General features: G+C 47.1%; 5 protein-coding genes across 11 annotated transcripts; 2 read left to right on the top strand and 3 right to left on the bottom strand.

Moving 5' to 3' along the window:
* Positions 1-3264: 3264 nt before the first annotated feature.
* On the bottom strand, positions 3265-28144 carry Vps16 (VPS16 core subunit of CORVET and HOPS complexes). Of its 3 annotated transcripts, XR_007977951.1 has the most exons (26): positions 28024-28144; positions 10689-10777; positions 10388-10485; positions 10175-10303; positions 9951-10095; positions 9717-9832; positions 9496-9618; positions 9299-9354; positions 8881-8970; positions 8693-8787; positions 8460-8536; positions 8003-8134; positions 7779-7906; positions 7615-7650; positions 7330-7438; positions 7039-7173; positions 6844-6952; positions 6642-6739; positions 6443-6550; positions 6110-6187; positions 5857-6026; positions 5678-5774; positions 4947-5050; positions 4645-4835; positions 4008-4139; positions 3270-3854 (listed from the first exon to the last, which is right to left on the bottom strand). XR_007977951.1 is itself a non-coding variant. In XM_052183619.1 (25 exons), exons 1-24 carry the CDS (start codon positions 28074-28076, stop codon positions 4691-4693), a joined length of 2520 nt encoding a protein of 839 aa, XP_052039579.1. In that variant the 5' UTR covers positions 28077-28144; the 3' UTR covers positions 3265-4139; positions 4645-4690. The 3 variants fall into 3 exon arrangements, 2 of the variants coding, with proteins under 2 accessions (XP_052039579.1, XP_052039580.1); XM_052183619.1 differs by having other exon boundaries at positions 3265-4139; XM_052183620.1 differs by lacking the exons at positions 3270-3854; positions 4008-4139 and having other exon boundaries at positions 4616-4835.
* Positions 27694-33571, top strand: Pced1a (PC-esterase domain containing 1A). 4 transcript variants are annotated; one of them, XM_052183631.1, is made up of 9 exons: positions 27694-27978; positions 28515-28768; positions 28932-29072; positions 29600-29679; positions 29788-30026; positions 30118-30268; positions 30357-30603; positions 32640-32900; positions 33205-33571. In XM_052183631.1, exons 3-9 carry the CDS (start codon positions 28949-28951, stop codon positions 33450-33452), a joined length of 1350 nt encoding a protein of 449 aa, XP_052039591.1. In that variant the 5' UTR covers positions 27694-27978; positions 28515-28768; positions 28932-28948; the 3' UTR covers positions 33453-33571. The 4 variants fall into 4 exon arrangements, with proteins under 4 accessions (XP_052039591.1, XP_052039595.1, XP_052039592.1 ...); XM_052183635.1 differs by lacking the exon at positions 28515-28768 and having other exon boundaries at positions 28932-29046; XM_052183632.1 differs by lacking the exon at positions 28515-28768.
* Positions 33572-45541: 11970 nt separating this feature from the next.
* Tmem239 (transmembrane protein 239) lies at positions 45542-46085 on the bottom strand. Its single transcript, XM_052181485.1, has one exon. The coding sequence runs from the start codon at positions 46059-46061 to the stop codon at positions 45606-45608; it is 456 nt and encodes a 151-aa protein (XP_052037445.1). The 5' UTR covers positions 46062-46085; the 3' UTR covers positions 45542-45605.
* Positions 46086-46758: 673 nt separating this feature from the next.
* Positions 46759-47287, bottom strand: C5H20orf141 (chromosome 5 C20orf141 homolog). The gene is made up of 2 exons (XM_052181484.1): positions 47078-47287; positions 46759-46996 (listed from the first exon to the last, which is right to left on the bottom strand). The coding sequence occupies exons 1-2, from the start codon at positions 47233-47235 to the stop codon at positions 46759-46761; spliced, it is 396 nt and encodes a 131-aa protein (XP_052037444.1). The 5' UTR covers positions 47236-47287.
* A 7509-nt stretch (positions 47288-54796) lies between these two features.
* On the top strand, positions 54797-61581 carry Cpxm1 (carboxypeptidase X, M14 family member 1). Of its 2 annotated transcripts, XM_052183617.1 has the most exons (14): positions 54797-55019; positions 55873-56034; positions 56148-56257; positions 56394-56533; positions 56634-56721; positions 57270-57420; positions 57538-57626; positions 57939-58062; positions 58144-58340; positions 58427-58606; positions 58691-58988; positions 59160-59299; positions 61065-61167; positions 61264-61581. In XM_052183617.1, exons 1-14 carry the CDS (start codon positions 54872-54874, stop codon positions 61500-61502), a joined length of 2169 nt encoding a protein of 722 aa, XP_052039577.1. In that variant the 5' UTR covers positions 54797-54871; the 3' UTR covers positions 61503-61581. The 2 variants fall into 2 exon arrangements, with proteins under 2 accessions (XP_052039577.1, XP_052039578.1); XM_052183618.1 differs by lacking the exon at positions 59160-59299 and having other exon boundaries at positions 61264-61358.
* The last annotated feature ends 924 nt before the right edge of the window (positions 61582-62505 follow it).

The following is a 62505-nucleotide window of genomic DNA, read 5'->3' as shown; positions in this document are numbered from 1 at the left end:
CACGGGATGCCTCTGAGAATAAGTCAGTGATGTCATCTCAGCTCTCAGGAGCTAACATTCTGGGATGTACATGGATAATAATCTAACAAGCATGGTCACTAAAGTGCCAAGGCGAAAATGAAGCCAGGAAATATGAAAACCAAGCGCCTTCCCAGGCTACTGCTCATCTCCTGAGGGTGCTTTGCTGAGGGTCTGTAACTAAGATGGACCAGGCAGGCTCTCTGACCTTATACGCTCTACGGCCGCCATGGGTAACGTAATCTAGACGTGCTTCCATACTTGGTCCCAAGCTTAAATCCTAACCCAAACCATTACCTAGGACTTGAACCCATCCCAGACCACTACACAAGCCTGCTTGTACAATTCTCAAGGAGGAAGATATTTTATACTAATTTTAGTTGATCAAATAAGGACATGAATCAACAACACAAGCTCTGCTTTTGACTTTTATTTTGCAGGGATGAAGACCTTGGGAGCTCACACATGGCTGGCAAGTATTCTGTTTTAGTTAGAGACCAAAAATCCAATCTTAATTTTTAGATATGAATATTTATAAGTGAAAATGTACACATGTGAAAACTCAGTAAATGTGCCCTTTAAGATCTATGAATTTCCCAAAATGGGTAAGTAGATACAAAGTCTTATCTCCAACCAAGAAGCTATTTGCAATTGATTAGTGCTAGGAAAGGGAAAATTAGTTCTCTTAATTGAAATGTCACTGAGTATATTCAATCATACTCCAGCTCTGATTGTTTGTTTGTATGTGTGTGTGTTACTGGTTTTTAAAATTTTGTTTCAACTTTCCATTTTTGCTTCTATCCCCTCCCCACTTTGAGGGAGAGAAAGAAAGAACGTGAAGTTAAACGGGTAGGAGGTTGGAGGGATATGGAATTGGGGGAGGGGAAACATGATCAAAATATAGTATATGAAAAATATTTCTAAGAAAAAAACAAAAAAGAAAAAGATCTATGCATTTCATTATTTTATTACACACATACAAGGAAAATAGCTGCAAATAACTCTATAGCTTATGTGCTGGCTAATTTAATGTCAATGTGACACAAGCTAGATTATTCTGAAAGGAGGGAACCTCAACCGAGAAAATGCCTTGGTAAGACCTGGCTATAGAACATTTCCTTAACTTGTGATGGTGGAGAGAGCACGGCCTATTGTGGGTGGGGCCATGCCTGCACTGTCGGTCCTGAATTTTATAAGACAGCAGGCCGAGCAAGCCATGATGAGCAAGCCGGTAAGGAGCATCATCTACAACCTCTTTGTCAACTCCTGCCTCCAGGTTCCTGTCCTGACTTTCTTTAGTGGTAAACAGTGATGTGGAAGAATAAGCTAAATAAATCCTTTCCTCCCCAAGTTGCTTTTAGTCATGGTGCTTTACCACAGCAACAGAAACTTTAACGAGGACAGTTAAGACAGTTTATGAAATGCATTTTCAAATATTTAGGGAAAATTATCCTGGTGTAATTTGCTCTTTGTGCTACTGAGACAGGGTCTTGTCCAGGATGAAGGTCTCTCTCTCTCTCTCTTCTTTTTTTGTTTGGGTTTTTTGTTTTGAGTCAGGATCTCACTATGTCGCCCTTGGCTAGCCTGGAACTCAGAATTCAGAGATCTGCCTACCCTGCCTCCTTTGGCCAAACTCTTTTAAGGTGTGTGTGTGTGTAAGAATGTGAGCATATGTATATAAGGATCCCTTGGAGACGGAAAGAGGGAACTGGATCCCACAGCCTGGGTTAACAGGTGGTTCTGAGGTTCAGGATGTCGGTGCAGGAATCTGGACCCATGACGACTGATCAACAAATGCTCTTAACTGCTGAGCCATTTCTCCAGTCCCAAGCTTCAAACCCTTTATCCTCCTACTTTAGCCTCCAGAATGCTGACATTACAAGTGTGGGCCACCACATCCAGCATGGAACTTATTTTGAAATGCACACAAATAATTAATGGATACAGGGACAAATGTATAACTCAAGTTTAGTAATATGTTAATGAATAATCCAAGTGATGATTATACCGGTGTCCAATATAAACATTATTTTGTTTGTTTGTTTTTTTCAAGACAGGGTTTCTCTGTGTAGCCCTGGCTGTCCTGGAACTCACTCTGTAGACCAGGCTAGCCTCGAACTCAGAAATCTGCCTGCCTCTGCTTCCCAGAGAGCTGGGATTACAGGTGAGTGCCACCACCATCTGGCTAAACATTTTTTTAAAGTTTGTTTGGGTATTTCAAAATCCCACAATAAAGTCTTGGAGGGAGGGCAGATGCACGAACTTTACAAAAGTATATAAAATTGTTTTGCTTTTGTTTTGTGGTGCAAAGCATTCAACCCTGGGCTCCAGCCACTCTAGGTGAGTCCAGTGCTCTCTGCTGTGCTGCACGCATTCAAAGCCCCCTGCTTTTACATTTCAGCCACTCTCCCTATGAACGAGTCCAGTGCAGAACTTCTCTTCATGAGTTATAATCACTGTGGCCACTTATTGTTGTAATTTCTCCTCTATTTCTATGATTTCAGGTGTGGGTATTTACGCTTGCATGTTACTACGGGGGGCGTGGATCTATCATGTACAGTCTAAAAGCACTGGGCAGTCTTTCCTTCCCAGAAAGAAACTCTCATTTTGAGTTCTCTTTCACTGAGAACTCAAAATGTTGTCAGTAATCTCTCCAAAGGACATCAAAGAGACACTTAAACACTAAGGACCTGTGATGCTGAGACGAGGGAGGAAACACATCCTGTGTTAGCATCTTTTCCCTCCCTTGGAGGTATCTGCTTGTTCTAAAGAGATTAAAACAAACTGACTCCTGAAACAGACCATAATCTTCCCAGAACCTTGTAGCCCATCCCCCTTAAGAGGTGAGACGGTGGAGGTAGGATTAGCAGACCACTTTGACAGAGCGTGGTGGGACACATCGGAATTCAGTGCTTGATTAGCAAAGGCAGCACAGTTTCTGTCTGGATACCAGATGCACCAGGTTGTAGCCGTTCTCACCCACAACCATAAGGTCCATTCACAATGCCTCACCAGAAATGGAAATGCACAAGCCTCCAGGTGATGTCAGCCCCCAGATATCAAGTCAGCCTTAGCCTTTGAGCTTTCTTCTGCTGATAGCGAGCTATGAACCAGGCATAAACCATCACTGCTGAACCCTGCCCACATCCCTGACCCACATAATAAACCGTTGGCAGAGCAGGTTGTTTCACAATGAGATCTATTTTCTTGGAGGATTTTCACAAGCTTGCATTTACCAATCAGATGGGAACAAAGGAAGCTAAACCATACTAAGCCCAGAATCTCTCATTTTCTGTTGTTGTTCGGTTTATTTTGGTTTATTTATTTTATGTACATTGGTATTTTGTCAGGTCCCTTAGAAGTGGAGTTACAGGCAGGTGTGACCTGCAGTATTGGTGCTGGGAACTGAACCCAAGTCCTCTAAAAGAGCAGTCAGTGCTCATAAATGTTGAGTCATCTCTTCAGCTCCCTTGGTTTTTGTTTTTGTTTTGTTTGAGACTAGGTTTTGATACGTAGCCCTAGCTAGTTTGGAATCTGTGATATAGCCAAGGCTAGTGGCAGTCCTCCTACCTCTCCGTCCTAAGTACTAGATTTCAGCCTTTAACCATCTTTAAGATAGGGGCTTGCTTCGTAGTCATATTTGCCTTGAACTCACCTATCCCAGCCTTCCAAGTCCTGGGATTTTAAAAACATAGTTAGGACTAGGCGTGCCTAAGAGGGGAGCACCCTGCAGACTTTGGTTTCTTCCTGCTAACAAGTAAGCTGGGAGCCATGACGACCAGGGCTCACCTCGCTGACGGGTGGGAGTGCTGCAGTGCGCTGGAGTACACTCGAGGCTGCAGACACAAGGCACAAAGTCACAACTCTCTTGCTGACTGGAGGGAAGGACTTAAGTAGGGTGGGATTAGGAGTTTTCAGTTCATAACTCTCATGATCTTCTAACCCATTTTTCAAGCTCAGGGACCACTCAAGAACTGCTTGCCACTTACTGTTCAACAGTCAGGGCTGTCCAAGGTACTTCCTCCAACCCTGACAATGGGATGGCCACCGGCTTCCCATCCATCCTCCAATCAGGTTTTCGGGTGCAGAGGACTTGACTTCAGTTCCAGTCTGAACACAACCTAGGTATCAAATCCTCATTTATTTCTATTTATTTTTCCTTCATTCATTTATATGCCCATTTATTCAGTGTGTTTTGTATATGCGTAAATATCAGATGACAAGGGTTTAAACTCAAGTTGCCTGGCTTGGTTGCAAGAGCCGTTAGCTACTGAGCCACCTGGCCAGCCTGAATCCTTCTTTTGCTACGCATTTGCTGTTATAGATTCAGAACTGTCAGTGTGGTCCTTGTGAGATTGTGGACGTGCATGTAATGCTTTCAGTGTGGGCCTTCCAGACTTAGATTTTATGCTATTTCTCTCCGTACCTTCCTCCAGGCTATGACACAGCTTCTGAGAGAATAACTATGTGAGTAAACAGGTCTCTAACTTCCTATTCCTAACCGCAATACAATCAAATATGTGGAGTTCTGCTGCAATAGCTAGACAGTTTTGCCCCAAAGCCTGCTTTTCTTAAGCTAGACAGCATACAACAACTATTCCAAATTAGTATTCCAAATTTATTTACATCTGGACATCCCTGGGTTTTAACTCGTCCCTCAAGGACAGGCTCTTCACTTCTTCTGGACTTGTGCTCTGGCCCGCTGAATCTTGTCAGCTATGGCCCCATCTGTAGCTCCAGTGCAGTGGGACAAAACGAGGCTCAGTTCAGTTTCATTCCGATGCTCAATAGCCACATCTGCAGCCTGAGCCACATCCCTGTGGTTTGAGCAGAAAGGAAGATGGCGTTGGGGCTGTTCAAGGGCAACAGCCCATCTCCTCTCAGCCCACTCCAGCCACCTCACACACACAGGCCTTCACCTAACTTACCCGACAAGAAGCAAAGCCTTGACCTTCTGTTCAGGGCCCACACGGGAAGTGTACTTCTTGGCCTCGTGTTTGTTATGCTGTTTCATGCAGATCTCTACAAAGGGCTTTGCAAGACAGAGAAGACAAGCCTAGCCCTATGCCCTCTCTCTCAGGAGCAGAAGTCCAGGGGACGCTTGCCCATAGGTGACTGTACATTTTGTACAGTCGGTATATTTAGTCCCCTTCCCACCTATGCAAAACAATATGGAGCATACCAGTACAACAGAAAGCCACTAAACCAAAGACCTATCAGAGACTTGAGAAGAACCATCTTTATGCTTCTATTCTACCTCCACCATTCCCACCACCAAGGTAGGTACTTCTGCCTCCTGTCCACTAAAGCCTTGTATTTTCTCTCAGGCTGCCACTATAAAACATGCCCTCCCTGTGTCTGAAGCACCCCCTCAGTATCTTGGTCCTCCCTGCCCTTCTGCCCTCAGGCACACAGTGGTCCCTGTAGTCTTTATGGGTAAAGTAGCTCTTCCCAGCACTAGGTAGGAGGCAGGCTGTGCCTATCCTCCAGAGTTCCCCACACAGTACATGTCTGCCCATGTTCACATAGCACAGCACTAGCTAAGAGCACAGGACAGTGGAGTAGGAGCACACATGGGCCACTGTCCCACCACCCTCGCCTGGCCCCCTCCCAGAACTACTCTTACTGGTGGGAGGCCTAGGGAAGATCCCTGCCTCACCAGGTAGCCAATCGGTGATTTCTTGCTCTTGGAAAACTTCTCCAGCTCCTCCCAATCTTCCAGCTCTGCCAGGGCAGCCAGCTTTAACCACCAGAGCCTGCAGGAAAGCTGTACTCAGCACAGGTATGAAGGAAAGGCAAGAAGTCCCAGGACTACTTATAGCTGAGATCCTCACCCACCTCTTGTCAGGGATGCGGAAGTCACGCGCCAGTTGCTCTGCCCGCTTGTTGTGGCCTCCAAGGATAAGAGTGGTGACTGTGTCATGTAGAGAAAGATCTAGGAACCTGCCCCCTAGCTCATCCTCTAGGCGTCGCTGTAGCCGCAGGAGCCTCATTTGATCCTCTGTAGCCTGGAGGCCAGAACAAGGGGATCAAGGTCAAGGAAGGAAGACCAGGAAGGCAGGACAGGAAGCTCTTAGAAAAGGTGTCAAACCTTGGCAGCAAATTCATTCTTGGCCTTGTAGAAGGCATCAGCTGCTGTCTGCAGAGCTGCCACTCGCCCTTCAATACGCTACAGACAAAGGATGCTGACGTTACAACACATTCATTGGCCTTGCTTCTCTCCACCCTTGTGCCTGGAGCCTGCCTTATCTACTAGGGGCACTCTCCCACTGTCCTAGAGACGCCAGCTCTCTTGGGACCATGCCACATTCTAGCTTGATGTTCTCAGAGCCCCTCAACAGTTATGACCAGAGAGGGTGGAAGCAAATGCAGAGGGCTAGGGCTAACTAACGCAAAGGCCCCACCCTCCCTCTGGACCACAGACCTCTTCAGCAGCATAGCTGGCTCTGATGTGGAAGCTGCCCAATTCCTGGTGATTGTCGTCTTGATTGTAAAGGTCCTTCAGAGTGTCTAGCTCCTGATGCTTACAGAACTGGCTCACAGGCAGAAGATTAGTCAGCAAAGTCAACTCAAAGGCTCAGAAGGCGCCAACCCTTTCCTCTCCTTCACACACATTTATTTACCTGTCGATACAGACTCAGGGCCATGGGTTGGTTCCGGAGAGTCATGAAAAAGTCTCCTCGATTGAGTTCATTCTTTAGGTGCAGCAGCACTGTAAACACTGTGAGATGAAGAAGTCGGTGGGCCTCAGCCCAGCTCTGACGTTATTGGGTTCACTCACACTATCATCCTGGGGCCTGGCCCTCGCCCATCATCCCTGCTCACCCAGGTCAGTGTCTCCACTCTCAATGGCCTTGCTCAGTGCGAGTTTGCTCCTCTTCATCTTTAGGAGAAGAGGTACCTGCTCCCCTGACCGTGGCTCATACTCCAGCAGCTGTGAAGAGGGATAGAAGGCAAACAGACACTTGTATAAGGGCCTGAACAACCCTGAGGTGTCTGGGAAAGGTAACATGACCACACCTTAATGGCCAGTTCAGTGCGGCCACAGCCATAGGCCCTCGCAGCAATGTCAGAGTATGAAACACCAGGCGTGTCACCCAGCTTCTGATTAATAGCCCGTGCTACATCTTCATCTGAGACATCCTTCTGCTGCACCTGTAAGTGTGTATGTTGGTGTCACACAAGTCTGGATGTCATCCCTTACCTGCCCAAACCTACAGGACCTCCATCAGAACCCACCCTTTACTTCCATGCTCTGTATTTCCTGTATATTGTCAGGGCCTGAGGTTACCTCATATCCCATGCCCTTGCCTTGTAGCAGGCCCAGTGGGCTAGGATCCTGCTGACACCCTGTACTTCAGGAAGGCGCAGGTACTCGCATATCTGGATAGCCAGGGGATAAAGCCTCCGCAACACAAGCCTGGCAGATGAAGGAGTAAGGGACAAGGCGGGAGGCAAAGTGAGGTCAAGCAGGCAGAGTGGCCCTAACCTGTTTTAGGCCTCCCAGTCCTAAAAGGTAAGTGAGGAGTAGTGCCCACAAGTCCCCACATAATACTACCCACCCTTGCCCTCCTGTGGCGCCCTGGGCTTCTGTACCTGTCTAGCAGCACCTGGACAGTGAGCTGCTTGTATCTGTATTTTCCTTGGTTAAGGATCAGTTGGTATAAGCCCTGTTTGCCAGGGGATCTGCAGACCACATCTCCTGCCCCTTACCCTGCCATGCCCAGTTGTAAACACCCTCATGCCATACACAGGGATACTGGGTGTAGGTGAGAGGGATCCCGATGTGGTAGTCCCTAATAGCATTGAGCACTCGAAGGTCCTGACACATGCGCACGAAGCTGTCAGGTGGAAATCTGTCAAGGAAACACTTTCCAAATGAAGCTGCCTGAAAAGAACCAAATGCAAATGAACCTCCCTTGCTGCCCAGCCCAGCCCAGCCCACTTCCACCATATCCCCCCTGCAAGCCCCCTCCAGGCCAACCCTGAGGAGGCTCTTTTGCATGTCTGGCTGGTGCTCATGTCCTGCAGCCTCAATGCACTGCTGCACAGCCTGGATCAGCTGCCCCAGTTCCTGGATCTCCCGCAGGTATTCGTCTGCCTTCTGGCTCTCTTTCTGTGGGGAGAGGCCCAGAGATGCAGCATCACAGAGAGAGTCTCACTCTGGTCCCTAGCCTCAGGGGACAACAGAATTCAAACAGAAAGGTCCTGGAAAGTGCCAACTTGAGCCTGTGTACAGTAGGGTTGCCCTGCTCTTCCTAGCCAGTTTACGTGTGCTAGCCTTGGCCAGTTCAAGTCAGTGTCTTACCTAGTCCCCACAACCCCGTCAGATGGCACCTGCCTTATCATGGGTGCTTAGGCAGGGGCAGCGGGCTGGTCTAGTCAGGAAAAGAGAAAGGAAGAGGGCATCTTGGGAATCTTACAAGTTGCTCGGAAATTACCTCATATTCCTTCTGGGCCTCCAACAGCAGTGCTCCAGGGGCCATTGAGGCAATTTTGAAGATCTCTTCACTGGCCACTAGAGGGGAGTGTTTGAGTAGAAATGAAGCGTGATAATTCTCAGTTCTGCCCCTGACACCCAGCTCGTGTTCTGGGCCATTGGCATAGGACAGTATGGGAGCCTGAGGCCAGGGGCACCTGCCTTGCTCACACTGTATGCTTGTGGGAGCCTCACCTGGGACTTCATGCAGGAATTCATGGGTGTTTCGGGAGAAGATGCGGACCCCATCAAGCTCAGGCACTAAGTAGGAGTCCTCGTCTAGCACAAACCTGAATTTAGTCAAGGCTACTAAGAACATCCAAAGATAGGACAACCTCCCTTTCCCTCCCTCCCAGCCCATACAGGGAGCAGTCCAAGGATACTGAATGCTTTCGGGCGCATTGCCCACCACCATCAGCCGCCTCTCCCAAGCCACAACAACAGCCCTTTCCTTGCTTCGAGGACGGCTACACCTATGGGCAACATCATATACACATCTGTGACACCTGGGACATCTTCTACTCATAGCCACGTCTTCTACATTGCTTGTACCCCTTTTCCTGGGGACAGCCTGAACAGACTGTGCTCAGGAGCCCATTTCCCTGGCCACATGCCCATCTGTTTCCCTCTCACTCTTGCACTACCAGTCAGTGGCCCACAGAGGGCAATGTTCTCCTTTCAGTGCAGCAGAGAGGGGAAGGACTAAGTTCCATTTAGTGGCCAGAAGACAGGATGACTCAGGCTATCCAAGGCACAAGGCTCTGTTCTAACCCCACCCTTGAAGACCGCCTCTGTCCTCACCAGACCATCTGCTTCGGGGGAGCCCGGATGTTGCAGTTGAACTCACACAGCTTCTCCTGAAACGGCACAGCATGTCATGGCCCTGCCCCGGCATCCAGCTGTTCAACAGTCATCCTGCTGTTGAAAAGCTATGGCCCTATCCACAACAGATCTTCCTTGGGCAAAGCACAGTATCCCTTGTTGTTCCAGAACCACACCTTGAGTGATGCTGTCCCCATCCAGATGTAGCCCGTGTCTGTGAAGAGTGCCAGGTAACGGTATGTGAAGGATACAGCCATCTGTAGGAAGCTGCTTACTCCTGGGGCTAGGCCAGCAGGTGTCTGTGACAGGAGCAGGGAGGAAACCAGATAAACTGACTTCTCAATGCCTTCCTACTGGTTGATCATCCCTTCCATTTCATTCCCACTTAGATTCTCACCACTGCAGAGCAGGTAGCATGATCCAGAAGGTAAAGATCGGGCCCTACAGCCAGCAGAATGTGTGTTACTCGGTCATGGCACAGTGTGGTCCAACAGGAGGGTGCACTCTGCAGACCTGTGACAGGGAAAAGGAAACGTTGAAATGCCCAGAGCCCTCAGTGTGTGTCTCTGCTGGTTCCAGTCTAGAACCACACCCATGGTACTGAAGGGCTCTCTTAAGTATCAGGGCTTACCTGGCACCTCTGGCATCCGACGGAGTTTGAGGTCACCCACATTGGCACTCAGAGTAAAGCGATAGGCTCCTGTAAGGATGGCCACCCCAGAACCAAACTCAGTGTGAAAAATCCGGGCATCCAGGACACGGTTCTGAAGCACTTCCTAACAACAAGGAACATGGCTTAAGAAATCGACAGGTGAAGAGGCCCCCCTTCCCTCCTCAGGCTCCTTCGGCCCCTACATTGCCCATGCTGAAGTGCCTCCGGAAGTCTCCATGAAGGCCATAAACTAGCACTGCACCATCTTCTTGCACACAGAGCAGCTCCTCCTCAGCTGACCAGCCGAGGGCCACCACAGGCCCACTCTTCCACTGCAGAGGAGAGAGGTTCCCATGGCTTTCCTTAGAATCAGCCAGCCCTGTCCATCACACAGTAGGGATAGGCTCCATGCTCACCAGCAGGCTAGCCAGCGGCATGCCCGATGCAGAGTAGATCTCCAGGACTGGCCGCACGCTGGCAGCTTTATCTTTTCTCCAACAGTTCCTCAGTAGAGCTGCAATTTAAGAGACTTCTGTCCTAGAACCTCAGGCCCCATGTAAGGTAGGCATCCTGGATCATTTACCCAAGCCTAGCCCATGGGAATCGAGCCCGTGAAAACCCAAACTAAAAACATTTAGACGGTGGATTGGCAAAGAACAACCTGAAAGCAACACCCTGGGAGCCCAAGGATGTAGTGGCAATAGAGAGGGCGCATACCAATGGGTCCCCCATAGGGGGCAGCAGCCACCAGGCAATCCTTGAGTTCCTCCTTCAGGTCCCAGTCCATGCTGTACAGTTCATACTTCCTGCTCACAGAGATAAACAGAGATTAGCGTCCTCAAGATCCTCTATCTAGACAGAATAAGCCCCAGAGGAATGCTGGAAGCTACTGTTTAGCCTCTGCAGTATTGGAGGAGAGTCTTCCTCTCCCTCACGAGAGGAAGAGGAGGATGGAGACTAGAAACTGACCATATCATGCAGGCCTGGGGACCGCAGGTGAAGAAGCACAGGGTATCGACAAGGAAGGATATAGTTTTTGAGGCAAGTGTCCACTGTAGGCAGGAGCATCTGAGATGGGTAGGTTATGTACAACACACTGAAATGGTGCCTGGAACCAGTAGGAAAGTGAGACCTGCAGAGGCCTACTTATTGAGTAGGAGGCCTCTTTTATTTCTGGTTCTGATGATGAATCTGATTGTGCTCTTTATGCCTAAGGCTCAAGTTAAAGTTCTAGATGAAGTTAGTTTTAGAAGCACCGATTTCAGTGTCTGAAAGATGATACCCCAAACGAGTTCTTCCAAGGGATACCACTGGGGAGTCCTGGTGATGGCATTCTGTGACTCCTGGTTTTCAAGAAGTGACAAAATCACAAGCAGGCTGAGAAGCCTGCAGCCCTATTTGCATGCTGAACATGCAAATATTTGCATGAATGCATGCTGAGGTCCTAGTGTGTGCATGAATGCATGCTGCAGCCCTAGTATGTTCATGAATACATACTGCAATCATAGGTGTGTGAATGAATATGCTACAGCCCTAGCGTGTGCATGAATGCATGCTGCCTGGAAAGGGCTTAAAGCTTCAAACATGCTATCGCTGGATGCTTGGAAGAGTGGGGAAGGGGCAGAGAAAAGTGGATGTTATTCTAGACCATCAAAAGAAAATGCAAACGCAAATAAAGAGGGCATTTTTGTGTATCTCAGTGGTTTTCTAATTAACAATCAGGAACATGCCCACCATTGCACTTGACACCCCTCTGGGGGCTCTAGCCAAAATAATTTAAGGAAACAATTAACTAACTATATCAGGCATTGTGGCTCACATCTGGAAGTCTAGCATTAGAGAGGCTATGGCGTCATATTATTTCAAGTTCAAGGTCAGCCTGGACAAGACTGTTTCCAGACCAAATCTGGACTTCAGAATGAGACCCCATCTTCATTTTCCTCCCAGCATAGAAATCTTTGACTATATTTTAAAAAACAAAGTTGTTACTAAGAATTGTGCACCCATTATCTTAAAATCTGATATGTTCTGTGTGATGGCTGTTCTTGGTTGTCAACTTGACTACATGTAGAATTAACTAAAACCCAAATGGCTGGGCACACCTGTGAGGGGTTTTCTTTTTTTTTTTTCTTTTTCTTTTTTTTTTTTTTTAGATTTGGTTTTTTCAAGACAGGGTTTCTCTGTGTAGTCCTGGCTGTCCTGGAACTCACTCTGTAGACCAGGCTGGCCTTGAACTCAGAAATCTGCCTGCCTCTGCCTCCCAGAGTGCTGGGATTACAGGCATGCACCACCACTGCCCAGCTTCGAGGGATTTTCTTCTTAATTAGATCATTTGAAGTGGGAAGATCCACTTCTAACCTTGCTTTCTGAGGTGGGAAGATCCCTCTTTTATCTGGACCGTATCTTCTGCTGGAATCATATGTAAAGGAAGTGGAAGACTAAAGTTCTCTTTGCCTGCTTGCCCTTGCTCTCACTGTCAAGTCCATTCCTTCATTAGTGCTAGAGCCTGCGTCTTCTGGATTCCAGCATCGACTGAAGACCGGCTGAGACAGTCAGCCTGGTGGACCTTTCATTTATAGGCAGCCGTTATTAGATTAGCTGGAGTCTGTAAGCCATTCTGATAAATCCTATGAATATATTTATATATTTTAATGTATAATATTAAATAAATATAATAGATAGTATTAAATAATGCACTTATGTATTATATATTTATCTATCCATCCACCTCTATATATGTACCCATCTATCTACATCTATCTAGCCATACATGGATGTATATATGTGTATGTGTGTATATGTGTGTGTGTGTATATATGTATATACACACACACACATATATATGGATTTATTCTATACATTCTGTTCCTCTAGATAGAACCCTGAGTAGTACACTTTGAAATGTGAATTTTCTTGAGTGTTGTTTCAGATTTGAGTTGCAGATTAGATGATAAACTAGCTAAGTCTACTCAAATAACCTAAATTACAAAGAACCCTGAAATATAAAATACTTATCTCAGTTTAAGTATTTTCTCTTGCTGAGGGACACTCAGTAAAGCAATTTACAGGACAGTAAGAGAACTCAGCAGGATAATGAGCAAACATCAGCCCATGTTTGCATGGCAAGACATTTCCATTCGCAGTGAGACTCATGTTGAATGAGAACATGAGGGGAGCAAGGGGGTGGGGGGGGAGAAGAGGAGGACAGGGGGAGAAATGAGTGAAGATAATCAAACAAGCACTTTCAACATGTTTTTGGTTTTGTTTTTTGAGACTGCCCTGGTTCTTGCTAAATACCCAAGCTAGCCTAGAATTCATAGCTATTTGCTTAATTTGCCAAGTGCTGGGATAAAAGTATACATTCATTACATCTGGTTTATAAATGTGAACTTTTAAAGGATTCTAGTAGTACCAGACATGGCAGCAGATGCCTTTAACCCCAGAACTTAGGGGGCAGAGGCAGGAGAATTTCTGTTTGAGGCTAGCGTGGACTACACAGCATGTTCCAGACTAGCCAGGGTACACAGACCTTGTCTTAAATAAAATAAATTAATATTAAAAAAAGTAAAAATAGGCACCAGGGAGCCAGAAGACTCCACAGCCTTCTGTGCATGCCCGCCAGGAGGGAGTGATCTCCCAGCAGGCTTTCACTTTTGAGCGTAGAGATGAGATCTCCACCTTCTCTCTGGAGGGGACCCAGCTAGGAGCACACAGGGCCTAAGATCAGTGGAGCAGCTGGGATGGAAGTCTTCCCGCCCACTGCCATTTGCATCAAGAAGCCTGGAAACTCCACAGTCTTCCTTGCATAGCCCTCCAGGAGAGAGAGAGATCTCCCAGCAGTGCTTTCACTTTTGAGCTCAGAGGAGTAAGGACACAGGCTTACAGGCCCACAGGACGAACAAACTCCAGCCAGAGACAAGAATACCAACTAGCACCAGAGATAACTAGATGGCAAAAGGCAAGCACAAGAACCCTACCAACAGAAACCAAGGCCACATGGCAACATCAGAACCCAGTTCTCCCACCACAGCAAGTCCCAGATACCCCAATACATCGGAAAAGCAAGAGTTAGCTTTAAAATCGTATCTCATGATGCTGATAGAGGGCTTCAAGAATGACTTAAGTAACTTTAAAGAAATACAGGAGAACATTGGTCAACAGGTAAAAGCCCTTAAAGAGGAAACACAAAAATCCCTTAAAGAAATACAGGAGATCATGGGTCAACAGGCAGAAGCCCTTAAAGAAGAAACACAAAAATCCCTTAAAGAATCACAGGAAAACACAATCAAGTGAAGGAACTGAAAAAAAAAAAACACCCAGGATCTAAAAGTGGAAGTAGAAACAATAAAGAAATCACAAAGTAAGACATCTCTGGAGATAGAAAACCTTGGAAAGAATCCAGGAGTCATAGATGCAAGCATCAACAACAGAATACAAGTGATTGAAGGAAGAACCTCAGGTGCTCAAGATACCATAGAAAACATTGACTCCACAGTCAAAGAAAATGCAAAATGCATAAAGCTGGTAACTCAAAACATCCAGGAACTCCAAGACACAATGAGAAGACCAAACCTAAGGATTATAGGCATAGATGAGAGCGAGAATTTACATCTTAAAGGCCCAGTAAATATCTTCAACAAAGTTATAGAAGAAAACCTCCCTAACCTAAAGAAAGAGATGCCCATGAACATACAAGAAGCCTTCAGAACTCCAAACAGACTGGACCAGAACAGAAGCTCCTCCCGGCACATAATAATGAAAACACCAAATGCACTATACAAAGAAAAAATATTAAAAGCAGTAAGGGAAAAAGGGCAAGTAACTTATAAAGGCAGACCCATCAGAATCACACCAGACTTCTCACCAGAGACGATGAAAGCTAGAAGATCCTAGGCAGACCTCATACAGACCCTAAGAGAACACAAATACCAGCCCAGGCTACTATACCCAGTAAAACTCTCAATCATCATAGATGGAGAAACCAAGATGTTCCATGATAAAACCAAATTTGCACAATATCTGTCCACAAATCCAGCCCTACCAAGGATAAGTGATGGAAAATGCCAACACAAGGAGGGAAACTACACCCTAGAAAAAGCAAGAAAGTAATCATCTTCCAACAAACCCAAAAGAAGATACCCACACAAACATAAAAATAACATCAAAAATAACAGGAAGCAACAATCACTATTCCTTAATATCTCTTAACAACAATGAACTCAACTCCCCAATAAAAAGACATAGACTAACGAAATATTTCTCATGTAAATCTTTGATTTTATCAGAAAATGTTTGTAATTCCCCTTTTAATTAATTTAGTAATTTCTTTTATGTCTACCATTATATCTGCATTATTTTTCATGATAATCTTCAATTTTAATATGTCTTTCTATATACTTCCTCCATTTTATCAGAAATGTTTTCAATCATTGATTTTATCACAAATGTTTCTAATTCCACCTTCAGAGTTTTTACATCAACCATTTGTTATGTAAAATTTTCCATGAAATAGTCAATTTTAACATGTTTGTCTATTTATTTCGTGAATTTTACCAGAAATATTTTCCATGTAAATCTTCAATGTTATCTAAAAATGTTTATAATTCCACCTTCAATCAGCTTAGAATTATGCCTATCACTTTATTTATATAATTTCCATGATAATCTTTAATTTTAACATGTTTTTCTATATATTTCTACAATTTCTTCAGAAATATTTTCCATGTAAATCTTCAAGTTTATCAGAAAATGTTTATAATTCCACTTTTAATCAACTTAGGAATACTTTTATGCCTACCATTATTATATCTATATAAAAATTTCTATGATAATCTTCAATTCTAACATGTTTATCTACATTTTTCTACAATTTTATTAAAAATATTTTCCATGTAATCTTCAATTCTATCATAAAATTTCTCTATCCCATATTTCAATTAATTTAGCAATGTTTTACATGTCTACCACTTTACTCCTTAATTTTCCATGAAAATTGTCAATTTTAATGTGTTTATCTGAAATATTTTCCTTGTAAATCTTTAATTTTATCATAAAGTGTTTTTACTTCCCTTTACTTCCCGTTTCAATAAATAAAAAATAAATTAAAAAAGTAACAATATTCTAGTTATGATAGCAACAAAACTTTAAAGATATTTAAAAATCATGAGAAATGGGGCTAAAGAGATGGCTCAGCGGTTAAGAACATTGACTGCTCTTCCAGAGGTCCTGAGTTCAATTCCAAGCAACACATGGTGGCTCACAACCATCTGTAATGGGATCCAATGCCCTCTTCTGGTATATCTGAAGACAGCTATAAAATAAACAAATCTTTAAAAAAAAATCATGAAAAATCTAATAAAATCATACCAAATTGTCCTCATGAATATAAGACATGGATAAATATTGCAAGATAATCCACAAATACATAATAATTCTGACAAAAATACTTCTCCATGTTTTCTTTATGGATATGCATACACTGAGTCTAAAGTTCATGGTTGGAAAAGGGATTCTTGGAAACAGAAAATAATGGGAGGTATTTAAAATGATTAAAAAATGTGTGTGTGTGTGTGTGTGTATGAGATATAAAACATGCTATGTAAACTAAAGTTAATTGAATCGACTGTTTCGAGATGGAAATGAGGACAGGTAAGGGGCTGGAGACAGCTCATGGTTAAGACCTCATACCACCCATGCAGAGAACCAGAGTTCCATTCCCAACCCCCATACCCATGTGGCTCACTAGCATCTGGAGTTCTAGCTCCAAGTGGCCTTACTTCCTCTTCTGCACTGAGGGCACCTGCACTACACATGCACATAGAGGCCCCCCTTTAGAAATTAAAAAAAAAAAAAAAAGGTACAGTGGTGTACACTTTTAATCACAGGACTCTGAGACTTCATGGCCAGTCTGGTCTACATAGGGCCAGGGATACATAGTAAGACCATCTCAAAAACAAAAACCTAAACTGCCACCCCCACCCCCCCCCAAAAAAAAACCTCAACAAATCAGTGAAAGAGAACAGTGTCCAGAAAGACCTGGGAACTAAGCATACAATAAAGATGGTGTTTCAAGTTAGTACAAAATATCCTGGACCCACACTGCCATGCCCGCTTTATGCAGTACTGAAGATTGAGGCCAGGACTTCATGCATTTTAGACAAGCACTCTAACAACTGAGTTAACCCCTGGCCTGGTCCAGCTGTTCTTTCTTTAAAAACTGTTTTTGACTGAGCATGAGTTGCATGTGCATGTTGTATACCCACATGCAAGTCATAGGACAACTCTCAGGAGTTGGATCTTTCCCCATTGTGTGGGTTCTGGGAGTAGAACTCAGTTCATCAGGCTTGATGGCAAACACTTTACCCAGCCACCTTGCTGGTACCTTGTTTAGTTCTTATGGAAGAAAACAAAACCACTTTATCCAACACCCTCTGACTTAGCCCAAACCTAGAAAACATTTATTAAATGCCCACAAAAAACAAAGGCTAGTTAGTTAAGTAAACTGTAGTGTGCCCATTTCTGGAGAATATTTTGTGGTCACTTATCTGTGGGTCCTGACTAATTGACCTAAGAAATCTGGCTAAGTAAACAAGCTATAAAGTAGCATAAAGTGTATACGCTTGCTTTATTAATTTAGTTCCATATTTATGGATTAATTTTTTAAAACTTTAAAAACATTTATGTGTTTACCTACATGTATATATATGCATTACATATGTCTCCTCAGGTCTGCCTAAGAAAGCCAGAAAAGGGTGTTGGATTCCCTGGAACTGGAGCTACAAACAGCTGTTAACCACCATTTGGTTGCTGGGAATCAAAGTTGCACCTTCTGGAAGAGCAACCAGTGCTCTTGACCACTAAGCCATCTTTCCAGCAATCATCTTCCCCTTTTGATAATAGACAGGGTCTCCCTAAAGCTTGCTATGTAACTTAGGCTGGCCTTGAACTTGCAGTAATTGCCCTGCTTCTGCTTTCCAGTACTGAGGTTACAAGCATGTATTTACCATACCTAGCTGGGCCCGTTTATTTAATAATCAAAATAAGAATGTATTTTTCATAAGTATATTTGTATATTTTCACACTTGTATACAAGAATATAGAAAAATGCTGAATTTTCCACAGGAAGTCAAAAACAGTGGTTACCTTTGTAGAGGGCGGTAGATGGGAAGACTTAAAGAAGAATCATTTATCTATATACTTTGCTATTATGCAAGTTTTAAAAATTAAGAACTCGGGGTTGGAGACATGGCTCAGTGGTTAGGAGCACTGGCTGGTCTTGCAGAGGACCTGGGTTCAGTTCCCAGCACCCACATGGTGGCTCACATCTGCCTAAAACTCCAGTTCTAGGGGATCCAACACTTTTCTGGCCTACTTAGGCATCAGGCACATACACAGTACACAGATACACATGTAGGCAAAATACCCATGAACATAAAAATAAATCTTTTCTTTAAAACATTAAAACTTTTGGCCGGGCAATATTGGTACACGCCTGTAATCCCAGCACTCTGGGAGGCAGAGGCAGGTGGATTTCTGAGTTTGAGGCCAGCCTGGTCTACAGAGTGAGTTCCAGGACAGCCAGGGCTATACAGAGAAACCCTGTCTCAAAAAAAAAAAACAAAAAAAAAAAACCTTTGGAGTTTGGGGACTTTGCGTCTAGATAGGGTCTTACCCTGCAGCTAAGACTGGCCTAAAACTCCCTAACCAGCCCAGGCTGCCCTAAAACTCAGGTTGATCCTCTTGCTTCTATATCCTCCATACTAAGGCACAGTGGCTTCAAGATTTTAAAATACATATATATTTGATATTTTGTTACTAAATTCTCTGAATGAAAATACTGGAAAACATTAATTTCATGAATACCTGGCATGCTAGTTATAAAGTGATGGCGATTCAGTCTCCAAATCACAAGTTGTACAATAACAACCATTATGCCCTCAAGCCTTTCTTTCAGTAAGCCCAATGTGACGTTTCCTCAGTAGAGGGAGCTAGAACACTAGACCAGCACACAGGACAAGTGCCTTCTGGTTCTGCCAGTCATGGGGTATGAGGATACCTGGTGGTGGCACTCAGCTGCAAATCACGTGCACACACCTGGGAAATACTGCCTACCCTGGTCACCTTCTCCGGACTCTCTGCGGACACTGTACTCTAAGATCTCTGCTCACATCGGGACACCCATTTGTCTGCACACCTACCATACACTCTGTATACAGTGTTTCTAATAACTCCCTTTACTTGCTCTACATCCAGCCTTTGGGTGTGACTTGCCTTATGGATGCTGTGTTCCAGGTCTCTCACCCCTCCTTACACCTCCATTCTTGTATGTGCCTATCATGCATGCACGGCTAACTAAATCATGACTGGAGAAGCAGAACGCTTATCTGACAGGTCTAAAATAATCTCCTGTGGCTATACAGTTGCTATTGCTAAAAATCAACACAATTCTAACTTTGAGTTTTTTAATTACAGTTGAATGTATCAGCATGCCATATCTCATGTGGAAGTTGGGTACTGATCAGGAAACAATGGGACCTGAAACCTAAATAAGGCATGCAGTTAGGGCCAGTCCAGATGAACCAACAATTTTGGAGCCTCTCCCTGGTGAAAGTAGCTTGTCTGTCATCTCTCCTCAACTACCCCTCAACCTGAAAACCTTCTCAGAATCTCACTTGCAGTAGATGTGACAAAGGATTCCCTGGTCCAAGGGCTGAGTGTTTAAACCAAGTCCCCACTATTCTGGGCACCATTCTGAAGGGTCCAACCTGCAGGATAACCACACTGGGCTCTGAAGAGGCAGAGCTTTGCTGTTAGTGGAACAGATAACTATTCTCGGTAGATTTACCTTTCTTGCCTATACTGCATTTGCCAGGACCCAGAATCTCTTGACCCATAGGATGCTTTATTCACCATTGCAGCATTCTGCAAAGCACTGCATCTCATCAAGGGGCCCATACCACAACACAGTGTTAAGTCGGCTCTGGGCCACAGAACCAACTGGTCTTGCCATATATTCCAACACCCATAAGAAGCAACGGAATGTGTCAGACATACGCAGCTGTGATAATACATAAAACAGTGTCAAGGAGGAAAAGTTTGCTTTGGCTCATAGAGTCCATGGTGGTCTGAGTGAGAGTGGTTCCTACAGGTGTATGGAATTTGAATGTTTGGTCCAGGGTTAGTGGAATTGTTTTGAGGAGGATTAGGAAGAGTGGCTTTGTTGGAGGAGATGTGTCGCTGGCTTCAAAAGCCCACATCAGGCCTATTCTTGCTTGCTTTGCCTGTAATTTGTAGATTATATGTACGCTCACAGCTACTGCCCCAGCACCATGCCTGCCTGCCTGCCTGCTGCCATGCTTCCTTCCATGATGGTCATAGACTCACTCTCTGAAACCATAAACAAGCTTCCAACTATTTTATAAGTTGCCTTTGTCATGTTATCTCTTCACAGCAATAGAAAAGTAGCTAAGACAGTATGCAAGGCTTCAGGGCAAGGTCAGACTCTGGGAATGAGACAAAGGAGAACATCATAGTGCTGAGAACACATGGTGTGGCTGCTCAGGGAAGCCAGGAAGCAGAGAAACAGGGAAGGGTCAGACATAAGATGGATCTTTCTGGGCTGGAGAGACGGCTCAGTGGGTAAGAATACCGACTGCTCTTCCACAGGTCCTAAATTCAATTCCCAGCAACCACATGGTGACTCACAACCATCTGCAATGGGGTCTGGTGCCCTCTTCTGGTGTGTCTGAAGAGAGCAATGGTGGTGTACTCATGCATAATATAAATCTTTTTAAAAAGATATATCTTTCTACTGTGTGCCACCAGATACTCACTTCCTGCAAGTAGGCCCCGCCTTCCATAGTTCTACTGTCTCTATTCCAACGTTGAACCATCAATGTAAATACCCACTGGTTAGGTCAGAGCCCCCATGATCTGACTGCTTGCCCCAAGCCCAGCTAGCCAGCAACCAAGCTCCCCAAACATACACAGTTTATGGTGAATATCTCATATCCAAACCATTGCACCTAATTAACAAATGATAAAATTACAGCACAAATTGGAAGTTAACTACCTTAGAAGAATGGGGTCTGTCTTATGCTTTGAATCAGAGACTATTACAAAGCAGTTTCCAGATCAAAGGTTGGAAGTGAGAGTGGCTCCTTATTAGTAGTAGTTTCTCATTCTGGAAACTACGGTCTGTTGGCTTACAGAGCTGAGTCTTCAAGGGGCAAATGCTTCCATCAGGAGTTGCAACCACTGAGTTACTGAATTGGAAGGTAAGAACGCCACTTTGCCACCTTGAGCTGCTCTGCCGCAAGGGTTTTTTATTTACCAGTTAAAGGAGGTTATTCAACTTAAAGGGGAAAATACATCAGCAAGAAGGACTATACCTAAAATCCTGGGACTTCTCCGTGGCATCTCTTTAGGTTTTCATGCCCAATAATAACAGTCAATGACCAAACCAAACACCGCAGCCTGAGAGGAATGAGGGCTCAGTTACTCTAATACGGAAGAAAACAAGGGCAAAGAATGCCCTGGCCAAGGGCAAGCAAAGTTACAGCTGTAGGAAGCATGCAGGTGCACAAGCACATGAAAGCTGTAGATCTCAACCATGACCTTATGACTGACTTGTTATACGTACATATAGACACATTTGCCTTTCTCTTCCTCTCTTTCACATTTTTACTTTTGATGCTGGCATATGGGGTATAGAAGGCAGGGAACAGGGACATGCTTATAACAAGGGAATATTTCTTTAGTGAGTCAAGAGAACAAGTTTAGTCAGGCAAAATCTAGGTCTTTCCATGCAATGAACTTCAGGTTTCTGGAAGGTACAAGGTGAAATTATGGGGGTGGGGGGAGGTGTACAACAAGGCTTCAGTTTTCAGTAGTTCTGAAGTATCTGAACCATTCACAATTGCTTCATTGTGTGATCTTTCACACATTGAGCCTTTATGGTGAATATAGGATGACTCCACAAAACAAAATCATAGGAGTACAGACAAAACTGGGAGCATGGATCTGTAATAGTTGCAACTTGCCCACTGTATAACTATAACATTCACATTAGCATGCTACAGCCTTGGCACAGGTACAGAGATAGGCCTATATCAGCCAGGTGTAACCCAGGACAAAGACTAAAAAAGAAGAACAAAAATAAAGTAAATAACCACAGTTGTCCTCCAAACTAGACAGGGAGAAAACACGTCTATAGAAGAGGGGGCTCTACATGCTGAGAGGGTTTCAGAATTGTTTGAATGCAATACTGGAGAGGTCGAGCAGTTCTGGACATGCAAGGAGTGGGGTAGGACAGGCAGAGAGAGCCTAAGAGGCTATAATCACTTGAGTACAAATTGCTAGGACTGTGAAGCTAAGTACTCACTTAAGTTGCCCACAATGCAGCAAGGGCTGGGATGCACAGGAGGCCACTGGACCAAACTTCCAAACAATCTCTAAGGAATGTGGTCCAGGGGTTCAGCAGCAACAAAAACCAGGAGAGAGGAGGAAGCACTATGCATAAAGGAATGCAGGAGGAAGGTAGGGGAGACAAAAGCAACAAAACCTTCGAGGTAGATAATAGGGACAATAGATGCTATGCTTCTTGGGCGGCCTGAGCACAGACTGGCAGCATGGAGGTTGGCCGCTCAGGAGAGCCTATGGGTACAGCTTCCACGAGTTATAGCCTTCTCTTCCATTCTCTCACCCCAGAAATGGAAATCTCCCGAGGAGCAGCAATAAATGAATCCTAGATTCTAATCTGGGAAGCCATAAAACCTGGTAAGTACTTCTTGTAGCCTCCATTCCAGCCCCTGCAGTAATCAATAAAGAAATTCTGTAGCACTCGTGAACCAGGTGGCCTCAGCCATGAACAACGCAGAAACGCGGCCAAGATTAAGGCTCGGGACCTGTGTGGCAAGAAGAAGGAGGAGCAGTTTTGCATCGCCAAAGTGACAGGCAGCGCTGTGTCCAAGCTCTCCAAGATAGAGTCGTACGCAAATCCATCGCCCTGGTCCTCATTGCCATTAGCCAAACTCAAAAAGAAAACCTCTGGAAATTCTACAAGGGCAAGAAGTACAAGCCCCTGGACCTGCAATGCAAGAAGACTAGAGCCATGCACTGATGGCTCACCGAGCGCGAAGAGAAGCTAAAGGAAGAAGAAGCAGTGCAAGGAGTGGCTGTACCCACTGTGCAAGGATGCAGTCAAGGCCTGAGATGACAGTCACAATAAAGTACAAGACTGACTGGAAAACGAAAGAAAGAAGGAAAGGACAGAGGGAGGAAGAGAGGGAGGAAGGGAGGAAGGGAGGGAGGAAGAGAGGGAGGGAAGAAGGGATGGAGGGATGGATGGAGGGAGGGAGGGAGGGAGGAAAGGAGGGAGGAAAAGAGGTAGGGAGGGAGGAAGGGAGGGATGGAGGGATACTGTAACTATGCAGGTTAACGTCTGGGGAAGCACTGTCTACCACAGTGTGAGAAGGTAAGAGTCCTGTGTGCATCAGGCCAAGGAAGTCCTGAGTGGTATATTACATCTAGCATTAGGGAACAATCCAACAATCTGTAGTCCCTAAAGAGGGCCCACTATCATTTTCAAAATCCCTTGCTTCTAACTAACTCAAAACTAAACACTACTCAAGGATTCTTGTGCTACAGCTTGTTTGTAAAATGGCACAGCTGCTGCCGTGGAAACAGCATGGCAGTAGAGAATTACCAGACAACCCAGCCGCTCTATTCCTGGACACACCCAAAAGAACTGAAAGAGAAACAGAGTCTGAAAGAGGGGTTTTGTCGGTCCGTTTCCTGTGAGTCTTCCCACATCCGAAGCACATACTCCACCAGCCCCTTTAAAGAGAGATCTGTCCATCTGTGACTACGGTAGCATTATTCTCCAGAGCCAGGGTGACAGCAGCATTGCTATGTCCCACGGTTTCCTGGCACTGGAATCCAGGGTCTACTTATTGCTGCTGACAAGATTTCTGTTTCTGAGACCTGGGTAGAGAGAAGAAAACTGTAGCTAACCTTTACCATTGAGTGCATAGCCTGTTCTCATGAAATCTGTACCCTCAGGCTTTTCTGAGAGGCTGCCATCTGATCTACCCATCTGTATCTCCTGCCACTGAAAGAGCGGATAAGGAAAATATGGTATGTAATACGACAAAATCTTTCAGTCTTAAAAAATAAAGAAATTATAACATCAACCTTGGAGATAGTATATTAAGTTAAATATTACAGTCACAAAAAGACAAGCAATAGACTTCATTCACATGAATTACCAAGCATAGTCAAATTCAGGGAAAGAGGAAAACTTAACAAGTAATTGTTATTTAATAGGTATAGAATTTTTTGATGAAAAAAATTTACATTGGCTGTACACCACAATAAATATACTCAACAGTACTGAACAGTAATGCAAAAAATAGTTCAGAGGAAAGGCTGGAAAGGCAGCTCAGGTGACAGAATGCTGGTCTAGCATGCATGAAGCCCTGGGTTCAACCCCCAGTACTGGATAAACTAGGCATGATTATATCCCTAGCACTGACAGGTAGAGGCAGGAAGGCCAGAGAAGGTCATCCTGGGCTACGTGAGATCCTGCATCAAAAAACAAAACCTAGGAGGACTGACTGGGAAGGCAGCTCAGCAGTTAAGAGCACCGGCTATTTTCCCAGAGTATCCAGGTTCAAATCCCTAGATTTGCCCATGTTGCCTTACAAATGTCTGTAAAATCAATTCCAAGGGACCTAGGATCTTTTCTGAGCCCGGTGGGCAATGCACTAATGAGGCACATAGGTAGACAAAACTCTCATACTCATAAAAATTTTTGTAAATATTTCAGTAGTGTTATTTTCTCTAAAAAAAAACAAGGCAAAAATTAAGATGATACATTTTGTTTTGTATATTTAATGATGTTCTTACTAAATACTCATATTTATTCTAAACTATAATACTAAAATAAACTCCTTCCCTTTTAAAAATAACAAAGGGGGGAGAAAAGAAAAAGAAAAAAACCCATGAGAATAAATTCAGAGTACAGACCCACATCATCACTCTTCCTCTTTTACAAATGTCACTTCTGTGACCTTGCAAGTTCGCAGGACTGGGAGACAACTAACTCATTCACTAACTCTCTTGTGGCAAAAGTGAGAGGCCTTGATTTGACCCCCAGCACTCACATGAAAAGCCTGGCATGGCGGCCCATGCTTGTGAGTCCAGTGCTAGGAAGGTAGAGAGAGGTGGATCTGTTGGGACTGCCCAGCCTCATGAGCAAGTCCTGGATCCAGTGAGAGACCTTGTCTTAAAAACAGAGTAAATGGCTCCTAAGGAGGGACACCAATCCTCCCCCTTTTGCAAGAACCATGCACACACACACCACAAAACACGACTGTATACTGCCCCAATGCACCCCCAAAACAAGTCCACCCTCTGCTGCGCCAAGGTCACTTTTCCCTTTTCACGATTTTAAGCTAAGAAACCAAACCATCCTTGATTACTTGCTTCCTCACAGCCCAAGTTCAGAATTCCCATTGTAACTATGATCAAAGGTTGAGTCTATCCTCTGCTCAAGAACTGGCCGTAAGCCCTATGAATGTCAAAAGGAGCCTACGGCTAACTTACTCAACACACACCGAGTCTGGCACAGGTTGGTCAAATTAAAGAAAGAATCAGCTCAAGGTGCAGTTTAGGAATAAAATGGCTACATCTCTAGAACCTGGTAAGAGATGGTTACCACTTCTCCTTACTTTTCTAAACCTAGCAAGTTCCTGACAACACTAATTCCAGCCCCACAGATGGGACTCAAGTGAAACGTCTCCAGCACATTCATCCACTTACTAGAATCAGATTAAGTCCAAGATGAACACATGAACTAAACCAAGTACCTATTGTTAAAACATTTTCATACTGGGAATAAACTACAAAATGCCCTTACATTTTCCTGTTTTAAAAAAAAAATCTGGAGCCGGGCATGGTGGCACCCACCCTTGAATCCCAACATACTGGAGGCAGAGACAGGCGGATCTCTGTGAGTTCCAGGCCAGCCTGGTCTTCTAGTCCAGGACAACCAGAGCTGGTTACACTGAGAAACCCTGTCTCAAAAAACCAAATATACCAGATATATATATATATATGGGAGGTGACTCAGTTTTATAATGGTACCTGCTGCCTGATGATCTGAGTTCAGTAATGGTGGGAAGGAGAGAACTGACTCCTACAAGTTACCCTCTGACTTTCACACATGTATAGTGGCATGTGTGGTGTGTGTGTATACATTATCAGTCCCAGTAAGGCCTGACATTTCTAATCATCTCTAGGAGTCCAACACTTCTATGACTTGCTAACATCTTCTGAAACATTAGTTATGAATGCATGAAACTAAAACTTCATAGAGTAAATAGGAGGAGCTCTGTTGTAATGAGGTCATCTTCTTATGCTCTGTAAAACTCTGGGTAGGCAACAGGTATTTTTAAAATAGTTAACATTTTATATTTATTATTTTTTAGCTTTTAAAATACATATTGGGGACAGCGTCTCTCATCTTGGCAATGCTGCCCCCCCCCTCTCTCTCTCTCTCTCTCTATATATATATATATATCCAAGGCTGAATTGGCAACTCTAGTCTTCCTGCCACCACATGCCAAGTGCTGGGATCATGGGCGTGACACCACACTCTGCTCATTAGTATTTTCAGTTACTTCATATGATACATGTGTCTAAGAGGAATCATGAATAAACAAATGTAGCAGATCTCTAAAAATTACCAGTGGGCATCCTCTGTCTAGGAATTGCATTGTAAATAACAAAATTCCATTTATAAACTTGGCTGTAGAAAGGTACACAGTTTTACCAGCAGAAGCAAAATTTTCTACCGAAATAAGACACCAACGCAATGTCTTGGTGATCTTCGGGTGCATCAATAAAACATTCTTTATAATTGTGCTATAAATTAGGTTTTGTTTGTTTCTGTTGTTTTGAGACAGGGTCTTACCATGTAGCCCTGTCTAGCCTAAACTATAGACCAAGATGGTCTGGATCTCACAGAGTGCTGGGATTAAGAGGCGTGGGCCACCACACGCTGACCAACAATTAGGTAACAAGCACTGGCCTAAATATGCATGGGAAATAGAAGTATTCTTAGCCCTCAAGGAGCTTAGCACGAGAAACATACAGATACTGCCCTCATGCGCCACATATACGACTCTACAACCTGACCCTGTGTGAAGCACAAAGGATTCTACTGCAGGAAAACCAAGCAGGTCCCGAAAGATGAGCAACATTCTCCAGGGTGATAAAGAGGAAAACAGCAATGCTCATAGAAGGGGCTATTGGACTGTGCAAACACAAAGCCCTGGAATTGCATGGTGTGATGAGGTCCTGCAATTCTGTGAACCTGGAACACCCTTGTATTGAGGATGGTCATATTGGAAACCGCTCAGAGAGGGACAAATAGAGGCTGACTGATGAGCGTTGCACAAGCAGTTTGTACTTTATGTCTTAAAAAGAAATAAAGCCAACGAGACTGTAACCATTGTAATCACGTTACTAGTTTGGCCTTGAGAAAGACCCACCGCTAAGGGCACTCCAACTCCAGTGAGTTGCCACTGCCTAGGGTCCCTCATTAGTGGTGTCCCAAGACGGAACTGCCGTTCACACCCTTTTCCTAGCTTTGGTCAGTACTGTCACCCCGCCCGCTGTGGCGATCCCGCCCTCCTGTGAGAGCCCCTGTGGTCTGACTTCAGCAGCAGTTTCCGGAAGGAGAGTGGCACTCGCTGTGGCCGCGGGGCGGCCTCCCTCAACGTGATCTGAGCATCCTTCCGGAGGCCAACAGACCTCGGTTTCGGGGTGGCTTCTGAGCTTGCCTCCGTTGGCGCAAAGGAAGGACCAGATTGCTGCCCCTAGAGTGCGTAAAGCGGCAGACGCTCAGGCGAGCCGCCATAGGGGCGGGCGCCAGCACCCGTGGTGACTGGGGCGAGCACCGCTGGCTCTGCCGGGAGGCTCAAGCCAGCAGCAGACAAGCACGGTAAGCTGGAAAGTGGGCAAGAAGGCGGGGCGGCGGGCGGCTCACCGGTAAAAGGCAGAGTCCCCGAGTGGATTCCAGTTCGCAGTGTAACAGTCCATGTCTAGTACAGCTAGCGACTAGAGTCGCCGAGGAAAAACCCGCCTAGCTCAAGCTCAGGCCTCACTTCCGCTTCCGCCCGTCGGGGTCACGTGAAGAGGCCGCCATAGCGGCCATGAGCACTATGGGCAAGCTACGCTGAGCTATCGTCCTGCCCTCGGCCCGTACCCGGGCTTTGCGGCCGCCCGAGTGGGCCGAGTCCTGATTTCTGTCCTCCACAGCGGCCAACTTCGCTGCCTTTCTGACTCCTCCCGCGTTGGGGGGTCGCATAGGGCGGGACATGAGTGACCGGAAGTGGGAGCCATGAGCATCTCCTGAAGCGCAGATGCTGGAGGCGTTGGCTGGACCACCGCCTCGCACGCATGGAGAGCGCTGGGCGTCGAGCTGCGTACCGACAGCTAACCTGGGCACACGGGCTCTGTGGGGCGGGATCTTTGCAGAACCCACCGCTCTCTGGGGGCATGGGAACATGACTCTAGATCAGGAGCCCGCTGCGGAGAAGTCGCACGGGGCCCGGGCCTGCCCTACTGGCCGGTGAATCTCCGGAGCCCCGAGACTTGGCAACTGGCGCGAGCGGACGAGTGCGCACGCGCGGGGCCGCCGTTGACACGTGGCAGGGAGCAAGGGCGTCTCTGCGCGCGCGAAGCCCATACTACAGGACCACGGCCCAAGTGACCCTCCTCCTCTCCTCCGAGTGCGTAAAGGCTGGTGCCGTCTTGGGGTTCGCCTTGCCGCCCCACTCTCCTTCCTATTACTCAGAGCAGCCAGGGAGGGGCCAGCGCCCAGGGGTCATCTTGCAACAGACCAACCTACCTTGGTTCCCTGCCCTCTATCAACTTATTGGCCTCTCCCTGCAGCTGGTGTCAGTGGCAGCATGGTCTTCTGTTTGGAAAACGAGATGCCACACCGCCTGCTGGGAAGCACCATGGGCCACTTCCATGCCTCAGAAGTCCAGCAGCTGCTACACAACAAGTTCGTGGTCATTTTGGGGGACTCCAGTGAGTGGACCACTCTAGGATGGCATTTCACCGCCCTGTATCTGCAGCCTTTTCTTTGTCTGCACGCCGCATCCCCATTTCAAACTTCTCCATCTCTTACTCTGTTTTAGAACAGTAGACTGTATTTTTCTTTTTTGAATTCCCTATGTACCTTCCCCGGGTGCCCTGGCATATCATTTGTGCATATATTTCAGCTCATGCGTGTGGCATCTTTATCTGTTGCTGCCCTCCATGATTTTCTTAAAAGGAACTGTGGGCTAGTTTGTGTGCTTCCCTAGTGACAGGACCATAGACCAACTTAATTTTGCTAGTTGGTCTTCGGTCACTGTCCATGAGCTAGAGGAGAGGGAAATTGCTGGAAAGAGCAGTGCCAGGGCTTTAAAACCTCGTCTTTTCTTCTCTAAATCAACTCCTCAGTAGCGTTGCTGTCAGAGAGCCAAGCCCTGGAAAACAAAGGCCTTCATTTGGGAAGCTCTGGGAGGGAGGGAGAGGCCCACCCTAACCTTGGGATCCCTGTCTCCCTGCAGTCCAAAGAGCTGTGTATAAGGACCTGGTGCTTCTGCTCCAGAAAGACACACTGCTCACAGCTTCCCAGTTAAAAGCCAAGGTGAGAGAAGCTTGGCAGCCATGCCAGTGTTGGGTGGGCGCAGACCCTGGCCTGAAAAGGACCACCTACCTGGCATGGATCTGACTGTCGGGTGGGGTGGGTGGGCAGGGGGAGCTGAGCTTTGAACAGGATCAGCTGGTGGCTGGGGGCCAGCTGGACGAGCTGCACAACGGGACCCAGTACCGAGAGGTCCGCCAGTTCTGCTCTGGTTCTGGCCACCACCTTGTGCGTTTCTACTTCCTCACCCGTGTTTACTCCGAGTACCTCGAGGACGTCCTGGAGGAGCTGTCATATGGACCTGCCCCTGACCTAGTGATCATCAACTCCTGCCTCTGGGATCTCTCCAGGTTCAGACGTGGGGAGAGGGAGATATCTGGTTGGAGGTGGAGGTATAGCAGCATCTTGTGCCCTTGCCCACCCTGACTGTTAACCCCGCAGATATGGCCGCTGCTCAATGGAGAGCTACAGGGAGAACTTGGAACGAGTGTTTGTACGAATGGACCAGGTTTTGCCAGACTCTTGTCTGCTGGTGTGGAACTTGGCAATGCCTCTGGGGGAACGTGTCACTGGGGGTTTCCTCCTTCCAGAGGTGAGTGACTGGGACCCTTCTGGACAGGGGATAGAGTGGCTGGCTGGTAGATAGGAGACCCTCTTAAAGACTCCATTTTGTCAATTAGCTCCAGCCTCTGGCAGTCTCTCTGCGACAGGATGTGGTTGAGGGGAACTTCTACAGTGCTACACTAGCCGGGAACCACTGTTTTGACGTCCTAGATCTCCACTTCCATTTCCGGCATGCTGTACATCACCGTCATCGAGATGGTGTTCACTGGGACCAACATGCACACCGCCACCTCTCACACTTACTTCTGACCCACGTGGCTGATGCCTGGGGTGTGGAGCTACCCAAACATGACCGGCTCCCAGGTAAGCCCTCCCACAGGGTGGTTGGGTGTTGGTGTAGATAGGACCTTCAGAGCACAAGGCACAAAGAACCAAATGGAACTGAAGTAATTGTAGAAAGTAGGGGACCTCTTGAAGAATAGTTGGCTCCTAAATGTACCTTTCTCATTTCCTGGGAATGGTTCGATCACAGGAGACACGTGACTGTTGAACTTCCAGCCCTTCAGCTTTGCAATTCGTCCTGTGTACCTGAATGGACATGCACAGGTGCTGATTGCAAAAGGCAGGGCCGCAAGACCTGATCACTAGATGAGTGAACAAGAAAGGAGACTGCCTCCAGGTAGTCCCAGGGATAGGAAGTGGGAAGACAGATAGGAAAAAGGATGGTCTAGGCAACGGTGCAGAGGCGGGCTCATGAGAGATGTGAAAGGTACAGTCAGCTAGCAGGTTGTTCAGCAGAGACACAATGTAGCCTATAGTGTCTTTGCAAGTCCCAAGGGGTGGGGTTAGTAGACAACAGCAGATGGCCTCAACTCCACTTTAGTGTCCTAGCTCACTGGATCCAGCCTAGTGCAGTTCTCCACTGGCCCCACAGTCATCACTGCTGTAGGTCCTGAGTCCCACTCCCTCAGCTGGTTTGGGGATACCACTCTAATTGCATCCCTGCTGAGATGTTCTCTGCTACAGATTGTTGGTTTGCTTGTTAGTCTCTCAGTCCCTGCCTGCTCATAGAGGAAGTAGCATGGCTTAGTTCCACAACTCCTTTTTCCTTGCTTCAGGTCACGTGAGCCCTGTGCCAACACAAATGTGCTGTACTCTAGCACCAGGAGTACTACAGGTTGTTGAATTGGAGGCATGAGTCATCTTAGATGCAATAGGGGGACATACAGCTTGTGGGGGACATAGAAAGGCCAGGAGCAGAGGCTGACCACTGGGGCTTAGTAGTAACGAGGAGCAGTAACATTAGGAAGATGAATTGGGATGGATTATGTACTGGTTCCGTTTTCTTTGTTTTGCTCAAGTAGAAAATTGGTCCTCAGTAAATAAAGCAATGTTTTAAAGGTTGAAAGGCTAGTTTGTGGTCCTTCACAGCTTCTGATTCCATCTAAGAACTATGGATATAGCTGGAGATGTGGCTCTGTTGGTAGCGTGCTTGAAGTTGAGAGCATGCATGAAGCCATGGGTTCAGTCTCCAGCACCATGTTCCACCATGCATTGTGGTGCATGCTTGTAATTTTAGATTTTAGAAAGTAAAAGCAGGAGGATCAGCAGTTTAAGCACATCCTTAGCTACAAAGTGAGTTTAAGGCCAGCCTGGAACATGTGAGACCTTGTCTCAAGGGGAACAAAGGAAATTAAGGCTGTTAACAAACAAACAAACAAACAAAACTTGATTTGAATCGGGAAGATGAGTAAGCAAGTTTGATTAGGGCAGATGTGTGAGGGGCAGATGTGTGAGGGGCAGACGTGGAGACACTTGGGAGTCATCAGGACCAGCAGAGGGAGAGGTGCAATGTGTAAGTGTGAGTGAGGGAGGACAGCAGAGCAGTGCTCACTTCGGATTGGCAGAGAACAGATTGATGGGTGCTTTCTCGACAGGGTGTACTGTTGATGCCATGTGACTGTTGGAAAGGAGGGGTTTGTTCGGTTCCATGTAGTAGGAGAACCACTGAAGACAGGAAGGGTTTGAGTCAGTTCACAGTTGGTGAGGGATAAAATGGGGTAGGATACTCCCTGTGGTGGTTTAGAAGCAAATGAGGACTAGGTGAAAGGGGTCTGGATCTTTATATTTGAGTCATTTATTGACCTGTGGGAAGGACTTGGGAAGAAGAAAAGGCTACAGATACAGACACTGGGCTAGAGCGGGCTTGAGGTTAGAACACAGGCAGACAGGAGTACCAAGGAAAAAGGAGCACAGCTTGGTCTTGGCTTGAAGTGAAAGAGGATGAGGAAGGCTGCTGTTCTCCAAGAGGATGGAGTAGAGCTCTGGAAGTGTGGGTAGGCAGCGTTTGGGGCAAGCTGGTTTCCCAGGCTTATTTAACACAGTCATCCCATTCCTAGACCCATGGATTGAGGACTGGCCAGAGATGGATCATTCATTCCGGGGAAGCCATAAGCAGCCCCCAGACTTCAGGGAGAAGCTGGCCTTGCCCCTGCTCCCTCCTTTCCATTTGCCTCCCCCTGTGTCTTTTCCTCACCCACTTCAGCCCTCACCACCTCCCTTGTTCCCACCCCTGCCCCAGGATACCCCCTTTTTCCAAGGCCAGCCCTTTCCACCCCATGAGTTCAAATACAATGCAATGGAGGACTTCTCAATGCCAGGTAGGTGCCTAACTTAGGTGGGTGCCTCTGTGGTCTCTGTCCACCTTCCCCGCCTCCTTTGCACATTCTCCAGCCTAGCATCTGTGTTCATGTGAGCTCAGGAATTGGGTGTAGCCTTTTGGGTTTAGTGGCAGTAGTCCCTCGGATTGGAACAGCATTTGTAAATTTATTATTCTGGTCTGGTGGGACGGGAAGTGTAATTCCCATTTTGCAGATAGGAAATGAAAGCCCAGAGAAACTTACCCCAGAAGAGTAGAATTATCCAGTCAGAAACTTACTCTCATAATGACTGGTTCTTTTGTAGGATGTGGCCCTGGAATGAACTTTGTGCCTGGCCCCCTGCCACGATCAGTCTCTGGCCCTGTCTCCCATGGTCAACACCGGGGCCCAGTGGTCCACCGGGGCAAGCCACGTTGTGTTCTGAATAACCCCTACCATGTGCCAAGGATCAGGGGCCCACACAGGCATCGACTCAGACACTCAGACAGACTGATCCACACATATAAGCAAGACAGACGGGGACATGCCCATTCGGGAACATGGCCTGGGTAGGCAGGATCTTAGGTTGGGGCTAGAGATGCCGATAACCCTGGAGGGTCTGCCTGATGACCTAGTTGTTGGGCTGGGGTGTTCTTGTCCATGGCTGATATCAATAAAAGCATGGAAGGACAGAGTGGCATTCCTGTGTGAGGGAGTGGGTCTCCCAAACAATGACCTTAAGGCATGTGGAAGCTGCCCTTGGCCCTTGTGCAAACTGTTTGGAAGTCTCTGAATACACTGTTCTAGCACAGGTCCATCTTCACAAGAACACATACATACTACATAAAGATCCCCAGAGGGTCCCTTGTTATCAACAGGTCTTTGGGACTGGGAAAGATCAAGGACTGAGTTCAAGTGTCATTAGCAGGCATTCATTAAGTTGTTAGAACCTAAGTAGGAAACTTCCAAGTGTAGGAGAAAGCCCAGCGAGGAGGACGCTTGCTCAACTCAACACAAAGGCAGAATTTTAGGGCCTCAGCTTGGAAATAGGGGAGGAGGGGCTGGGGTATGACAGGGACAATGGGCACAGAGTGGGTACATGAGGACCCTTACATTTGTTAGAATGGAGGGAGCGCAGTTCTTGGGTTCATTTTTGTTCCTGCTAATGAAACCTTTCCAAAGGACAACATTCCACTGAAAAGAAAACAGAAAAACTGGTCAGAAAAATGGATTTTGGTTAACAGTCTGGCAGATTAGTGAAGGGCATGGTTAACATGTGAGTTAATAAAACCTTTGGGGGAGACGAGAGACTTGCAGAGGCACTGACCGACCAACACAGTGCCCAAGACAGATGTATGACTTCCTTCTGAACAAGATTAAAGGGGGACAGAAATGAAAAGCTTTTTTGGTTTATTTTTTACACGGATAAGAATTTTGATAATTTTCCTTGCAGAAATGGATTTTTTTTCTTTTCATCATCAACAACTCAGAGAGCAGTCTTCTCCAGCTGCAGTTTGTCTAGGCCCTTGTCACTTTCTGCACTTCCTTCTAGAGACTTTTGTATCATTGATTCCCCAGTGTTGGAGAAACTGCACCTATACCTATTTCCAGGAAAAAAACTAGTTTTCTAGCCTTATGGGCCGACACTGTTGGTGGCTAACCTAACCTGCAGAGGTCCACGTCACCTTCCCTCCTGAGCCTTTCTCGGCCTTTTCTACTTGTTTCTTGAATTCTGGGCTTGAAAATTCTAGAACTCACACTCTCTAAGCAGCCTCGAGATGGGTGTACTTAGTTTACATACATCCTCTGTGTTCTTCATTTCTACCCCATTTTACTCTGACTTCCCACATCCCAACTCTTTAAAAAATATTTTCTTTTTGTTGTTGTTGTTTTTTGGTTTTTTGGATTTGGTTTTTTCGAGACAGGGTTTCTCTGTGTAGCCCTGGCAGTTCTGGAACTCACTCTGTAGACCTGGCTGGCCTCGAACTCAGAAATCCGCCTGCCTCTGCCTCTCAGAGTGCCTGGATTACAGGCGTGTGCCACCACCGCCTTAAAAAATATTTTCTTATAGCCCTTTAAAGTTTTTTTGAAATAAGATAGAAACTCTTACACTTAAAATCTATCCTAAAAATAATTTAAAAAATTATTTTGGCTGTCATACAATTGAAAAGTTTTTTTTTTTTTTAAATAACCTTATACATGTCCTTATTTACACTCAAATTATTCCCTGGACTTTGTTTTGAGGTGTAAAAATGGTTAAAGCTTAGGTTGCCCCAATATAAAGGCCCACTATTGTCTAATCAGTACAGAACTAAATTTTCATTGTCTCCAAAATGTGATCCACACTGCCTCTCTCACAGAACCATGATTTTCAAAAGAGAAAGAGGTCCAGTATCAGTTTCTACAGATTCCATTCCAAGACAGGACTGAAAGCAGTGCAGGCCTGTGTGTCCCATACACATCTGTGTGTCTACACATGCATGTTTGATGAAGGGAGTGGTGTGTTACGGCAAATGTGGAGCTCAGAGGACAGCCTTGGGGGTCTTCACCTTCTTGCGGGAGCCAAGGCTTGAATTCGGGTTGACAGCTTGTGCAGCAAGCTCCTTTACCCACTGATCCACCTCCATGGCACAAAATTAAGTCAAACTTAGTTTTCCCTAGTTTGATATAAACTGAAAGTTTTCCAACAAAAGTGGACCCTGTCTTGTTCTTGTGGAGAATGTATGGCCATCATGTTGAGGTACATCCAGACATAAAATGTGAAAGTATCCTTTCTCATCACAAGAAAATAGACATTTTTAAAAGCAACAACAAAAAACAAACTATTAGGATGTGATTAGCTTATTTAAAGTATACAATTTGGTAACTATATCTGTGAAATTATAAATTATTTTACAGTTTCTCCCTTTCCCCTGCCTACAGCTTCCTTATATTTTATTTTAGCCCCCGCCCCAGCACTTAATACTGATCTGCTGGGTTTATATGGATAGAATCATTGGATAGGGATTCTGTTTAACCAGGTGTTTTCACTTACCCAGATGAATAGGGTTTAAAAGTCATCCTAGTTTCTAAATTGATGTGTGAGATTATATTCTTATAAAATATGTGTCCCACCTGAAAGTCCTGAAGCTATCCTAACCTACGGGCATCACATCCATCAAGACTAGAGTAAGCTTTTTCCTTAGTTTTTGCAAACAAACATTCAGAGACAGTGGACATGGAATAATTTTTAGTAACCTTTGACTAGATCTTTTAAAATTAAAAGCCAATTGTATATGTGGGTGCACAGGTACTTGTGTCCATGCATTTGGAAGTCAGAGGTCAACACTGGGTGTCTTCCTCTGTGTTTTCTTATTTGAGATTGAGTCTCTGTGTAAACCTGGAGCTCACTGCTTAGTTCATTGGCTTCCCCCCATTGCAGCTTCAGGGATCCTCTTGTCTCTGCCCTTCTACCCTGCACCCCATCCTCCCCTGGGGCTACAGATGCGTGCCACCAGGCCTGGCTTATACTAGGTGCTAGAGGCCCAGACTGAAGTGCTTTCATGGGCCTAACTGAGCCATCTTCAAACCCCTGTGTAACTGAATATTTAAAAGGAATAGTCTGTAATTTTTCACTATTAAATATATTTTAGTTTACTGTCGACTTTTGATGACTATCCAGTCAAAAAATTTTCTGTCTAGACCATGAATGGATGAACAATAGTAAAATGGGGACTGGACAGATGAGTCGGTAATGAAGAGCACCAGTACCCACATACAGCTCACAGCCAGCTGTGATTCCAGTCCCCAGAATCTGATGCCCTCTTCTGACCACTGGTGCCAAGCACACACACACATATATGCTCATATACATATATACACACATATATATACACACATTGGTGAAATTCAAATACATATTAAAAATAAAACCAAAAGCTTCCAGTTAAAATCAAACTGATGAAAGGAACTGAATACTTCTCCCAAAGGTCACAAGCTATCATGTCTACTGTCACCACTTCTGTTCAGTGTCAGAGGTTGAACAGCAAAACAACTTACTATCAGCAGATTATCTATATAAAAAAGAAATCTAATGGAAACTTTTGTTTTGTTTGTTTTTATTTGGTTTTTTTGAGACAGGGTTTCTCTGTATAGCCATGGCTGTCCTGGAACTCAGTCTGTAGACCAGGCTGGCCTCAAGCTCAGAAATCTACCTGCCTCTGCCTCCCAGAGTGCTGGGATTACAGGCATGCGCCACCACCTCCCAGCTGGAAACCTATTTTTAAAGGTAATTTAGTATTAAGTGAATGTACAGGTTAGTTACAGTGCACACAGGAAGACTTTGCCTGAAGGATATGTTTATTTGGGGTCAGTAAGATGGCTCAATAGGTAAAGATGCATGCCACCAAGACTGATGGCCTGAGTTCAGTTTCTGGAACCCATACAGTGATGTACAAGGAGGCACAGCAAGGTGACTGCAGACACCTCTGCTCCATGCTGTGCTTAAGGTTTTTATTACAGATGTGAGGACAGCCAGAGGCGTCTGGAAGAGTTCAGAGCATAGAGTTGACCAGCCATGGTAAGGGCTAGGGAAGTGGGAGAGAGGAAGGAATAGTGGAGATAAGGAAGGTGTGTAGCTGGGGTTGGGGGGAGTGGGAATTAGCGCTGGGGACTTTGAGATGTATAAGTACTTGTGAGTAGGAACTGACAGCGTGGAGGCTGGCACGGGCTTTGATGTGCAGCCACAGCATGTCAGTGGAGTCAGAGGTCACAGGAATGACTCCTTTTGGTAGGCAGGATCCCTCTGTGAGCACCAGGCACACACGTGGTTCTCAAACATGCATGAAGGCATAACTCCTATACACACAAAGGATAACATTCTTAAAATGTAAAGACATGTTAGAGGATAGATTTAAAGAGTGGAGAAATCACTGCATAGCCATCTGAAGAAGATGCATTTCAATTTGTAATTCATACCATTTGTAATATCAAATATTAGCTGAAAATAGTTTAGAACCCAAAATGTAAAATTTTAAATTACAAATCTAGAGTAAAATAGTTGATAGCCTATTGGACAAAGATGTTCTGGATAGAACACCAAAAGCATTATATATATATATATATATATATATATATAAAAATTACACACACACACACATATACGTGTATTTGAGACAGGGTTTCTTTATGTAGTCCTGCCTGTCCTAGAACTCAAACTCACAGAGATGTGCTTACCTCTGCATCCTGAGTGCTGGGATTAAAGGCATGCGCCACCATCTCAGGCCCATAAAGTAACATTTTAATATGCTGTTGTGCTGTGTGGTTCAGAGAATGGTGTGTGAGAGTTTATTAACTATAGAGGCACACTAAAATAAAAGAAAGGAGCGAGATAGAGAGGCACTCAGTGGTTAAGAGCACTGACTGCTCCTCCAGAGTTTCTGCAGTTTCCAGCACCCATAGGGTGCCTTGTTCTGTGACTCCAATTCCAAGGGATCTCATGCCATCTTCTGGCCTTTGTGGAAACAAGGAAAGCACATGTGTAGAGACTTACATGCAGACAAAACACCCCTACACATAAAGTAATAAAAATTAATTTAAAAGAATAAGTAATGAGAGAGCAGCTAGACTAGGCATGGTGGCACTTGGGAGACAGAGGCAGGAGGATCGCTGTCAGTTTGAAGCCACCATGGTCTACATAACTTGCATGAGTTTCCAGACAGCCAAGATTAAATAAATAGACCCTGTTTCAGAAAGGAGGGAGAAAGGGAAAGATGGGGGGAGGAGAAGAGGGGGAGGGAAGGAAAACGGAGAACTAAACCTCAAATTAGGTGTTCAAACCCCCCTGCAGAAATGTACTGGGGAAACCTTCAGACAGTAACTAGATTCATAATAGAAAAAAATCCAGATAGGACAGTTTCCTTGGGTGGGGCACGAAATGAAAGAATAAATAGCAACAGAGATAATGTTTTTAAAAAAATATTTTATCTATATGAGAACACTATAGTTGGTTCCAGACACACCAGAAGAGAGCATCAGATACTTTTACAGATGGTTGTGAGCCACCATGTGGTTGCTGGTAATTGAACTTAGGACCTTTGGAAAAGCAGTCAGTGCTCTTAACTGAGCCATCTCCTGTCTTAAAGTCAGAGCCAACATCCAGCAGAAGCCAGCTGGGGAGGCAGCCAATTGGATTCTCAGTTGAACCTTCTCTCTGTAGAAGAGCTCCGGGTGACTGAATGTGTGGTTTTCTCCCCTGCTGTAGACACTATGTCATGGAGAAACATTAGTAACCTCTGTTGAACATGGTTTGCCCCCAAGATGGAATCCTGACCCTTAGGGAGCCCAGGCTATGACTGAACCACAGATCTCTGCCAGCAGGTAAACCTTGCCACAAAGAGCACCAGATTCCTCACAGTGGCATTTTTGGCATCTCCATGGTCCAGGCCACCTTATGTGGAGTAGATACGTTAAGCAGTTTTGCAGTTCTCTTCCCTCCCTGTCACAGAAATTAGGCCAGTCTACCCTCACACAAATCGGAGTTGGAAGACACTGAGACAAAGTGGGTCTCAAATGCTTGGGTCTGAAATGAGGGTGGGGGAAGGACAACCCTGCTTCTAGAAACAGCTTCTTGGTGAACTCAAACCAGTGTAGTTCCTTGTTACTGTATTTCATTAAAATGCAAAACTCCTGTTCTTCCAAAGGCTGTTAAGAAAAGGCAAGCTGTAACCTAGGAGAATGTATTTTCAAGTCAGACTATCTGATAGAAGACTTGATTCTAGAACAAAGAAACAGTCCTTTGTCCAATTTAGAATAAGTAGCTCTTAAAGTCCATTAAGTTTAAGAGAGTGCAAATAATTTGAACACTTAAGGAAAGAAGAGAGATTTTAAATAAACATGTCAACAGATGTTCAACATCTCCCACCACTAGGAATAATTCAAGTCCAAACCATGACAAGGCAGCACCATTTGTTGCCTGATTGGCTGGTACTGTGTGATCTGGCCGTCTCACCAATAAGTGCTTACCCACACAAAGCAGAACCCCATTCATATGAAGACTTGATAGTTGTAGTTACAAAAGCTGAAAATGACTCAGGCCTATCCACTAACAGGCGGGTTAATAAATTTGGCATATCACCCATTAGAATACTACTGTTATTTTAAAGTGAACTATTAGGCTGGGGAGACAGCTCAGTAGGTGAATTTCTTGTCTTGCAAGCCTAAGGAACAGAGTTTGATCACCAGAATTCACACAAGAATGCTAAGTACTGTGCCACACACTTGAATCTAGTGCTGGCGAGACAGGCAGACAGATCCCTGAGGCTGGCTGACCAGCCATTGTAGCCTACCTGGGGAGCTCAGGCCACGAGAGACCCTGTCTGTATACTCAAGAGGTGTTCTTGAGGCTTAGTGTATGGCCTCTGCACATGCATACATGAAATATTGATGTGCACGGTAACATTTTCTATTTTATTTGGGGAGGTGGTCAGACATTTGAAGGCAGGGAAGAAACTATGGTAGAATTAAAATGTTAAGTTTATCTCTTTTAAAAACCATTTTATTGCAGTATCAGATCAAACCCTGGGCATCACATGTCAGCTTGGCAAGAGCTCTACTACTGAGCTACTAACTACTACTACTACCACTAACTACTTCCTAGCCCTAACATTTTTTTTAAGATAGAAAATACTTGAAAGGAGAGATATAAGTATAAAGGAAGCAAAGGTTTCATTACAAAATATAAATGGAAACGTTGAGTCAGCTGAAAAAAAATGTTTTGCAAAGTTAATTGTATCCAGATTTTCACCAAAGACGCCCAGGGCCAAGCCAGAAGTTGGAATCCTGGCTGCCCCAGGATTCTCAGCTGAACTTTCCAAGCCTTAGGGTTCTTTTGCTGGGGTAGCCAACTGAAGATTAGGAAAGTGAGGAGTCAGCAAAGCTGTCATCCTGATAGTGGTAGACCTGATATTTCTCCGTGGCTCCCATGTTCTACCCCATCCACCCCAAACCTAGTGTCCAAGCTTGCGAAATCCTGCTCACCCTGGAGGACCCTAGCCAAGGCCAACTTTTCACGAGCAGAACCATAGATCTCCACCAGGGGGCGCGCCTCACTATATTGAGCACTAGATTCCCCATGCTGGGATTCTGGGCCTCTCCATGGTCCAGAACAGCAGTCCTTCGCCTTGTGGACCGATGCCCATGGCCCTCGTATCTCAGGCTGGGCTTCGGATTTTCTTATCAGTGTTAGGCTCTTGTCCACCCCCTTCTACACAGTTTGTCTTCTGCCCTCACTGTGCCTCTCCACTTAGCCAAAGGGGATTTCCAGAGGCCACTCTCTAGAGCAGGTGTTCCATCATCCAGGAACGCAGACTCCCCTCCCCCATCCCCGCCAGAGATCTTCCCCCTGCTTCTTCCCTTTTTGCACAGCTGAGCCTGCACAGCAGTCTTTGGCTCTTGATTATGGCCTTCCTTTTGACCTCACTGTGCAGGTTACCTCTTACTCCTGCATAGTGAGGTTTTCACTCTTCACTTTGGCCAAGACCTGGTCACCCTTGAGCATGCCCTCTAGAGTCTAGTCTTACACACTGAGCCTTGTTTCTCCGGCCCTGCCTGTCTTCCTTCTAGGAACACCTTTCCTGCCTGTCCCTCTCAGCCTGGGCGTGCTCATCAGTGAGTGCCCAGTTGCATTCCTTCCCCTTTGACCAGCTTTAGAGATCCTACTAGGTCCTCTTTTCTCCCTAGTCCTGGAGGCAAGAGATAGGTTTGCGCGTGTGCGCGCACACACACACATACACACACCTTAGTATCAGCTGTTATGCCTGACCATATTTTCTGGGTAAAACAAACCATTGGTAGATCCCAGCCCCTCACTTAAACCCCATGAGAAACAAAACACAAAACACTGAGTGAGGTGAGGAAGGGCGGGCAGAAATATTCACGTGGTGGTTTGGGACATCAGGTCAACTGGGACACCTCTTTCCTCTTGGCTCAACTGGAAAAGCTTGGAACATGTTGACTCCATCAGTGTGTCCATTTTCCACTGGGTTTCATTTTAAATAATTTAACCACAAAGTGGACAGGTTTGTATACTTAGGGAATTTCAGGGATTATTTTGAGTTTTGTTTTGTTTTGTTGAGACAGGGTTTCTCTGTATGGCCCTGACTATCCTGGAACTTGCTCTGTAGACTAGGCTGGCCTTGAACTCACAGATCTGCTTGCCTCTGACTCCCAAGTGTGGGGATTAAAGGCATGTGCCACCGTGCCCAGCATTTTCTTTTCCGCAAGGTCTCACACCGTATCCCACTCCATTTGCTTAGGGCTAGTTGTCCATGCCATTCTGTTTCTTGCAAAAAGAAATATTGTTGTGCCACTATGTTTTAGATGTGTGCAATGAGAATTATTTTTTCTAAGATCTCAAGTCTGGGCCAGGTAGCTTCTGCCCCATCTATTTCCCTCCTTCTTGTCATGCTTCGCTCTCCCACGGCCACCATCAGCAGCACAGCACGATCCTCTACCTCAACTGCATGCCCTAGGCAGTGCCTCGCAAACGCCTGTCCCCTTGGAGTCTTGGAAAGTGCAGCCCTAGCTCAACAGGTCTGAGATAGAGCTGGAAAATTTTTTTGTTTTTTCTTTTTAGATGTGATCTCATGTAATCCAGTCTGGCTCCCAAGCTAGATATGTAGCCAAGGATGGCCTTGAACTTTTGCTCCTCCTGAGTTCACTTCCCAAGTGCATGGTTACAAACAAGAGCTTCCATGCCAAGTTTCTGTGGTACTAGGGACCAAAACCAAGGCCGCAGGCTGGGCAAACACTCTACTCAAATGAACCACATCCTAGGCCCCCCAGAGTCTATATTTTTTTTAATTTTTATATTTGTGAGTGCTTATATGTCTCTGCACCACATGAGTGCCTGGTGCAGAGGGTCATCTGATACTCTAACTGAAGTGGCAGATGGTTATGATCTGGCATGTAGATTCTGAGGACTGAACCTGGATCCTCTTGCAAGAACAAGTGTGCTTAACTGCTGAGCCATTTCGGCAGCCCCAGTCTATATATCTGAAAAGCTACAGGCTGCCTAGACGCTCTTTCTGGAACCACATGTCAAAAGAGCAAGGCCCTCAAGGACCTCCAGGAGAATTTGAGTTTCTGAGTTGTAGAATATAAGAACCTCTAATTTGGTAAGGACTGCCTGTCTGCATTCCTGTTTCTCTGTGTGTCCCCGCCCCAGAGCAGCAGGTCAAGAAGGCTGGAGATATATTTTGATTGGAGGAGAGGTGAAAAGGCCTCTTTTGTTATCACCTGCATTATGTCCCCTGAATATGGTCTTGGTTAATACCTCCTTATCCTCTTAATTAGAAAGGCCCAAGGTCTCTGGAGTGATGTCCCCCACCAGTGAAACATGGCCCAGACTGAGTCTGTCCCCACCACAGACATCTCTGAAGTCTCAGCGCTCTAGACATCTAGAATCATTTGACTTATCACATCACTAGGCCTGGGCTTCCTCTCTAACAGGAGCCATAGGATTTTCAGTTAAATTGTATTTTCTCCAATCCATTTGGTTTTCTCTTTCTTAGCTTCTTAAAGTGCTCTGGGACTCAAGCCAGCCTGGCCTTAGCATTGGTGAGTGGCTATCCTGCTCCTGATAAAAACAGTCACTGTGTGTGTGTGTGTGTGTGTGTGTGTGTGTGTGTGTGTGTGTGTGTGTGTGTTATGGCATCAGGGGCTAGTTCAGGCACTTCACCTTGCAAGCCAGATGCCCCAAACTTAAGTGTCTTTGTCTTTGTTATATCCAGGTAGAAAAGGAAGTTCAGAAAGACGTATCAGGGTGAGGAATGTAGCTCACTGGCACCAAATAAACCAGGCATGGGAGCACATCTATGTAATCCTAGCCCTTGGGAGTAGGGGCAGGAGGATCAGAAGTTCAAGGTCATCCCCAGCTACTTAGTGAATTTGGGGACAGTCTGAACTACATGAGGTGTGTGTGTGTGTGTGTGTGAGAGAGAGAGAGAGAGAGAGAGAGAGAGAGAGAGAGAGAGAGAGAGAGAGAGAGAGAGAAAGAGAAAGAGAGAGAGACAGACAGACAGACAGACATAAGTCATTCATGGAGCAGGAGTGTGATAGTCCTGGAATTACAGCAGTGGTAACCGTGAAACTTCAGCATCCTGTCTAGCCTTGACACTCAGCCACATTGCAGAGGGAACTGCAGAGAGGACTGGTTTTAGGCACTGAAGCTATTTACCAGTATGAAGATGTCTACCAGGAACACGAGAGTTCCAAAACTGTGGCAGGTTTTGGCCAAAATGAACCATAACTCAAGGTGCATGAGTATTTAGATGGCAGAAGAGTTTTTTCAGCCTAGAGCTTCAGAAGCAATGATTTTAAGGTTAGATATAAAACAGATAAAGAACTGGGAAGCAGCAGGGGTTAGGTAGAGGTTAGGAGTGTGTAGAGACTGAAATCTGGGCCCCAGCTGGAGGCAGATTGTCTAACATGTCTGTCACGTCACTTAGTAACTGATATTCACAGCTTTGTCTGGAAGGCTCAGCAGATAGGTAACCGACCAAACGCCAGGGACATACAGGTGGTCAAAGCTCTTTGGTGGAGCAAGCTGCCGAATCAATCCTGCCCATCCCAGAGCTTTCCTTTTCCCACTCACAGCTTTGCACACATCTCCTGGCACCAGGGTCCAGCCTCGAGCGTCACACAGCTCCTAGAGTTCAGTGTCTGTCTCACTTGGGGCCGTGTGACACACAGCCTTTCACATTTCATCACACCGTCCATTCCGTGTCAACTGTTTAAGGGCTGGGATTCCATACGTGACAGATTTTCTGTGGACACCTAGAGAAACTTAATCTTTTAGCTTCTGAATCAAAAGGCCTTTTGAGCTTATATGATGTTTTTGGAGCCCCAAACATCTTAACTGCTGTTTGGCCTTGCAAAGTACTTTTCATAAAACTAGGCATGGTGGTACAAGTTTTAATCCCAGTACTCTGGGCATAGAGACAATAGGGTCAGAAATTCAAAATCATCCTTAGCTAAATAGTTCAAAGCCATCCTGACTCCATGAGACCCTGTTTCATGCAAAGTATTTTGCAAATAGATACTGACTTTTGATCATAACATGAAAACATTGGGGCTCACTTAACACTGAGGTTCAAAAATGGTGAATTAGCCAAGATGTGGGTGACTGTAACAGACCTGGAGGCTCTGTTACAAAAAAATAAGAGTGTGTAGGGTAGAGTGTGTGCTCATGCACAAAGCCTTGGGTCCAGTGTATACACACACACACACACACACACACACACACACTACCATGATTGGCCTCTTGCCCATTTCTGGGAAGTGAGTGAGGTGAGATCCCCAGCTATCCTGTCAGTAAGACCCATTCCAGAGTGTGTGCTCCTCCAAGGAGAGAGAGAATCCGTGACAAATCCAGACGAGTCCAGGAGTATGTAGGTGGAAATTCTCAGGAAGCCTGAAGCTGGGAGGGCTGAGGTGATGTGACAAAAAGATTCTGCCAGGAAGACCAAGTGATGCTACCACATCCATACGGGTGCTCTCAGCCGTTTGTCCAAGCTCTTGCTCCCGGCTAAACTGGCCTGACAGCAATGTGGCCTAGAAGCCAGACCCCCACTTGTGTTTGTGATTGGGGGCCTGAGGTCTGCTGAAGTTCCACTGCCCCCCTCCCCACGGGGCTCAGGCCCTAGGTCAGGGCTCAACAGACACAAGCAGTAAGATGGGGTTGCCCTTCTATTGGTCCAAGTCCTGAGCGTAGCCTGGGTGAGTCATGGAGGTGAGGAGGCCCACGAGGCTCAGCAGTGTGGAGAAGAGCAGCAGGAAGGAGGCCGCGAAGAGCAGAGCAGGCAGGGCACTGAGCACAAGCAGGAGGAGAGCTGGCAGCAGGTGGCTCCACATCACAGCCACCACCGGCCATAGGGAGCTCAGCAGGTGGGAGCCCGTGGTGAAGAGCGCGTGGCATAGCATCAGTGCCAACAGCAGGTAGAGAGTCCCCTCCAGACCCCATAGCATACGCTGTAGTGGTTGCCGCCAGCCTGATGTATTCCACCACTGGGCCCAGCTCCGAGGTATGTGGCATACCCACCAACGCACCCAGTCCTGACGGATGACCCAGGCCGACCAGGGCACTGCCCGCTGGGGCCCCTCGCCAGCCCCGATGATATCCGTCTCCACTCGTGGCTGCTGCATCACGGCTGGTGCACCTGTGGACAGCGCCAGGCCAGCTGCAGGAGCAGCCCTGGAGATGCCCAGGATCTCTGGATAGGTGAGCATGCAGGGGTTAGGAGGATACCAGCATGGGCAGGGTCGGGCTTTGAACTGGGGCTTAGGACTTACCTTTGGGCAGAGCCACCTAAGTCATGGTGCTTCCTGTTGTGCCTAGGCTGGCTTGGCAGCCAGGTCCCAGTCTCACCCTCGCCCACCCCACCATCCCCAGAGGAGTTCATTATGACCCGGCTGGGGTGGGGCCCAGACAAGAGAGGAGCTACCGCACAAAGTGAGACTCACTTGTGTCCTTTACTTAATGGCCCCTCAGGGGCTGGCAGGAGAGCTTAGCAAGCCTCACGGATACCATTCTCCTTGCTTGTAGGAAGCCTTCCCCACACCTGGCCCTCCTCGGTGGCTGCATCCTACCTCATGGCTGGAGTTGGTTGCTGTAACTTCCCTTGTCTCTTCTTACTTCTCTTACTGCCCTAAGCCTCTGATCTAGTCATCAGATATCCATATTATGGAACTAGAAGGCTCTGAGGTTCAAGCTGAATATAATGGAACATTCTATCCTCACCACACAACCTTACCCTCATGTGGCTCAGGATCGAAGAGAAGAAATCTGAGAGAGCAGATTGGATGGTGTATTTTTAGAAGGCATTCAGCTTTAGGAGGGACATCAGGCCCAAGGATGGATACAGAAAGCTAGGCCCAGCATGGCTAAGGGTATACCAGAGCCTCCCGAGAACAGGCCCAGGCCCAGGAACAGCAGAAGCACTGCATCCTGGGGGCTGAGCAGTCCTGAGACTGTCCCTGTTGGGGAGAGGGGAGCCGCTTGCTGTCCCGGACCTTCACCAGCCCCCTGGCTCTGACCTACTGGGAGAAGTCTGTGTTGTGGCAGGTTGGGGCCTGCGGGCCTGTGGAGAGAGAAAATAGCAGCTTGAGGGACTTGCTCATTTGTCTCTGCTTGTGACACCTACCTGACAGGTGGCACTTACCCATGGAGCAGGTCAAAAACAAAGAAGCTGGTCAGTAACAGGAGCAGCAGGGCAAGGCCAGGTGTTGAGAAGACTGTTCGAATTGTCACTCCTAGTGCCCCAAGCCCTAGGATACTGTCCAGGAGCTGGGCCCGGCTGAAGTCCCAGGGGACACACATAACTCACTGACTCTACTCAGTCCCTCTCCAGTATCCAGACCCCGGGAGGGAGTAGGGAGGGCTTTGGACATGGGTGAGCAGAGCTGGGTCCTGGAGGTTATTAGGAAGACCTAGTGCTGAGAGATCAGGGCTCATGGAAGGAAGGAGGGCCTTGGCAAACACTCAAGGGTGAGTTCAGTGAGTGAGGAACTAGTTTGGGGATCTCCCTCCCTTACTCCCACCCCACATCTTCACCAACCCTCCTCACCTCCTCCCACTTGGGTCGACCATTCTAGATTTGGGCACTCTGGGGCATTGTGACCTATTATCAGGCAGGGCCTTGAATTAAGGACAGGACAACAGTTTGTCTTGCCTCATAAGCCCTGGTGGTCTAGGTGGTGCTTAGCTAGCAAACCAATGTTTTCTGAGAACTGAGACCCACCCACCTGCCTTGCCAACAGTTTTCTGCAGGGGACTTCCCACCGGTTCTGGGATGTCAGGAAAGCATGCTAACACAACAACTGCTTGGCCTTCCACACCTTCCAGAACGTTCTCCAGGATGTCATTCAGTCATTCAGATTTTCTGTAACCAGTTCTCTTCCCTGAGAGTGGGGTAAGGTTTGTGGGGCTTTGATAGTAGTGGAAAAATCAGGTTTGCAACTCTGGGATGCAAAATAAACTTTTCTAGAATGCAACCTAGGTCATGTGACAAGGTGGGGGGGACAAGAGGATCCTATTTGGATGTTTTAAGCACTGCAGTTTTGGAAGATATTATGGTTTCAGCAATGGGACAGAGAGCTGGGTGTGGTGGCATAAATTTTAATTTCAGTGCTCAGAGGGCTGAGGCAGAAATACTGTGAGTTTAAGGCCAAACTGAACCTTATAGCAGGATGCTGCCCAGAGAATTAGAAAAAAACAGAAAGAAAGAAAGAAAGAGAGAGAGAAAGAAAGAAAGAAAGAAAGAAAGAAAGAAAGAAAGAAAGAAAGAAAGAAAGAAAAGAGAAAGAAAGGAAAGAAAGAAGAGAAGAGAAAAGAAAAGAAGGTCTTGAACCTAAGAGTCCTACAACATCATGACCTCAAGTTGTTTTGAAACAGGGTTTCTTCATGTGTTCCAGGCTAACCTAAAACCTTGAAATCACCATGTAATGCAGCTGCCCCATAGCCCTTGGTGATTCCCTACCTCATCCTCCTGAGCACTAGGACTGCAGGCAAGCACCACTATGCCTCGCATAAGATACAAATGAGAAGTTAAAGGCCTCCACCTATGAAATTAAGAATGATCATAGATTAAGTAGATTGGTCACCATCACTTCTTATAATTATTCAATGAGAATAAACTTATTCCCACTGAATCAATGTTTAGGGGCAGCTACAGAGCTACTAATACTAAGTACATGGTCAGTTTGGTGACAAAAGACAAGAGTAGAAATAACAGAAATTTAAATATTCATAATTTGAAGGAAAACTGAAGTGTTTTCATAGTATACAATGAAAGTGACCAGAATATAGTGACCAGAAAAAGGAGAGGTTAAGAGAGAATGATAGAGCAATATGTTGCTTCCCGGGCCACCCACCCTAAGATCCAGGGCAGGTGGTCTTGACACGTTCGGTGTTGATGGACCTGACAGACCATAGAGCCAGTGTCTTTTGTCTTTGATGTCACTCACCAGTTGCCCTTCTGACGGCTTTTGTTTGCTTGGGAACTGTGTTTCCGACATAGATTTGTCTACAGGGACATAGGCTATAGCAGAGGATCTTGCTTTTTGTCTAAGTAAATGAGAAAATTAGCATTCTGGTTTAAAATTGCCAGCTCCACTAGTCTGCTCATTTCCGGTGCAGCCACAGAATTGTCTCCCTGGACTGTGGAATTAAGAGTCAGGTCCTGACTGGTCTACTGAGACAAAATAGTTCATATGCACGGAGTCGAGAGAAGGGTGTGTGACTAAAGATTTAGTGCTCGAAAGGTGCTCTGCATAACTTTCGGGTGAGTTCTACTTAGGGTCTTCTCAGGTTCTTTTTCATTCAACAATCATTTCTAACGTGACCCCCATGTGCCAGGTCTCGCGCTTCTGTTGGGTTCTAACTCCTAAGGCCGACCATGAACTTTTAGACCAATGCTCTGAGAGTCCGAGGTTTTTCTCAGAAGGAAAACAATAGTTAAGGAAGGAGAACAGGGTAGAGGAAAAAGCTAAGCCAGCAGACAGTCTTGTCTGGGCTTCAGCCTCAGCCTGATCACGCAGACAGCTCTGAGGACAGTGACTTGTGCTATAGAGTAGATCCCATCGTATCAGCCATGGAGGACAGGGAAGAGGGAGCTAGAGCTTGGAGAACTGAGTCTCAGTCTGGAAAGCAACGCCTGTCTGCTGAAGGCTTTTGTCTGCAGAGGGAAGCGAGCAGCCACGCTCCATGAGCTGCAGACAGCAGTGGGGCGGGCACGTTGATGGTGAAGGAGGCCCCACTCAGTGAGGAGCCAGCAGCACGGTGGAGCCTGTGCAGTGAGGATTCAACACACCTGGAGTATTCTATCATGTTCATTCAGGAAAACTGCTTGGCTTGGGAGCTGAAGAAAGCTTGGTGGTTAAGAGCACTTCCTACACTTCGAGAGAACTAGAGTTCAGTTCCCATCTCCCATGTCAGGTGGCTCACAACTGCCTGTGTTACAGCTCCAGCTCAATACCCTCTTTGGGCAACCTGCATGCACATGAGTATATGCATTTTTTTAAACTTCAGAATTAGTTGGCTCTTACTGGGCTCCCTAAGGAGCTAGTTTCTAAGTCCTTGATCTATCCTGTTCAGTGTAAGCATCTCTGTTTACACAGAAGTCTTAGACCCCATCAATAGTCTATGTCAGCAATATGATTTTTGTTGGGGACTTAGACCAGAAACTAGGTTTACCTTGGCTTCTAGAGGTTTTAACTCAACTAGCATACACAGTCAACTACACTTGTATGATTGATCTTCCAATAAAATTCTGAGCATCCAGTGACTGACAGCACTTGGCGTACATTATCATGCATATTTCTGCAAGAATAAGTACCGCCTACCTGATTTTATTTTCAGATAAACAACTGGAATCTCACACCCAGTTTTTCCTGTACTCTGCCCCGATGTACATTATTCTGTTGTTGGTTTCAATCTGCCTGCAACTTTTCTTAGTCATATGCCGTGACCGTTAGTGTAACCACGTCTGTGAATTCTGATAAACCATTGAGCAAGAGCAGCTTTGGCATGTGAAGTAGATTCTCCAGAACAGTGTTAATTCATTAACTATGATGGAATCACGAGTTGAGAAGAAGGATGGGGAAAGATTCCCAAATGGCTACTTAGTCACCCAGGCTGAAAATGAAGCAACCCATGATCAGCTAGTGGAGGTCAAAGCTGTCAGTAGAATTTGTCGATGGCAGAGCTAATCCTGGGGGGATTGTTTAGGGACCTGTCCAGAAAGTAGGTTAATAAACAAAACCCCCAGGAAACTAGAAAGATTTCACAAAAATAGAGGAAGAATATTTGAAAGTTAGTTTTAGAAATTTCAAATAGAAAAAAAGATACTGCAAACTTTTTTTTTCTGGGGTAGTGAGCTTTAGCAATGCTATTCAAGGGAGTAGGGCTTCAAGCTCCCCACTTCTTCTGGGGGGGGCCTGGAATGAAAACTGTGACAGGAGATGCTAAGAATGTTGGGGGCTGCGGTGGGGAGGAACTCCCCAGAAGTCAAGGGCCTCTCTCTTGCTCTCTTGTTCTTTCTGGTGGGTGGTACAGGGCTCCTTACTCCTCTGAGGCTACGTGAACCATAATCTTCACCACCCTGCAGCGGAAGCTGAAATCATACCAGGAAATGTGCTTCACAAAGTTCTCATTGAGAACAATGCCAGCCTCAGCATCAGGAGTGAAAGACTTAAAGTCACAAGAAACAGCCTGTTCTTCCTCCTACCGCCCCAAATACCCTGCAGGGCCCTCGGATGCCTGCTTTACTACCTTTTAAAAGCAATTTAAATGTATTTTCTATGTATGGGTGTTCTGCCTGCATGTATGTCAGTATTCCACAGCATGCCTGGTACCTGCAGAGATCAGAAGACTGGCAGCTTTCTCAAGTGGCAGGCCAGATCACAACAGACACATTATGGGCAAGCACATGGAAGGCCATGCCCGTGAGCTTCCTGTTCAGCCCTTTTCCACAGCCTTGATAGTGCCAGTGGATGCAGGGATGATGTTCTGGGCAGCCCCACCACCATCACACCACACTTTCCCAGAGGGGTTGTCCGTGATTATTTTGGATGATGGTGATGTTATATGCTGTGATGATGCAGTTGTCATGGATGACCTTGGCTGGGTGGGTGGGGGGTGGTTACCAGTTGATGGGGCAGGAAGCGTTGCTGACGATCTGGAGTGACTGTCATACTTATGATTCATTCCCATCACAAGCATGGAGGCAACAGTTGAGGGGGCAGAGATGATGACTTTTACCCCTACCCTGGCCTTCATCATGGTGAAGACATCAGTTAACTCCACAGTATACTTGGGGCCAGCATCGTCTCGCCTCACTCGGTGTTGGCAGGATCCTGCTCCAGGAGAATGGAGACTGTCTTCTCATTGATGACAGATTTCCTGTTCTCAGCCTAGACTATTCCAAGGAACTTGCCACGGACAGAATCATACTGGAACATGTAGATCATGCCACTGAGGCGGCAATATCTAGTGTACCAGAGTTAAAGCAGCCCTAGAGCCCAGGTGCCCAATATGGCTAAGTAGGGAGCATCAGAGAGCCTAAATCACTCTCTTAATAAACGATGTGGTGGTCCATGCACACCTGTAATTCTAGCGCTCTTTAGTGGAATCAGGAGGCTCAGACATCCAAGGTCATCCCCCCCCCCCAATACATAGAGATCAGCCTGGGGTGGGTGGGTGGTTTGAAAGAAAGTGGCTGCCATAGGTTGTAAGGAGTGGCATTATTAGGAGGTGTGGCCTTGTTGGGATAGGTTCTTTGCTGAGAAAGTATGTCACTAGGAGTCTGGTTTTGAGGTCTCAGATGCTGAAGCCATGGACGGTGTAGCAGTCTCTTCCTGATGTCTGAAGATCCAGATGTAGAATTTTCAGGTCCCTCTCCCAACACCATTTCTGCCTGTGCACCGCCATGCTTCCTGCCTGATGACAATGGACTAAACCTCTGAACTGTAAGCCAGGCCCGATTAAATGTTTTCCTTTATAGGACTTGCCATGTTCATAGTGTCTCTACACAGCGATAAAAGCCTCACTAAGACACTTAGAATCTATGTGAAATTAGAACTACTGGTGCTTCCCGCATAGAAAAAGATCACACACATATAACCAAAAAGGTGACATGGAACCAGATTTTTTTTATTACTTATATTCTTTAACGTCTCATTTTGAGAGCAAGGCCTGCTATCCTGCTTGTGCCGTCTTTGAGCTCTTCTCCATTCCAGCCTTCCCCTCGTCTAAGAGCTCCTTTGGACAGGTGCCCCACCCGTCCTCCTAGGTTGTTCCCTGAAACATATACTTGCCCTGTGATTGCCAAAGATCCTCCATGTGGCTCTCGGCGATAGAGACCAGGCTCTGTAGGTGACTGGATGTAAACTTGCTGTTGTGTCCCTGGAGTCATGGTCTTTTGACCTCCTGCCTTTGTGTCCCCAAGTACCGAGAGGCCAGGGCCAGAGGCAGTAGCCTGGCAAGATGTGAGTGTAAGGGGATGCCAAGGGGCTCAGGGACGGAGAGGGGCATACAAGAGCTCTGGGGGAGAGTGTGGAAGGAGGGGTAGGGGCTGCCTGAGGTGTCCTGTCGCTGGTACTTCTGCCTTCTTCCTGTTTGAGCTCTCAGACTTGGTTGAGTATAGGGTTTCTTCTGGAAGCCCAGAAGCCCTCTACCTGTTCAGTAGCCTGCAAGTCAAGCAAGCAGCATCTATGGTCTTGCTTATGTGCGCCGACCCTGTGTTCAGAAAGTCTGTGCTTTAAAACATGTCGTGTTAGCTTTTATTGTCAACTTGACACATCAGAGAGGAAAACCTAACTGAGGAACCTCAGAGATGAGATCAGCCTATTCAGGACCGTGTCGACTGCTAACCAGAGCCCACTGTGGGCAGCACCATTCCCTGGACAGGGGTTCTGGCCTAGCTAAGAAAGCTGGCTAAGCAGGCACCTGATAGCTAATCACCTGGGTTTCATCTGGTTTCTGTTTCAAGTTCCTGCGTGAGTTCTGCCGCAACTTCCCCGAACGAGACTGTAATCAGAAATAAATCCTTGCTTTCCCTAAGTTGATTTTTGTCAGTGTATTTTATCATGGCAACTGAAAGGAGAGTAGGACAGAGAGAGAGAGTCAGCCTTAAACTAACTTCTCTGTGCCTCTCTGGGGAGCCGAGCCTAGCACTGCTTCTAGGTGGAAGCACCAAGATGGGACTTGGTCCACGTATGGGTCCTCGGCGATCACCCCCTTCTCAGAGTTCTCTGACCCTCCTTTTGAAGTCTCCCAGGTGGATCAGATGGCAAGGCTTACTCCCGTCGAGGGGCCCCTACGGGAGGTGGTCTCAGGTCAGGTCAGCAGCCCCACGCATTTCCGCCAGGCTCTGGTTCTGATGCCGAAAAGGTGCCAACTGGAGATTTTTCAGTTCATTTACATAGACCATAGCTCCTCTGCCTTTTGCTTAGGGGTCTCAGCCACCTGTGGGCGACACTTCTTGGGGGACTGCAGTGAAGGCAAAGCAAGCACTAGTGGCACTGGCCTTTCTTTAGGGCAGGTGACTCCGGTGTGGGGTCAACCTAGAGGGTTCCTGGGGAGGACAGGTCTGAGAACTCCTGGAGGACGATGAGTGGAACGAGGAGAGAAGGAATCGCACTAAGACTTGGCCTCACGGTTCTTGGCGCCAGCCCTCCGGTTATCAGTTCTGGCTGCCTTCCCTTCCTCAAGTTATGTAACCCCAAAACGTGGCAGCCCAGGGAGGGAAAAAGAGAGGAGGCAGGACTGAGGAAGAAGCGCCGCCCCTCTTTGCACCCAAGGTTTGTCTTTGGGTTTAATTGAGAACCCCTCGCCCCACAGCAACCCTGACCCCCCCACCCCCACTGTTCTCCTGCGGTCTTTCCCGGTTGCCCTACCCACCCCAGTAAGGCATCCGAGGTTCTGGTGGGTTTTCCCCTCAGGTTGTAATTTCCTCTCCAAAGTTCCCAGTTTTGTTACCTTGGCCACGTCAACGAGGGCCCCTGCAAGCTTCAGTTTACTAGCCTGTAAACTGAAGTTTGACTACAATTCAGACCACGTGCAGAGCGCCTTGCATAGGTGCCTGCAGTGGGATGGGCGCGCGCAGTCGGACGGACTGTGCGGTGGCTTTGCAGACTGTGCAGAGCCAGGCAGCGGTGAGGCTGCGACACTGGGTCCCTGGGCCCCAGCCCACTGCCACCCCCCGAGGGGGGGGGTCCTCGCAGATCACCAGAGTCAGCCGCCCCAGCGGGACCTCGCGGCTCTCCGCAGCCCGCCCTCCCCTCTCCTAGGACGTCGGATTCCAGCTAGTGGCTGTGGGCGGGCCGGAGGCTGCAGAGGGGCGTGGGGCGGCGGAGGGCGGGCGGGCAGGAAGGGGCGGGGGGCTCCGCAGCCGGCCGCAGGAAGAAGAGAACCCACCAAGAGCCTCCGTGCAGCGCGCCCGCCGACCCTTCCCGCTATGTGGGGTCTCTTGCTCGCTGTGACCGCCTTTGCTCCTTCCGTCGGGCTGGGGCTGGGGGCGCCCAGCGCCTCAGTGCTGGGCCTGGCTCCGGGCTCAACCCTGACTCCACATAGAAGCGTTGCACAGCCGTCCACAAAGGCAAATGGTGAGCTCTGGGTCCCCTGGTCGGCTGCTGGGCTGGTCAGACCCACTCCCCCAGCTGTGTCCTCAGGCTTGCCCTGTGAACAGGGACGCGCACAGCCCTGTGCAATGGCTGCTGACTCAGCAGCCCCATTCTGCTCAGACCTAGTCAGCAGTCTTAGGGCAGGCCCAGCGGGATGCTGGCTGCCTCAGCTCCAGCCTTCCTTCTTCGCAAATGAAGAAACTGAGGACAGAATCTGGAAAGGTGAAGAGACACCAGTCTAAAAGGGGCAGAGAACGCCTATGCAGGATGATGGTGTTTAAGGCCAGGGACTTGGAGCGGGAGAGACAGGGGGATGAGGCTGTGGAGGAAAGGATCACTGCCTCCTGATGGGCACAGGCAGACTGGCCTCCCAACTTCTTCCTCAGGGTTGGGAACTTTGAGGCCAGCAGGTAGGCCAGGCACCGACTTCAGGACAAGATCCGAGGCCTAGTCTGAAAATTCGGAAGGCTTGGAGGTTGGGGGGTGGGGGTGTAGTATTACGAAGAGGACTGACCAGGCCAAGGCCTGGAAGTTAAAAACTAACTTCAGATCTTCAGAGTGACCAGTCTCTAATGGCTTGACATTGTTCTCCACCCAATCAGAGAGTCAGAGGGGACTCGGGCCAAAGATGTAATTGTGTTAAGAAGGAGGAACTGAAGAAGTGACAAAGAGAGGCAGGTGGGGTTAGGTACCAGACCTTGGGGGCCACGCTAGGATGACAGTAATTGTTGCAGGTGTCCCATATGCTCAGACACCTCGTTGGGTTAACAGACCTTTCCATCTGGGTTTCACGACTTTCTTCTCTCCTCTGGTACATTGTCTCCTGGTTCCCTAGAGACCTCAGAACAGCATGTCCGGCTTCGAGTCATCAAGAAGAAAAAGATCATTGTTAAGAAGCGAAAGAAACTAAGGCAGCCTGGTCCTCTGGTGACTGCCAGGCCTTTGGTGACCACTCACCCAGCAAAGACCCTTACTCTCCCTGTGAAACAAGAACCAGGTATTGCCTTCCCAGGGCCCCTACCTAGCCAATGAACAAGCTTAGACTCAGTTTGCAAGCCTCTCTGGTTACCCTCTATCTAATCCCGTCTCACTGTTCTATCCTTACCACAGGCTGTCCTCCTCTAGGCCTGGAGTCCCTGCGGGTTTCAGATAGCCAGCTGGAGGCCTCCAGCAGCCAGTCCTTTGGTCTTGGAGCACACCGAGGACGGCTCAACATTCAGGTCTGCAGCCCTTGCTCAGTCAGATCTGAGGGGGAGGGAAGGGAAGCGCAGCCTTAGGGCCGTCTCCTCCCCTCCCCCACCCTCGTTCTCCTCTGTGTCCCACCTGGGCTGGATCACCATGACCTTGTGTCCACAGTCAGGTCTGGAGGACGGTGACCTGTACGACGGGGCTTGGTGTGCCGAACAACAAGACACTGCGCCTTGGCTTCAGGTGGATGCTAAGAGCCCCGTCCGCTTCTCGGGGATTGTGACGCAGGGCAGAAACTCTGTGTGGAGGTAAGGCTCATGTTTAGCCTGGATGTTGTTGGTGGCCAGCGGTTGGAAGTGCCGCAGTGGCTCTGCAGGGACACTAATGTTTCTCTGTCTCTGTGGCCAGGTATGACTGGGTCACATCATTCAAGGTTCAGTTCAGCAACGACAGTCAGACCTGGTGGAAGAGTAGGAACAGTACTGGGGAGGACATGGTGAGTGACCCCATAGTGGTTGGGACCAGTTCATTAGGGTACTGCGCTGGGGAGAATCCTCTGCAAATAAAAAGACACACATGCAGACTCCAGGCGGAAGCTGGAGGTTTTTACAGTGCCGAGGCTCAAATCCAGGGCTTTGTACTTTCACAGGAAGTCATTTACCAAGCACTAGCTCCTTTGGCATAGTACCGCGTTAATTCCACCATGGGGTAGGTGCCGCATCTCCTTTCTGGGGCACCCCTTCTGACCATGAGCCTCAGGGTTATTGACTTCTCGCCTGTTCGTGGCTCTGGTTTTCCATCTCATGGACTTCCTTGGTACAAGACTCCAGACTGGGTATGTTGTTTTAATGAGCCGAGACCATGGCAGAAAACATAGCTGTCCAGGGTTGCCCGCTGGCAGGAGCTGTGGAAATGGGGGTCCATGTCGCCAGCTGCACCCACCAGGGAGGGTAGGCTTGTGCGTGTGAGAACCTTAATTCCTTCCCCGGATCTTGAGCCAGCAGCAGGTCTGAGCAGCTTCAGCAAGGCATTCCGTACCTCCAGGTATTTCCTGCCAATTCAGACGCCGAGACTCCAGTGCTGAACCTTCTTCCAGAGCCTCAGGTGGCTCGATTCATTCGCCTGCTGCCTCAGACCTGGTTCCGGGAAGGTGCGCCTTGCCTCCGGGCAGAGATCCTGGCCTGTCCAGTCTCAGGTGGGCAGCCGGGCAAAGGCTGTATGGGCAGGGCCTGATTTCAGGGGCATCCTTTACTATGAACTGACCTTTTTTTTTTTTTTTTTTTTTTTTAATATGGAACTCACTTTCTGCCAGATCCTAATGACCTGTTCCCTGAGGCCAATAAACTAGGATCTTCTGACTCTTTGGACTTCCGGCATCACAATTATAAAGCTATGAGGAAGGTCAGATGCAACTCCTGAGACCCTGGAAGGAGACCTACCTGTCTCCTTCCCACCAGGGCAAACTGGCTATGACTACCCATGCGTCCCCTGTCTCTGTGTCCCCCATTCTCCTACTTCTCTCGATCCCTAAGTTCTGTTCCAATTACCCTTGTTGTTTTTTGCCCCACCCCCACCCCCATACCGCCCCCCCCCACCCCAGCTCCTGCGCCTTTTCTGGATCATACTATGTTGTTCCCATCTGCGTGGATCTGTAAGTCTTTCCGTGGTTGCACATGGTCGGTGTGTAACTGCCTTGTGCTCCTCTCTACCCAGCTGATGAAACAGGTGAATGAGCAATGCCCCAACATCACCCGCATCTACAGCATCGGGAAGAGCCACCAGGGTCTCAAGCTGTATGTGATGGAAATGTCAGACCATCCTGGGGAGCATGAGCTGGGTACTGCTTGATGGCATGGGAAGGGGTGGGCACAGGGCAGGCTCTGGTGTGAGCTTACTCTAAGCCTCTGTGTGTTTCCAGGAGAGCCCGAGGTCCGCTATGTGGCTGGTATGCATGGGAATGAGGCTCTGGGGCGGGAGCTGCTTCTGCTATTGATGCAGTTCTTATGTCATGAGTTCCTGCGAGGGGACCCTCGAGTGACTCGGCTGCTCACTGAGACACGAATTCATCTGTTGCCCTCCATGAATCCTGATGGTTATGAGACTGCCTACCACAGGGTAGGCCACCTGGCATGAGGGCCATCCTGTCTCTTCTGTGTGGTACCCAGAGCTTGCTTGACTTGAATAAGGCCCTTTCTTGGCAGGGCTCAGAGCTGGTGGGCTGGGCAGAGGGCCGCTGGACCTACCAGGGCATTGACCTTAACCACAATTTTGCTGACCTCAACACACAACTGTGGTATGCAGAGGATGATGGACTGGTTCCACACACTGTCCCCAACCATCACCTGCCACTGCCTGCCTACTATACATTGCCCAATGCCACTGTGAGTATTCTGGGGCAGTGGTGGAAGGCCACCCAAGGGCCCCAGGTCTCTGTGTGCAGACCACCCTCTCTTCCCGTCATCTAGGTGGCTCCTGAAACATGGGCAGTGATCAAATGGATGAAGCGCATTCCGTTTGTGCTGAGTGCCAACCTCCATGGGGGTGAGCTTGTGGTGTCCTATCCTTTCGACATGACTCGGACCCCGTGGGCTGCTCGTGAACTCACTCCCACGCCGGACGATGCTGTCTTCCGCTGGCTCAGCACTGTCTATGCTGGCACGAATAGGGCCATGCAGGACACCGATCGCCGACCTTGTCATAGCCAGGACTTCTCCTTGCATGGCAATGTCATCAATGGAGCCGACTGGCACACAGTTCCCGGGAGTATGTGCCTGTGTGGCATTAGTCCTGTCTCCATAACTACCTATCCCATAATAGTCTTTTGTGATGTATAGTACTTACCGTCAGTCCCTACCCTGGGTGTCTCTCAAGAGCACTGGGAAAGTGGGGCCCCTGTCTACCCACTTAACACTCCAGTGTCTTTGGTATCCCCAGGCATGAACGACTTCAGCTACCTACACACCAATTGCTTTGAGGTCACAGTGGAGCTGTCCTGTGACAAGTTCCCTCATGAGAAGGAGCTGCCTCAGGAGTGGGAAAACAACAGAGATGCCCTTCTCACCTACCTGGAGCAGGTGGGATCTAAGTCCCACTTCCTAGCCTCCCTGAATTATTCCTGGTGGGCCTAGGAGTTGTGCCTTAAAGAACTGGAGCACCAGCCATCTTAACTGGCATCAGATTTCCATGACGTTGTAGGCCACGTGTGACATCCGATTGGAATGATCTAGGACAGGAAGTACCATTTGCTAGTAGTGTGGTTTCAGATGTTATTAGCCAATGGAACTAGAAGCAACTTGAGGCTAAGGGGTGGTCCCTAGAATTGTCACAAGCCTGTCATTGTCAGGATAGTGTTTCTCAGAAAAGACATTAGTCAGATGGGAAAACTGCTTTGGCATAAAATGTTACATTCCTCAGGGACAAAGATTCCTATGAGTGGTTCTATAATAATAGCATCCATGGCTTCTATAAAAGACATCTGCCCGGGGTGAGATGGCTCAGGAGGTAAAATCCCTGCTAAGCAGGCTAACAACTCAAGTCCAAACCCTGGAACATACGTCGTGGGAGGAGAGAATGGTGTGATCCTCTGATCTCCACACACTTGCCATGGCATGTGTGTACCCACATACAAATATAGGCACACACAAACACATGTAAAAGAAGCTTGACATTCAGATCCCAGCACCCATGTAAGACGCTGAGCATCCCCATAAATACCTGGAACCCCAGCTCTGAGTTGGGTAAAGAATTGCTGAGCTATATTGGCTTCCAGCCTGGTGAAGTGTGCACTCCAGGTTCAAGGATAGACCTTGCCTTATAGAAATAGAATATCTTGAGCCTTTTCTGGCCTCCAGACACATGTGCATGCACATACACACACACACACACACACACACACACACAGAGAGAGAGAGAGAGAGAGAGAGAGAGAGAGAGAGAGAGAGAGAGAGAGAGACCTAATAACAGTACTGCCATACTACAGAAAGCCCAACGATCGGGTATAAGTTAGCAATTAGGAGATAATTTTAATACAACAATTTTCACCTAGGAGTGTACCAAACTGCCACCTTATCAGGCTTACCGGGCATCAGCCAGAAAGTTAGTGAAGTCACTCTTACACAAAGGAAAGGCATCTTTAAATTTTTTGTTTGTTGTTTGCTTCTAAGACAGAAGTCTCACCATATAGCCTAGACTAGTTTCAAACTTGAAATCTTACATCCACCTCAAGGTTTTGATAAGTTTTTCTACTGACTGAAGTGGCCTCCACCTGTAGTTCCAGAACTTGAGAAGTGAAGGCAACAGAAGCAGGCTCAGGGATAGCCTGGACTACATAGAGAGACTTTGCCTCAAAACAAATATTTTCAAACATTAGGCAAAGCTCAGGGAATCTGGAGGAAGAGGGGAAGGAACGACTGTGGGAGCAGAGAGGTCAAGAACACAACGAGAAACACAATCTTAACCTGGGCTCCTGTGCGCTCACAGAAACCAAACCGACACCCGGGAAGCCTGAAGGGATCTGACCTCGACCCTCTGCATGTGTGTTGTGCTTGTGTAGCTTGGTGCTCTTGTGGAAATCCTAACAGTGGGAGCAGGGGCTGGCTCTGAACTGCCTGCTTTGGGGACCATTTCTTCTCCTGTTGGGCTGTCTTGTGTAGCCTTAATCTGAGGGGAGGTGCCTAGTCTTACTGTAAATTGATAAGCCATGTTTGATATCCCTGGGATGCCTGTCCCTTTCTGGAGGGAAAGAGGAGTGGATGGGGGTGGGAGGAACTGCAGTCAGGATGTAATATATGAGAGAAGAATAAATTAAAGAAAAAAATTTAAATCCCCTTTGCTCTACAGGTGCGCATGGGCATTACCGGAGTCGTCCGGGACAAAGACACGGAGCTCGGGATTGCGGACGCGGTCATTGCGGTGGAGGGCATTAATCACGATGTGACCACAGGTGTGTGTGGCAGAGAGAGGAGCTGGGGCCTTTCCACTGGTCACGAGTTGAAGATCTTTGAACCCCAGCCTGACCTCACCCTTTTCCTCCTCTCAGCTTGGGGTGGAGATTACTGGCGGCTGCTGACACCTGGGGACTACGTGGTGACAGCCAGTGCTGAGGGTTACCATACAGCTAAACAACACTGCCAGGTCACCTTTGAAGAGGGCCCTGTTCCCTGCAACTTTCTACTCACCAAGACTCCCAAACAGAGGCTTAGAGAACTGTTGGCAGCAGGAGCGAAGTTGCCCCCAGACCTTCGGAGGAGGCTAGAACGGCTGAGGGGACAGAAGTAACTGCCTTCAGCTAAAGAGAGTCACATCTTGGACAGGCTGGACCTGTCCAGAACTGAAGGGGGAGGGGAAGGAGGGAGGGACAGGGTGGAAGAGGTGCTCTGGCTTATTAAAGCTTCCTGGTGCCTGATATTCCTCTCAAGTTCCGTGCACTCGTGCAAAGACGATCACCTGAGCCCTTGTAGCTGAGGCTCGGCAGAGCGCCTCATTTCTGCCTATTATTTTCTGTCGCAGGTGCTACTGCATTCTCTGAGCATCTGCTTGGTGCCAGTGTGCAAGCAATGCCTGTACCCAGCCCCCAGTTAGGGGAAACTGGTTAATACACGGAGAGGCATGCAGGGTGGAAGGCAGTTTGGTAGTTCAGATGGGGGGGGGTCACACTCACACACACATGGGGAAAATGCAGGTCTGCAGGGACACAAGCAGTCAGTCAAGGATGCAGTAGAGGTGGTTTAGGAAATCAGGTGAACATGGACCAGGCATAGAATCATAGACAAGGGACCAAAGATCAGTCAAAAGCATTTGAATTAACTTCATCAGCTATTTAGAGATTTCCCCAAAATGATAGGCTTTGATTAGTTTCTTTCCCACTAAAGGAGGAATTATATGAACCTTTGTCTTGCCAAGAAAACAACCCATTCCAATGACTGCATACTAAAAAATTTAATTTCATTTTCAGTATAAAGATATTGAAACAACTAGGTGAGAAAAAAGGGGATTTCACTGAGAAAGCAGGAAGTTAACACTTATTTACTGTTGTTGTTATTTAATTTTTTAAATTTATTTAGTGTGGGTAGCATGTGGAGATCAGAGGATAACTTCTGGGAGCAGTTCTCTCCTACTAGGTGGACTTCAGGAGCCAAAGGTCATCAAGCTTGCTACCTGACGAGCTGTCTTGCCTGTCCCTGCTTTGGTGTTTATAAATCTGTATTTGGCTTTGTTGATGCTTATCTAACTAACTTAGCTGACAAGGAAATTTATAAAATGTAGGTAAAGCTCTTAGCCC

Source organism: Apodemus sylvaticus, chromosome 5, assembly GCF_947179515.1.
Source record: "Apodemus sylvaticus chromosome 5, mApoSyl1.1, whole genome shotgun sequence".
Taxonomy (NCBI): domain Eukaryota; kingdom Metazoa; phylum Chordata; class Mammalia; order Rodentia; family Muridae; genus Apodemus; species Apodemus sylvaticus.
Note: the sequence above shows the minus strand (reverse complement) of the source record. Positions and strands in the feature narration are given on the sequence as shown.

Excerpts from the sequence above, each read along its gene's own strand:
- Tmem239 (XM_052181485.1), bottom strand. The coding sequence starts at position 46,061 with ATGCAGCAGCCACGAGTGGAGACGGATATCATCGGGGCTGGCGAGGGG.
- Cpxm1 (XM_052183617.1), top strand. The coding sequence starts at position 54,872 with ATGTGGGGTCTCTTGCTCGCTGTGACCGCCTTTGCTCCTTCCGTCGGG. Across the intron at positions 58,063-58,143 it reads TCCTGGGGAGCATGAGCTGG|GAGAGCCCGAGGTCCGCTAT; the intron begins GTACTGCTTGAT and ends GTGTGTTTCCAG. Across the intron at positions 58,607-58,690 it reads ATACATTGCCCAATGCCACT|GTGGCTCCTGAAACATGGGC; the intron begins GTGAGTATTCTG and ends CCCGTCATCTAG.
- Vps16 (XM_052183619.1), bottom strand. The coding sequence starts at position 28,076 with ATGGACTGTTACACTGCGAACTGGAATCCACTCGGGGACTCTGCCTTT. Across the intron at positions 7,651-7,778 it reads ATCCCTCTCACCTACACCCA|ATACAAGCAGCTCACTGTCC; the intron begins GTATCCCTGTGT and ends AGGAAAATACAG. Across the intron at positions 6,551-6,641 it reads CCCTGAGTCTGTATCGACAG|TTCTGTAAGCATCAGGAGCT; the intron begins GTAAATAAATGT and ends CCTGTGAGCCAG.
- C5H20orf141 (XM_052181484.1), bottom strand. The coding sequence starts at position 47,235 with ATGTGTGTCCCCTGGGACTTCAGCCGGGCCCAGCTCCTGGACAGTATC. Across the intron at positions 46,997-47,077 it reads GTTTTTGACCTGCTCCATGG|GCCCGCAGGCCCCAACCTGC; the intron begins GTAAGTGCCACC and ends CTCTCTCCACAG.
- Pced1a (XM_052183632.1), top strand. The coding sequence starts at position 28,949 with ATGGTCTTCTGTTTGGAAAACGAGATGCCACACCGCCTGCTGGGAAGC. Across the intron at positions 29,680-29,787 it reads CTTCCCAGTTAAAAGCCAAG|GGGGAGCTGAGCTTTGAACA; the intron begins GTGAGAGAAGCT and ends GTGGGTGGGCAG. Across the intron at positions 32,901-33,204 it reads GGAGGACTTCTCAATGCCAG|GATGTGGCCCTGGAATGAAC; the intron begins GTAGGTGCCTAA and ends GTTCTTTTGTAG.